Source organism: Henckelia pumila, chromosome 3, assembly GCF_033568475.1.
Source record: "Henckelia pumila isolate YLH828 chromosome 3, ASM3356847v2, whole genome shotgun sequence".
In the NCBI taxonomy this organism is placed as follows: Eukaryota; Viridiplantae; Streptophyta; class Magnoliopsida; order Lamiales; family Gesneriaceae; genus Henckelia; species Henckelia pumila.
Genome location: NC_133122.1, coordinates 174,461,535 through 174,533,623, shown reverse-complemented (window position 1 = coordinate 174,533,623; position 72,089 = coordinate 174,461,535). Strand labels below are relative to the sequence as shown.

Here is a 72,089-nt window from a genome sequence, read left to right as displayed (position 1 = left end):
CTCATCATGTATAAGTCAACTCACCAATTGTGCTGGTCAACTCAACTATTGTACATGGTGAGCACGGAATTGAGCATAGTTGTTGGGCACCATAAAAGAACTCTATATATATTGAGCATAGTTGTTGGGCACCATAATACAACAATAAAGTTGGTTAAAAGTTGGTTACTCCCAAAACTTAAATAGATTTCCGGACCATACCTTCGTCCGTAGATAGCCCTTTGGAGACGCTAGTCCCGGATGACTATAACCACTCCTTGGTTATTCCAGAACCTCTATTATAACCGATAAGGCCCTCAAGTGTATATCTCACACTATATAACTGAAGAAAAAACCTCGGGAATTCGTATTTCAAAATGAAATCGAATGAGCCCTATTTATAGGAAAAGTTTCGGACGAGTTTGGACCATCCGAACCTGAGTTCGGATCGTCCGATCCAACTCACTGTCTGCATGCGAGACACGTCGAGTTCGGATCATCCGATCTCTACTTCGGGTCGTCCAAAGTGCTCTAAGTCCGACACTTGTCAAAATTCATTACTGAGTAATCCTGCCTACTTGGCACAAACAAGTTCGGGCCGTTCAAACTTGAGTTCGCATCGTCCGAACCAGCCTTAACTCCGAAGTCAACAAGCTCACCTTCGGAGCCCCCGGTGGTTAAGTTTGGCCGCCCGAAGTCCTCTTCGGATCGTCCGAACTGGCTCAGACAATGAAATTTCATTTCTTGTTTCTGAAGTCCGATTAAATTCCGGAATTGGTTAATTACTAACCCTTAATTATGTTTAACATATTATTATCTTAAAATGAGTTCTGGGTTACTACAAGTCCGTCCCTGATTATGCTATCTGGTATTGTCCAGTACGTCATTCACTCACTTTTATTTCAACTTTGATATCTCTGCAATCTTATAAATTCTGCCGAAGGCCCTATACAAACGATTTTCTTAGGTCATGACACATTCAAATTTTTTTACCGAATCAGTCTACACAGTTTAGTAAATCTCATCTACTCAACGTCCTCCACCATTTTCTAAGCTTACCAAATTTTCTTTCTCTTTTTTTATCTACGTATTTATTTTAACTAGTTGAAGCAAAAAATTTTGATGTTTAAGATGCAGTAGGAAAAATTGAAGAAGAAAATGGATGCCCAAGGAAGGTTAAAGACGGGAAAAGGAATTTGTGAAGAGTAAATTTTCTCAAAGTTCTAATTTCTTTTTTGAATCACAATGTGTTTTAGTTTTGGAGATTTTGAAGCATATGTATATGATTTTTGGTTTTGTATTTATTTTCCTTACGAGATTAAATGTTTTTTTTTCCTTTTTCTTACTGAAAGGGGAGACGAGATGGAATTGCACGAGACAATGAGGCCAAAAAGAGGGTGCTCAAGCCCTTTCAACTAAATTTTATCTTTGGTGTCTTTTTAATTTTTTTGGTGTTCAATTTTTTAAGTTAAGTATATGATTTGCATCAACAAGTGAATCTATTATTTTCTATTCATATGTATGTTTTAATGGCCTTCTTTAGATACGAAGTAAAATCTTATATGTTGCAGTTGTGTTACGAGTGTCACTAGAATTCAACTTCCATTTCAATATATTTTTTTAATACTCAACATATTCTTTTTCAAATCATTAAAATTACATATTTATAATAATTTTAATTAAATATTAAATTATTTACCTACACGCAACGCGTGTACATCGTTTGCTAGTGTGTAATGAAAGTTGAATACACGATTACTACATAACTTTTCAAATACACTTTTGAAATTAAAGTGCATTTGAGATAATTTTGTAATCTTAAAAACAATATGTAACCGTGTGTGTATATATATATATATATATATATTTATATTTATATAACTCTCATTATCCTGTTTCTTTAAAAGATTTTGCTCAGACAAATTTCATGCCACTTTTGAGGGTGCTACCGTAGGGATACCCGTCCCATTAACAAAATATGAACCCATTACCCGCCCCACCCCATTTAAATATACTTTGGACCCGCCTCATCCCATATCTGAAATTTGGCGGGTTGAACCCGTTAGACCCATGAGACCCATAAATTTATTAAAATTAAAAACAAATATGGCTGTATGAGGTAGTCGAAAGAAAAAATAAAACCTTAAAATTGATATTTCGAGTATTATATGCAAAATAAAACATTAAATTACTTATCAATTAAAATTGAATAGAAACTTGTACCATAAAAATGAATGTAGGTGGTGGTCGGAGGTTAGGAAGTCACCGGAGGATAGACAAATGTCAAAGGGTAGGTAAACAGTGACCAGATGTAGCCTGTGTTTAATTACAAGCATGAAGAATTTAAGAATATTTTTTTAGGAATTAAATTAAAATATGAAAGTGAGAGAGATGATGATGGCTAGAAATAATATTTGAGAAATAAAAACCTATAATTTTTTATATGTATGTATTATATGGGGCGGGTCTTATAAAACTCATTACCTGTTCCATACCCTCTCGATCTGAAAAAATGGACCCCAGACTTGCCCCAAAACCCATTCAGTGGGCCCAAACCCTCCCCACATGGGGCGGGTCCATTGTGGGTTTGGGTACAACCCGGACCCATTGACATCCCTATGCTTTAGGCATGTAAACGTGTCATTTTGAATTGTGAATTTTTTATGTACCCTTCATATTCTACTTTATTACCCCACAATTTAATCATATCATTTCTTAATTAATATTGTCAATCAAATATCTCTTCTCTATTTTTTTTTATTGGGGAAGGAGATTTGTTATAATTAAATCTCGAAATCAAAACTTTGTCCCACACTTGAGACTTTGATGTCAGTCAAATGAGCTACACATCATCGACATCTCTATTATGTATTCGATATTAATAAACATATGTTTAACTATAAATATTTCACGTGTGTGTTCTTTCCTAGGTTGATAATATTCATTCTTAAATGCAGCTTGAGCTAATGTCCGTAAGAACAGCTAGCATCTCACTTACCAAAGTTCTCCTAGGACTTTTGTGATTTATCTTAAAACATCTTTCAGTTTAATCGAATGTTTGACTACTTCAAATTATGACGTGAAAAATATAATATTAATATTAACAATTTAAACATAAAAATCCTCACCATTTTCAATTCAAAGGTGGCGTGAAAAGTGGAAATTGAAGACAATATTTCGTTTCATTACGATTCTTACTTGACATATGTTTTCACAAGAAGCCCAAAAAAGTCGTATGATAAAAAAGAAGAAAAAAAAAAAAAGTATCGGGACAAACAAAAGGTGGAGATCTGAATGAGGTGAAACACACAATATGGTGTAGTAATGTTGGATTAACTGTGTTGCTCTATCTCTGTGAAGCCAACAGCCAAAGGTTGTAGACCTCAAGCTATCCCTTCAGGCAATACATGTAACATGTATGTTCCTGGCTAGTGAATTCTAGCTCCATGAAAGTGTTCACGTGCCAAATTTTGTCGACCAGCTTATTGCCCCCGCTTAGGTCACAGGCCCACGCAACTAAGCTTGGCAATCAACTATGCTTCAAATTGATTTGTAAAGTAAATATTATCTCTAAAACATTCCATGTGGGATTGGGGAACCTAATTAAAAGGTGACTAATTTGGAGACGCCAAATTTATTGCACATATATTAACCCTAGCTATTTTTATAAATTATTATTGTAAAATAGGGTGATTAACAATCCATTGCCTTTCTTATTATTTTTTCGTCCTAATTATTTTGAACGAAGGAGTGTAGATGGCCAATTCTCGGAAATATGATTTTACTATTATTAATTTTATCATAATCATTGATGCTTTATTTATTATTTTCATAATAATATTATTTACTCAAAAACATAAAATATTTGTAATAAACGAAAAAAAAAACATATGGGCCGGTATCTCTAATCTCTATATTCTATATCACCTTTCTTATACTGTTCCCAAATGGAGTATCTAAACGATAATTTGGATTTTAAAAATTAGTTTTCACGCACACTCGTTTGTCGGGCTCGGTTGCGAGAGCCTAAAATCCCTCTCCCTATTTTTATTTTATAAATTAATCCCCCTCTCAAAATATTTTACTAATTAGAGCTTCCCACTGTGAATTTTTTTAGATCAATTTTCTCTGTCAGAATATTTTATTAAGGGCTTCCCTCTGTCAAAATTTTTTTTAGTTCCAAGTCAAATTACAATATTAAGAGCTCCCTATTATAATTTTTTTTTTTAATTCTAGTTCCCTATTTCAATTAAATGGTACATAAAGGTTTTGTTTTACATTTATTTGTATTAAACTTTTAATTAAATAAGAATTCTATTTTTTTCTTCCTCGACCTCCACCATCAAAGTTCTTCTCTGACGACAGTGATTTTCCTCACTGACGCGATCATTGAGAGATTTTGAAAAATTATCTTGTGATTTTATCCTACTTTCACCGCTCTTGCCCGCAGTAATAAAATAGCTAAGAAAAGTTGTGATAACCGTGACCAAATTCACGATATAATAAAAAAATATATTTATAAATTTCTTGTAACCTACTAGTGAAATAAAATTAAGATTTCTAATTCCAATTTTTGGCTAAATTTCGGTTCTCATATTAAGGTTTTTGAAATAAATTTCACATGTGAAGAAAACTTATTATTTTTATTCACTAGTATTATTTTTAAAATAATGATTTATCTTAGTTTTATAGTAATGTGGAATTATTAATTTTTAAAAGTTGTAACTCATTTACATAAATTCCTTTCAATGTAATAATAATTTCTCCTAATTAAATTGGCAACCTTTCATGTCCTTTTTGTATAATATATAAATCTTTCCCAACCCATTTTTTTCTAACAGCCTAGAAAAGCAGTAATCTTAGAAATCAAATAAAATATATTCTATATTTGCACTCACATTGATCAATTATCACACTTACAACTCATGAATTTTGAATTAAATGATTCATCACGTTGCCAATAAACTCAATTGGTAACTACCGATTAATGGCCATTATAGTGGTCTAATGGTGAAGATAAACCGACCCATTCTAGCAGTAAATAGCATATAAATTATTGGAGTTTAGTTCACTTAAAGTAAGGTAAGGTAAAATCACGCAAAACTTTCGTCCACTTTTTCTCCATATATTTTCGAAATTAAGATTGGTAACTAGGGAAGATAGTTGGCTAAGAAATTGGCTCGAGAATCAAGCCTAGGAATTTGGGTAGAAAGGTGCTTAAAGAAAAGTCCATTGATTTGCCAATTTTGAGAAAACAAGAGGGTGAATTTTCAAGATTTGCTTCTAACATTTTCGGTCCAAGCTTCGATTATTCGTGATATTGATTTTCGCATGCAACAATTCAGGTAAATGGGCTTATGTATATATTGTTTTAAAATATTTTAGTTACTGTCTGTTTTCGAAAACTCGATCGACATATTTTATACTCATTTTCATACTTCTTTGAATCTATTTGTTCCTTCGACACTTGATATAATATTCGAAAGCATGTTTGAATTATTTGAAATGCACTGCAATGATTCGAGTTAGAAGTGACTAGGAAAATTTCGATGATTTGATTTGATATGACACTGATACGGTGGGTTATAATAACTGGTACTTTGGCCTCGCCGCTTAGAGGAGTAACATATAGGAAATTGATCAGTAAACCATGGAAATGAGATGATTTTAACGCTATGTTTGCTTCTTTGTTCGTATTAGATTCAACATATTTATCTCTTTTGGAAATCGTGATTTTGTATACGTATATATGTAAATGGGTTTTTATTAAATTTAATTTTTTTAAAAAATTAATTGCACAAATAATGCATGCACGGAGATAATTCAAAATTACTTCAAAACGCCGTTGTGAAGAGCGGACGCTGACATTTTTTTAATGTCAGCATCCGGTTGTCAAAGAAGCAGACGCTACCACATAGGCAACGTCCCAGCTGCATGCATGCATAGTATTATAATAATATAATATACCAGAGTCCGCTTTGGCTAGAAGCGGACGCTGATTAATTATCGTCTGCCTACCTTTACTACGGATGTGATTCGGGACACTCAAAATAATTAAATTATCGAGCACGTATAAAATCACCACGATAATACACAGCCTTCGGACAAAAAATCGTGATCATTCCAGCAAGATTTCCAACTCTCTCCACAAATCATTCAGCAAGATTTCCGCAAACACTAAGCTCACTTTTGACCATTGAACAACATGATCCTGACAATATTCCCACAGAAGTTTTGACTGCACTGAATAACGTGTTTAAACATTACAAAATTTGAAATTCAATCGTTCAATTTTCTATATAACAACAAACAATTGGTATAATCTTAATGTCTCTCACTCTCTCTTACTTGAAGAAGTTATTCACAATTCCTAAAAAATATTATTTCCTTTCCTTCTTTCCTCATTCCTCCTTTTGTCTTTGTAATATTTTTCCTGAAATTTCATCTCTGGAATGGATAACATTGATGTTCTTTTATATTTTGGTGGTCACGTTGTTGAGAATGAGTCGTTGAATATAGTATCCCGTATATTAGACCGATTCGAGTATTGAGAATTTCTTTGTTCGAGTTGGTTGAATATGTGCATAAAATGTTGGTCATTGATCCGATGAATTTTAATCTGAAGTTGTCGATGAAATACTTATTCATGGATAAATCAATATGACATGAAATTCCAGTCGACCTTGTTGATGCTGACGCTCTGGAGTTTTTAATGTAATGCCCCAATATAAATGTATTGCATTTGTACGTTGAAGCACATCAAATTGATCCAAATGTTGGTCATGATGATGAAGAATCATATATTTCCCATGTTACAGAATGATTGAGCAATATAAAGTTGAATCTTGAGGGTGGTTCGTGGGATCAACATATCACTAGCCATTTTGAACATATTCCTACATTTTGGCCAAATACGGGTCTGGGTTGGGATAAAAACGTCGGTGCAACAAATTTTTATTCAAACAACCAGAATTTTGCTCAACACGATGATGTTCCTAGAATTGATGATGGAGATGTTCCTAGAAGTGCTAGTGATACTGAACAGATATGTCATATGGAGAGTCTGGAGAAGAAGATGACAACGATGTTGATGATTTGAATGATGATGAACGTGTGAACACACATGCAAATATCGGTGAAGGGACGTCATATCGTCCACCACCTCGTAAAACATTACAGAGGCAAGTCGTACCATTTATCTCCACAAATTCTGAGATGCCATCATTTTTCAATAAATACTTTGGAGAAGAGACTCCGGATTCCATCGATGTACCTGTCGGGGCACGAGCAAGTTATTACAATCCTGAAAGAGGAGAACTTGGTGCAAACATGTTATTTAAAGATAAGAATGATCTCATTGCTTCTGTGAAAGATTATTCAGTCGGATTTTACAGGCGTGAGTATCGTGTCATCGATAGCACAAGCATTCTGTGGAAGATACAGTATAGAAATGATTCTTATGCCGCCCGATGTCGTTGGGGTCTTCATGCTTCTTTCAAAGAGAAAACAAGTTACTAAAAAATAACTAGATATGGCGGTCCTCACACGTGTATATCTACCAACGTCGGCATAAACCATCATAACTTGAATAGCGATATGGTCGCACAGACGTTTTTGGGTATTGTACGTTGTGATCCTTCGTATGAGATTAAATATATCATGGAGAGCATGAAGGATAAATACGGATATCAAATCTCATATACGAAGGCGTGGCAAAGTCTGAATCGCGCGGTGGAAATCGTTTATGGGACTTGGGAGAGTTCTGTGCAAATGCTTCCGAAATATATGTGTGCTATGTGCAAATATAATCCCGGAACAGTTGTCGATTGGAAGCATCTTAGATCGAACAACGAATCAATAAAAATATTGAACTATGTTTTTTGGGCATTCAGACCTTGTATAGATGGATTTCGCCACTGTCGGAAAATTATCAGCGTTGACGACACACATTTGTATACAAAATATAAGCACAAAATGCTGATCGCAGTCACTTTGGATGCGAACAATCAGGTGTTGCCGTTGGCATTTGCAATCGTGGATGAATAGACGTCGGATTCTTGGAAATGGTTTTTGGAAAATGTTGGTCAGTATGTTGTTTGTGGTGAAAGTGGAGTATGCCTAATTTCTGATAGGCATAAGGGTATTGTTCGAGCAGCTAAGGATCTCCACTATTTTAAACCGCCGCATGGTGTGCATCGTTTTTGTTTGAGACACGTGTGTTCAAATTTTAATGCGAGATTCAAAGATATGTATTTGAAAGATTTATGTTGGGAGGTGGGCAAACAACATCAAGTCAGTAAGTTCGACGAAACAATGGAGGTCATCAGGAACACAAATATTTTAGCACACAGGTACTTGGCTGAAATCTCAAAGGAGAAATGGAGTATGACCCATGACGGAGGTTGGCATCGTGGGGTGATGCCGACCAACATGTCTGAATGCTTGAACAGTGTGTTAAAGGGAGCTCATAGACTCCTTATATCTGCTAAAGTGCACTTGACCCTTCTAAGATGTGTGCAATACTTCATTGAACGTGTGGCAAAGGGTCAACGCATGGTTCATGAAAATCAGGTGTGGTCGGACTATGCATGTCGCAAATATGAAGAATGGGCAAGAAAATCTAGCGAACATCGTGTTATCAAATATGATGTACGGACTCAAACTGCTTCAGTTGCGACCGGGGGCAGACCAAGTCGCGGACAACATATACAAGTGGTGAGGTTATCAACTAGTGATTGTTCATGTGGTAAATGGACAATTTTTGGAATCTCATGTTCTCACGCTATTTGCACCGCGAAATACCATTCGTTAGATCCGACAACCCTAGTTCAGTCAAGGTACAACATATCGAACTACCTCGCGGCGTATGAAGGTAGATTTGAACCTCTTGCCGATGAACGATATTGAGATCCACCTACCTTTGAGTTGCACCACAACCCGGTTAGACGTGAAAAAAGAAGAGATGGCAGGGATACAACAACTAAAGTGAGGAATGAGATGGACAGACCGGTGGTCAGGGAGAGACAACGACGAGGAACTAATAGGTATACATTATATTTAATTTATCGCTTATGATATTATGATATGTATCTATTGACATTGTAAAATTAATTTTCCTCCGTTTTTTTTTCAGGAACATCGGATGAATGAGATATGCAAGACTGCTGCATTGTGTGATATTATTAATAATAATTTTTTTTCCTTTGTGTTTTTATAATAACATTTATATCTAGTTTTATTGGTAAAGTATTCGTGTATGAGTTTTAATTTAATATATATATGTATTTTACTGTTTTGTTTTTTTTAATTTATTTAATTTATAATGTAATAAATATAATACAATAAAATATAATATAATATAAAAATATACTATAATATAATATACTATAATATAATATAATATAATATAATATAATATAATATAATATAATATAATATATTTCAAATTTATTGTTTATTACTACATATAATAAACATATAATATCGTAATATATATATATATATATATATATATATGTATGTATGTATATATATATATATGTATGTATGTATGTCAATAACACAATATATTATCTTAAAGTGTAGATTAAAATTATAAAATTAAACACTAAAATATTATTATTACATTACACAAATTTATCATGATCGATGGTTACAATTACAATTATGCAAGTGACCTCGGTTCCACAATCACGTGGTCTACGTCTACGCGAACCTCTACGCGGTACAAAATCTTGAGTATTGTTTTCAACCACATCATCATCGCCTTCACTGCTCTGGGTTTGTTCATTTGAATAGCCTGGGAAAATAACTGGTGAAACAATATTTCTTTGAAGTGCCGACGTGTTATAAAAACCATGTGGGTGAGGGGAAACATTAATCAGTTTTGTAAAACTTTGGATGTTGTTCCAAAATGGAGTTCGATAATCCTCATCAACATGTGCACCAGATGGCCCCATATTTTCAAATGTACCTGATGGTCCTGCATTGTATAGCCCACTAGATGACCCTACATTTTCGAAACCACCAGATGGCCCTGCATGGGCATGCCAACCAGATGACCTTGGAACATATTCTAAAGATGACTGATGTGTATCATTAGCAGAAGTACTGAAATGTTGTGGAATATCATGTTGTCCAGCAGCAAATACATTGTGTGCATATGGACAAAAACTAATCTCATTGACTGTAGGAGATATAATGCGAGCAGTTATGCGCTCATACCATGGAAAGTAGTCATCATCTGTTTTCCTAAATCTTCCATGCAATTCATCCTGGACAACATACCTCATCCTTCTGTTCCATAAAGTAATGGCATTTTCATGATATTCCCTCCAGTCTGTGTTGCGATGACCTATTCTGGTGATGTTGTGGAGGTCATCATTGTCAACTGCAGGTCTTGGAATAGGTTGACTGATAAGTGTTTTTAGTATGCATTATTTTATAGCATTTTGTGTTTAGTTTGCATGCATTTAAGTTATTTTTCGTTAGTTTTATTAGTGTTTTATGTTATGTGTTTGCATTAGACTCACCTGGTTGAATTTTGTAGGAAATTAATCAAAATTTGGGATTTCTGTGCGTTAAAGCCGCTCGCGCGTGCACAGAAGAAAGCTCCAGAGCGCAGACAACGCAAGAGGAGGCGGCTACAAGGCTTGGGAGAGAAGATTTCTCTTTTCTTTTCTTCTTTTTATTTTTATTTTTGAATTATTGTTTTTAATTATTGAGTAGTTTATTTTCAACCAAGACGACGTGATTGGGCCGAACAAATTCATGTAGAAAACTTGGATGTTTGTTTGGGATTTTTTAGAGTTGATTTTATTTTATTGATTGTCAGATTTATATTTGTCTTGTGAATAGTCTGATTACTGTTTGCTTGCATGTTAATCAATTCCAAATCGACAGAGGAGGTTTTGATTTTGATCACTCTGATAATTAACATATTGTAAAACCGACTAGAAATAGAATTCGGTTTCAGTGTGCGGTTTAGGTGTAAACTGAATTTTCACAAATATTTAATGCATTTAAATTTGATTATAATTACGAAAGATTAGTTCATCAATATTTGAATAGGTTTGATTGTTCTAGAAATAGACCTTTGAACAAATTAGGAGAATTCCGTGAATTAAGATTAAATATGAGTCCTGAATCGACTACATGTTACAAAATTTGTTCGGTACCTACGTGTGTCTTGGTTGTCTTTGTCTTAATTATTTTTATCTTCAGTTATTTTTATTCTTATTTCTTAATCAGTTTTTATTTTATATTCTTATTTTATTTAATTCAAAATACTTCTTTTATTTTGTCTAGATTAAGTAAAATAATTAATTCTTGAGAATTGACTGCAGTCCCTGTGGGATCGATACTTGGACTCTCTGTCCACTTTACTATTACTTGACCTGGTACGCTTGCCAGTAGATTTATATCACACCGATTTAGCCGGTCAAGTTTTTGGCGCCGTTGCCGGGGACTTTCTTTGATATCAAAATTTTTATTTCGCTTGAGATTAGACATTACTTATCTTCTGAATTTCTGATTATAATTTTTTTTGGCGATTCTCAGGTACCCTTTGTTGTGCATGCGTAACACTCGATTGAGGGTACTACTACCACTTGATTTGGAAATCGAGCGCACGCTTAGCAAGATCCGAAAAGCCAAAAAATCTATCAATCTAGAAGTAGAGTCAGAATCTGAATCTGAAGTAGAGATGGCAGATAATCGCACTGTATGGGATATCATCCATCCGCCAACTGAAGGTTATGGATCTAGTATAGTTCGCCCCGCTGTTGAGGCAAACAATTTCGAGCTGAAGCCCTCTATTATTCAGCTGATTCAATTGCAAGCTAGATTCGGGGGCTCATCTGTAGAAGACCCCTACGCTCATCTGGAGCGTTTTCTATCGATCTGCGACACGTTCAAAGTGAATGGGGTAACATCTGATGCAGTACGACTGCGGTTATTCCCATTCTCTCTACAAGGAGAAGCTGCTGAATGGCTAGATGATCTGCCTGCTGGGTCTATTACTACATGGAATCAACTTGTTCAGACCTTTCTGAATAAATATTTTCCTCCCACAAAAATGGCGAAACTGTTCTTTGATATCATCTCATTCAGGCAGAAGGAAGCTGAATCTTTAAATGCTGCTTGGACTCGATTCAAAAAGATGTTGAGGATGTGCCCTCAACATAATCTCACTCAGAGCCAACAAACTCAGACTTTTTACAATGGGGCTGATCAATCTGTCCGATCCATGTTGGATGCTGCTGCTAACGGAAGCTTATTCAGGAAGACACCAGCAGAAGCATGGGAAATTATTGGAAATATGGCTGAAAGCAACATTGGATGTCCAGATGCTAAAAAGGAGAGAAAAGCTGGAGTTTTAGAGGTCGATGCACTAACATCACTTAATGCGAAGATCGATGCACTTACTAATCAGATGGCAGTTATGCAGACATCTCCAGCCAACCAAGTGCAAGTCCAACAGCCTGACGAACAACAAGTATTTGAAGTTGATGCAGCAAACTTCATGGGAAACCAAGGGAGACAGCAGTACAATCCATACAGCAATACTTACAATCCTGGCTGGAAGAACCATCCAAACCTCTCATGGAAAACTGCAGATCCTACAGCTAATACATCAAAGCCAGTAGAAATTAAGCTCTCCTTCGAAGAAATTATGATGAAATATGTAGCTGGTACTGAGACCCGTCTACAGAATCAGGAGGCAATGTTACAGAGATTAGAGACACAGATGAGCCAGATAGCTACACAGCTGTCAACTAGACCAGCAGGATCTTTGCCTAGCAATACTGAGAGGAATCCAAAGGATGTTAATGCTATTCTGGCAGTAACTAGATCGCAAGCAGACACTGAAGCAAAGAATCCTGAAGACAAGGAAGCAAGTGACCTAGTCCAAGAAAAGGAGTTGGAGGAAGAACCAAAGCAGTCAGACTCGACGCCTACGGGCAAGAAAGGTAAGTCCTCGCACTCAGTTAGTAATGATAATATTGACTTGAGTAAACTCCCATTTCCCCAGAGAGCAAAGCAACTGCAATTAGATAATCAATTTGCAAAGTTCCTTGAGATTTTCAAAAAGCTCCATATTAATATTCCATTTGCAGACGCTTTAGCTCAAATGCCTAGTTATGCAAAATTTTTAAAAGAGATTTTGTCTAACAAAAGAAAACTGGTGGATTTTGAAACTGTGAAGTTGTCGGAGGAGTGTTCTGCCATTTTACAAAATAAACTCCCTCCGAAACTTAAGGATCCCGGTAGCTTTTCAATTCCATGCACTATTGGAAAATCATTTTTTAATAAGGCTTTATGTGATCTAGGTGCAAGTATTAATCTTATGCCTTATTCATGTTTTGAAAAGCTAGGAATTGGGGAAGTTAAGCCAACTAATATCTCCCTACAATTGGCTGATAGATCTATAAAATATCCAAGGGGGATTGTAGAGGATGTATTAGTAAAGGTTGATAAGTTTATTTTTCCAGTGGATTTTGTCGTGCTTGATATGGAAGAAGATCGTGAGATACCTCTTATTTTGGGTAGACCATTTTTAGCCACTGGAAAGGCAGTGATTGATGTACACAAGGGGGAGTTGATATTACGTATGAATGATGAAAAAGTAATTTTTAATGTTTTTCATGGAATTCGATATCCTGCAGACAATTCTGATTGTTTCAGAATTGATATTACTGATGATTTGGTTGAGTGTTCTCTGCAGGAACAGTTGTCGGTAGATCCATTAGAAATTTGTGTGACAGGTGCTACTGATGAAGAGCATGTTAGTGAGGCAGTTCAAGAAGTAGCACGATATTTGGATGAAAGTCTACCCTTGGACAGACTCATCAATACCAAGATGGGGGAGCTCGACCATACTCCAAAACCGTTGAAGCCATCCACCGAGGAGCCCCCTACTCTTGAACTTAAACCACTTCCATCTCATTTGAAATATTTGTATTTATCAAAGAACGATAAACTGCCAATAATTTGTTCATCTTATTTGACAGGTTGCGAGGAGGAAAAGCTATTGCGTGTGATTCGAGAACACATAAGATCCATAGGTTGGAGCTTGGCCGATCTCAAGGGGATTAGTCCAACCATGTGCATGCACAAAATATTGATGGAGGCGGAGTATAAGACATCGGCTCAACCACAGAGGCGACTTAACCCAGCCATGCAAGAGGTAGTGAAAAAGGAGGTAATCAAGCTCCTTGATGCAGGTATTATCTACCCTATATCTGATAGTGAATGGGTAAGTCCAACTCAAGTAGTGCCTAAAAAGGGGGGAATGACTGTAATTAAAAATTCCAACAATGAATTAATTCCTACGAGAACTGTTACGGGGTGGCGGGTTTGCATAGACTATAGGAAACTGAATGATGCCACCCGTAAGGATCACTTTCCCCTTCCCTTTATTGATCAGATGGTTGAGCGACTGGCAGGGCATGCATTTTATTGTTTTTTGGATGGTTATTCTGGATATATGCAAATTCCTATAGCACCTGAGGACCAGCACAAAACCACTTTTACTTGTCTGTATGGTACTTTTGCATATAAACGGATGCCATTTGGGTTGTGTAATGCCCCTGCCACTTTCAGCGATGTATGATGGCTATTTTTCATGATATGGTTGAAAAGTTCATAGAAGTGTTTATGGATGATTTCTCTGTGGTAGGATCATCTTTTGATGCATGTTTGTTTAATTTGAAAAAAGTGTTGCAGAGATGTGAGGAGAGCAATTTGGTATTGAATTGGGAAAAATGCCACTTCATGGTGAAAGAGGGCATTGTTTTAGGCCACAAGGTATCTGAGTTAGGTGTGGAAGTAGACAAGGCAAAACTTGAAGTAATTGAAAAACTTCCACCTCCCACAAATTTGAAGGGCATTAGGAGTTTTCTTGGGCATGCGGGTTTCTATAGGAGATTTATTAAAGATTTTTCTTCTATTGCTAAACCCCCGACTAATCTGTTAATCAAAGAGGTGCCTTTTAATTTTTCTGCGGAGTGTTTGCAGGCTTTTAAAATCTTGAAGGAGAAATTAACAACTGCTCCGGTGATAGTAGCTCCTGATTGGAATCTGCCGTTTGAGTTGATGTGTGACGCCAGTGACACCGCGTTGGGAGCCGTGCTTGGACAAAAAAGGGACAAGGCACTTCATGTGATTTACTACGCCAGTATCACCCTGTCAGCTGCCCAACTGAATTACGCGACTACTGAAAAAGAACTTCTCGCGGTCGTGTTCGCGTTGGATAAGTTCAGATCTTATTTGGTGGGGAGCAAAGTCATAGTTCACACGGATCACTCGGCCTTGAAGTATTTGATGAGCAAAAAGGATGCAAAACCCAGGTTAATTCGTTGGGTTTTATTGTTACAAGAATTTGACTTAAAAATTGTTGACAGGAAAGGAGCTGAAAATCAAGTTGCGGACCACCTTTCTCGTTTGGAAAATCAAGACGCTGAAACACAGGTGATCCACGATGATTTTCCAGATGAGCAGTTGTTTGAGGTATCCAACCTACCATGGTATGCAGACATCGTTAACTATCTGTCAAGTAAGTTTCTTCCCGCGCATTTAACTTATCAACAGAAGAAGAAATTCTTCTCTGAGTTGAAATATTTTTTGTGGGAAGATCCATTTTTGTTTAAGATTTGTGCAGATGGTATCATTCGTAGGTGTATTCCAGCAGAAGAGGTAAGATCTATACTTTCACACTGTCACACAGGTCCGACTGGAGGTCACTTTGGTGCAAGTCGCACCGCCGCCAAAGTACTTCAGTCGGGGTTTTATTGGCCTTCATTATTTAAGGATGTTTTTGCCTATCTGATTGCTTGTGATGCGTGTCAGAAGGTAGGTAATATTTCTAAGAGACATGAGATGCCCCTCAATAATATTCTTGTCTGCGAAGTTTTTGATGTGTGGGGTATCGATTTCATGGGATCATTTCCTGCGTCCGAGGGGAACAAGTATATTTTGGTTGCAGTCGATTATGTGTCTAAGTGGGTTGAAGCACTGGCTTGTAGAACGAATGACTCTAGGGTGGTTATAAAATTTTTGAAAAAATTCATATTTTCTAGATATGGTACCCCCAGAGCCATAATCAGTGATGGAGGAACCCACTTTTGTAACCAACAATTTGAGAATCTTTTGACAAAATATGGGGTTACTCACAAGGTGGCAATACCTTATCACCCCCAAACTAGTGGGCAAGTTGAAATTTCGAATAGGGAGTTGAAAAGAATTTTGGAGAAAACTGTGAATGCAAACAGGAAAGAATGGTCAAATAAATTAGATGATGCGTTATAGGCCTATCGAACTGCTTTTAAAACACCTATAGGAACTTCTCCATTTAGGTTGCTATATGGTAAAACATGTCATCTTCCTGTAGAACTTGAGCATAAAGTACTATGGGCTACTAAATTTCTGAATTTTGATGTGCAGGCTACAGGTGAAGAACGATTACTGCAATTGAATGAACTTGACGAGCTTAGGTTGGAGGCCTATGAAAATGCCAGGATCTATAAAGAAAATACCAAGAAGTGGCACGATCAGCGTATTGTTTCGCGTGAATTCGAGGTAGGCCAAGAGGTTTTACTATATAACTCACACTTGAAGCTCATGCCAGGGAAGCTTCGTTCGAGATGGACAGGACCGTACACTATCAAACAAGTGATGCCGTATGGTACAGTAGAAATTTTTAGTCCGGCTACAGGAGCATTCAGAGTTAACGGGCATAGGATAAAAATTTATCGAGGTGGTATTGTGGATCAGACACAAACCACCGTCGACTTGCAAGACCCGGCAAATTAAAAAGGGAGGTAGAGTCGGGCTATAGACTATAAATTTTGCGTTGGCTGGGAGGCAACCCAGTATTATTTTTATTATATTATTTATTTTTTTTTTATTTTATTTTATTTTATTGTTTTTTTTTATTTCTCATTTTTCTCGTATTGCAGGTAGAATTTCTGCTTAGTTTCACTGTGCGCGCGCGAGCCCCTTGCTCGCTCGCGCGCAGGCATGCGCTCCAGAAACTTTGAGGATCAATCGCGCGCGCGCGAGCCTCTTGCTCGCGCGCGCGCAGAACAACCATCCAGTGTCCGCAATTATAGACTCGCGCGCGCGCGAGGCTCCTCCTCGCGCGCGCGCGAGGAGCGCAGATTAAAGAAAAACGGGCCCTCCCCCCTCTTTTCTTTCATTCCTTTTCTTCTTCTCTTCTACTTTTTTTTTCTCTTAAACCCTAAATCCCCAAATTTTTCTACTCCACTTTCTCCATTAATTCTTGGCGTTCTCACTCTTAAATTGCAGATTTGTGGATTTTTCACCGCGCTTGCATTTGGGGCCTTCAATTTTTTGTAGGAATCCTCTTTTTGTGCACTCTTCCGTGCATCACCAACAACCACCGCCGCCCACCGCCTCTGCTCCGGCCGACCACCACCATGCCTTCCAAGAGAGTCCGTTCATCAGGCCCTATTGTCCCTAGCTCCTCGTCCTCCGCTCAATTCTCCAACAAATTTGTCTTCTTAGAAGCCCAAGAAAGGTACGAGCATGCTCGACTACATCGAAATCTTATTGCTGAGCGTGGGATTACTTTGGATTGTAATGAATCTGTTGCCTTGGGGATTATTCAAAGGAAATGGTCTGTGTTTTGTCGAGCACCCGAACCTGCCATTATTCCGGTGGTTCGGGAATTTTATGCCAATGCCCCTTCCAGGGATGATTCGAAAGCTTTTGTTAGAGGCAAACTCGTATCATATGATGCCGAGACGTTGAATAGATTGTATGATACTCCTGCTGCAGATGATAGTCAGTTAAGGCGTTTTAAGGCTACTCCAGATTATTCTTTGATGTTAAGCGAGTTGTGTTACACGGGCGTCCATTGGCATGATCCTCTCCGTGTCACTTATTTTTCGAAGAGATTTCTGAAACTTGAGCCGGCGTTGTGGTATGCTTTCATTGCCCGACGATTTCTACCCGTGCTCCATACTGTTGACGTGCAAGCAGATAGGGCTATACTAGTTTACGATATCACGAAGAGATGGCCGGTTGATGTGGGCAACCTTATCCACGATTCCATTCAGTATTCCAAGATGAATCCGACGGTTGGTCTCTATTTTCCCCATACAATCACAGCCCTATGTCGCCAGGCGGGTGTGCCGATTAGTTCCGATGAGGAGTGGCTCCCACCTTTCAAGACCGTCGATGCGAAGCTTGCTATATCTAAACAAGCAAAGCGCAATTTAGAATTTTGTAGCGGTCAGCCTCAAGTGGGGAGTTCTTCTAGAAGTCGACCAGCACCTCAAGCATCTCCTCCTCGCCGCACCGCGCAAGACATGGCCATCGAGAGCTCAGCTTTTGATCACTATGCCATGAGTTATTTTCAGGCTACTTCCACTCACCTACATAATGTGGAAGACATTATGCGCAGCATGGCGACGCAATTGGGACTTGATACTTCGGGCTTTCCAGCGGCTCTGCTTTACCCACCGCCATTCCCATTCCAGTCCACCGTACCACCTCCATATGCTCCGGTCACCCCACAGGATCCCTCCATTCCCGACGAGGCAGACGACGACTAGTCACCAGGGGAGTTTCTTTTATGTTTTGTGCATTCTGTTTTCTGTTTTGCATTGCATGTGTTCTTTGTTTATTTGTTGTTCTTGTGTTTGTGTCTTTCTGAAGCATTGAGGGCAATGCTTTTGATAAGTTTGGGGGGGTGTTTGGTTTTTAGTTATTTAGTTATCATGTTTTTTGTCATTCTATTTGTGTTCATTATGTCGTAGTTGCATCCAGTTCGTAAACATGGCATTTCATTTTGTTGCTTGTGTACTGAGTCATGATTGCCAATGATGATGAAGTTTTTGTTGAAAAAATGGATTTTTGAAAATTTTTTGCTCTTGACTGGACATGAGAAACTATAGGTTAAACCGTGAATATTTTATGCACTCATGTCAAACCAGTGGATTGTAGCGAAAGAATTGATGAAATTTCTGACTGTTTGACCATTGCACGGCAATAGGTGGTTTGTTGATCTTGATTGTGTTTTTGATTTTCGATGATTTCTAGCACTACATTGATGATTTTGAGTGCACCAGTTTTTTTTTGAAAAAAAAAATATATATATAAAAGAGCCAATTCCATCCGGGTCATAGACGAGGGGATTGATCTTTCAATCCTATCTTAGTTGTGACTAAGTTTGCGAAAGAAAAAAAAAATCAATGGGATTGGATAAATTTTTTGAAAATTAACATCTCCATCCGGGTTGTGGTTTAGGAATTGAAATCCATGGCTAAATTTGCGGATAAAATGGGGGTGTTTTCCTAAAAATAATCAAATTTTTTAGAAAAAAAATTACTAACAATTCCATCCGGGCTTGGAGAGTGATTGAAATCCTAATTACTGTTCCATAGCTAAGTCTGCGGGTTCAATGGGATTGATGCTCCATCCGGGCTATAGACGAGGGGTTTGAAATTCTAATCCTATCAAGTTATAGCTAAGTCTGCGGGTAATAATGGGGCTTAACAATAGTCGGGTGCAAAATCCGGCGGTGCGTGTTTATTCTCAAGGGAAGTGTGTTTGTGCTAGAGGATTGTTGAGAGGAGGAGACAGTTGAAGAGTGAAACTTACACTGATTTGTCATAGGCCGCTAAGCAGATTTGAGATGAATTCAGTCTAAGTTGCATGAAACTGGAATGACATTTCACACACACACGTTCACGTTAAATCGAAGATGTCTTATGAAAAGTTGAAAGCAATTCGGTGATTTTTGTTGGTACTTGAACTTCTCAGAGGCTTTGCACTTTCATGACTTGTCCTCACTTATGTTTTTGTTTGCATGTTGTTTTTGCATGTCTTGCTCGAGGGCGAGCAAAGTTTAAGTTTGGGGGTGTTGATAAGTGTTTTTAGTATGCATTATTTTATAGCATTTTGTGTTTAGTTTGCATGCATTTAAGTTATTTTTCGTTAGTTTTATTAGTGTTTTATGTTATGTGTTTGCATTAGACTCACCTGGTTGAATTTTGTAGGAAATTAATCAAAATTTGGGATTTCTGTGCGTTAAAGCCGCGCGCGCGCGAGCCTCTTGCTCGCGCGTGCGCAGAAGAAAGCTCCAGTGCACAAAGAACGCAAGAGGAGGCGGCTACAAGGCTTGGGAGAGAAGATTTCTCTTTTCTTTTCTTCTTTTTATTTTTATTTTTGAATTATTGTTTTTAATTATTGAGTAGTTTATTTTCAACCAAGACGGCGTGATTGGGCCGAACAAATTCATGTAGAAAACTTGGATGTTTGTTTGGGATTTTTTAGAGTTGATTTTATTTTATTGATTGTCAGATTTATATTTGTCTTGTGAATAGTCTGATCAACTGTTTGCTTGCATGTTAATCAATTCCAAATCGACAGAGGAGGTTTTGATTTTGATCACTCTGATAATTAACATATTGTAAAACCGACTAGAAATAGAATTCGGTTTCAGTGTGCGGTTTAGGTGTAAACTGAATTTTCACAAATATTTAATGCATTTAAATTTGATTAGAATTACGAAAGATTAGTTCATCAATATTTGAATAGATTTGATTGTTCTAGAAATAGACCTTTGAACAAATTAGGAGAATTCCCGTGAATTAAGATTAAATATGAGTCCTGAATCGACTACATGTTACAAAATTTGTTCGGTACCTACGTGTGTCTTGGTTGTCTTTGTCTTAATTATTTTTATCTTCAGTTATTTTTATTCTTATTTCTTAATCAGTTTTTATTTTATATTCTTATTTTATTTAATTCAAAATCCTTCTTTTATTTTGTCTAGATTAAGTAAAATAATTAATTCTTGAGAATTGACTGCAGTCCCTGTGAGATCGATACTTGGACTCTCTGTCCACTTTACTATTACTTGACCTGGTACGCTTGCCAATAGATTTATATCACACCGATTTAGCCGGTCATTGACGCATTTCAAATTGTCTCAACACTCGATTCGGACGATGCATCTCTACAATTTCAAAGCATATCACAGGACAAACACATCGCCAAATATTAGTATCGTATGAATCTATTATTGTCCTTACATCTGGATCGTTTCTCTCGTACACTATCCAGTTAAACTGCAAAATTAAAATGCAAATATTAATTAAAATATTTTATAAAGAATTTTATTGTTGCATTGTTTATATATTTTAGTATTATACCTCATCATGACTCATACGATCAATACAATCCCTTATAATTCGAAGAGTGTGTGTCGGTGCATGAGTATAACTGAAAACATTGTTCCACCTACAATAAAGAAAATAATTAAAAATCAAGTAAAATAGTCATAGTTCATATTATGACAATAAATTTTTTACCGTGCACCATAGGGAGAAAATGACATAATTTCATCATCAGAGTTCGGAGCCACGACAAGAGATAAGCCAGTCCGATCAAGATTAACACATTTAATCCTGCTCCATACTCATATCTGTAATTATTTAAAAAATATAATTCAATAAATATTAATTTAGTCTCAGTTAAATAAAATTAAATTATACATGTAAAATATGTAAAGGCCAAGATATTATTGATTTTCCTATACGTGTTACATTGCACAACTCACGGTATAGGAATGCTAAAACTGCACCTCCCCAGCTGTAAGATTTTATTCAATCAATATTTCGGAGCAGTTGTTAAAAAATCAATCTAGTCGATCCTCCTTGATAATCTAGTAGCATTATTCCTCTGATAATCATCAATGCTACACATCGACTATATTTTACAACATCCACCTCGGAGCTATTATCTTCAATATGGGTGGAGATGCAGTGTTCGTATAAAGCGATCATCGACAAGTAACCACCTTTGAAATGTGAGGCTAATGGAGTAAATCCCAATAAATTGAGTCATATGTGTTGTCATTCTCCCACTTTATGCGAAGCATCTACACCAGATACAGGCTCACCATCAATTGGTAAACCCCAAATAATTGAAACATCTTGCAATGTGATAGTCGCCTCACCGCATCTAAAATAAAATGTGTGAGTTTCACGTCTCCATCGTTCGACCAGAGCAGTAATCAAATGATTATCATAAACACGAAATCCACATTGCAGAACACCCAAAAATCCCATACGGTGTAAATATGCTTTCACACGGCTATGCAAGCCATTCTCCAGATATAATTTCCATATCAAGTTGTCCGATCGTTTGGCTCGAACAATTTCATCGATAGTTTGCGAAGAAACTACTGATGATATATGTGATGCTTGCAAATACAACACGTTGGGATCTTCTATTGTCGACATTCTGAAAAATAAAATCGACAATCATTAATCAACATAAAAATTATATAATAAACAATTGATACAAAATTTTCAAATATTATACTTATCACATAACAATAAACGTACCTGAATAAAAAAGAAGAACTGAAAGATTTTAAATGGGATGCGGCCGAATAAATGCTTCCCAAAGCTTCGCAACCAACCAAACAAAGAAGACGAGAAAATGCTTCCGAAAGCTTCGCAACCAATTGCCAAACAAAGAAAAAAAAAGAATTTCCAAAGCTCCGCAGACAATAGAAAAAAGAAAAGGAGAAAGTTATAAGGCAGAAAAAAAATCGAACAGAGAAGAAATGAAATTGTGCGAGGAAAAATAAACAAAATAAACCAACATATATAATAAAAAATTTCAATCCTCCATTATTTTCATGTATCACGGACATGCAGGTCCGTGATACATTCATGCATCACGGACATGCATTCTGATGCATATGTCCAAAGCAACGTACGCTGCTTTGGGTAGAGGACGCTCCGCTTCTTGTATTAGGCAGGGTCCGCTCTTCCCAACCGCGTTTTGAAGTATTTTTGCATGCCCTTACCACACACATTATTTGTGCGATTTTAATATTTTTTTTTAAATTAAATATAAAAAAACCCATATATAAATATATCTTTGGTATTTGTTATGCTCGATCGGCCCCCACTTGCAGAGTGTTTTCCAAAGCACTCACCCCTTTACTTCCCTCCCCAGATACAGAAGAATTTGAAGAGGAAGAGCATCTAAGTTTGGACTGATGAAAAAGAAGAAATTTAGAAGTGCTGCTATTATTTGAGTTTATTTCTCTCTATGATGATAAGTTTTAGTTTCCACTGATGTATTTGGTCTATGAATTTCTTTATGGGATGTAAGAACAAATTTTGTCATGAAATAATATACTAGTTTTTGGTTAAAATTTGTAATATGAGGCTTGTTGTTTTTGAATTTTATTTGAAAGCAACACCGATGTCGACTAACCCCGGTTTCGGGGCGTGAGAAAAGTTTTCAAAGTTTTGTTTCTCTCTGCCTCAAGATCTTTAAATCTCCGGACTACTTTATTTCAAAAAGAAGTGTTTTCAGAAAATGTAGCTCAATTCTTTGATTTTCTAATGTTATAATGAGTTTTACCATTTTTAGAAGGAGGGGATAGTTCTAATAAAGAAGGAGGGGATAGTTCTAACCATAGATTTTCCAAGGCTCAAGTAGATGAATTGTCTAAGATGATGAGGGTCGCGTAGAAGGCCAAGTTGAGGGCCGAGTTGGAGGCCGTACGTGAGAAGATAAGTAAGTTGGAAGATGAATATGTCGTTGGTAGATATTATGAAAGTTGTAGTGAGAATTGGAGGCGAGAAAGAAGAGACAATGGGTTGGATATGAATAAAAGGGAGAGAAAAATTGATGAGTATAGAGAAGCATTTAGACATGATGATGATTTTCATGGGGAAAAAGATTGAAGAGATTATGTGGGTAGAATTAAGGCAAACTAAATTACATCGTTCCATGAAAATTTGGATCCAGAGTTATATTTGAAGTGGAACAAAAGGGTAGAGTATTTATTTGATGGTCATGATTTGTCCGAAACTAAGATGGTTAAACTTGTTCTAAGAGAGTTTGCCGACTATGCTTGCACTTGGTTGATTCGATTGGTGGAGAATAGGAGAAGAAGTGGAATGAGTCTTATAGTCACATGGAGTGAAATGAAAAGAGTAATGAAAAAATGTTTTGCGCCTAATAATTGTAATATGAGTGATAGGTGTAATTTGCGTGAGACATCCACATGGATATCGGGTGTAGAAGAGGAAGTCGTGACTCGACCAATGAGGAATTCAAGAAGTGAAGTTCCCAAGCATGGATATCAAGGTACATCTAAACTTTCAAGTTCTCGTACTTGTGATATTGTGTGTTATTGATGTCAAAAAGTTGGACATGATAGTAGTCAATGTCCAAATAAAGTGCAAAAAGTGGTGGATTTTCAAGTAAAAGTTGAATCCAAAGTTGTAACGGATGATGAATCAAAAGTTGAAGTTGAGAAAGTTGAGAATGATGATTTCATTGATTGATGAAGTGAATGTTAGAAAATGTGTGGTAGAAGGTGAATTATTATTTGATGAAGAAGTTTCTAATTTACATGTTGAGAATGATAGTTGTGTGTGTTACTAGTGAAGCTAGTAATGAATTATTGGAGAAAAAATCATGTAGTCTTTCTATTCAATTGATTACAAAAGAGGTTCTTGAAGAGAAATTGGAATTTCATAAATGGGTGATATGGTTGAAAGAAAGAGTAAACAAAAAAGTGAGATAACCATTGAAAATAAAAAAAAGAAAAAAATAGAGGCCGAAAAAAAGATTGTGCAAAAAAGTGAGATGACCTTGGAGATTAAAAAAAAGGGATAAAAAATTGAGAGACAAGAGGCCAAGAAAAAAAATATATGACCCAAAATAGTGAGATAGAAAAGGTTTTGAGATTAAATAAAATATTTATTTAAAGTACTTTTGTACAAAGAGATTTTATCTCATTGTGATGATATAGCCGTTCAATCCCGAGCATTGTACTTCTTTTTTGCAGGATTTCTGAGATGTTTTGATGAGAAAGCATAGGAGATTTAATGTTGAAAGAATCAATATGTTTGATCCATGGTCACATACAAGGTGAGGTTGGAGGTTTGAAGGTTGTTTCTTTTGTGAGGTATGAAGTAGATTTAAATCAAAGATATAAATTCAATACCAACTTTCAAAGGTATGATCTCAATTCTATATTGCATGAATTTAATTACTTTGTTGAAGGATTTGAAAAAGTGTTATCTATGAAATATGTTTTGATTTCAAATCTTGATCTTAAGTTTCTTGAATTTGTGCATATTAAAAGATTGGATGATTTGGATCATATTGATGTGTTGAGGTCACTTTTTGATCTCAAGGTATTTGAATCTTGGTATGTTAAGAGATTGAATGATTTGGGTTATGTTGATGTGTGTGAGTGGTGCATGAGTTGTATAGGAGGAAAATCCTATATTTTTGAGTGGTTAGTAACAATTTTTGGACTAGCTAATGTGCCTAGTACATTCATGAGATTGATGGTTATGTTTTGCAAGCATCTAAAGGTAAATTTGTTGTTGTATGTTTTGATTATATCTTTGTACATGACAAAATTTTGAATGAGCATGTTGAATATTTGAGACTTGTGCTAGTTATGTTGGTTTCAAAATTTTTATGGTTTGGGAATGCTAAAGAGTTGTGTGCAAAGGATGGTGATTTTAAGGATAATGACTTGCAAGATGTGTTTGAGTTATGTTTGTGTGTTTTCATGTAAATTTTATTTGAGAAATGTGTACTTGTTTAAAGAAAATAAAATTTTCATGATAAGTTTATTGTTGAGTGAATCACTTCTTTTTCCTAGAGCACGACAAATATTTATAACTTTTATGTTCGGGTTAACTAGGTCTAAGAAGGGGAAAATTTTGATTTATGTCATGCTTAATGGAGTATTGCTCATATTTTTGCATGCTAATGGTGATAAGTTATTTATCTTGTGCATAAAAAATTGTGTTCTTTGATCTTATTGTGAGTGTGCAAGGTGCACTAAATTAATGTTTTTAATATTTATTTATTTGGTGTAGGTAACGAGCAAGATTTGAGGACAAATTTTTTTCAAGAAGAGGAGTATGATGCAATCATGGAAATTCTCAGTGTAATCAAGCTAAGAGGGATTGTGATGCGATTATGGATGACTCGCAAGATGGTCAAATTGTCAGGCGTGCAGTTAGGGATCTGTTGGAGCTGCCACAAGGACCAATGACGAGAGATCGAAGCAAGCGATTCAAGGATGCGTTCCAAGGAATGTTCGCAAGCATGATATCGAGACTAGAAGAATTTGAGATTCATGAGAATCAAGTTGGAGGATATTTTAACATGATTCGAGTGCATGAAGATCAAGAAAAACAAGATATGCTCGCAACCGCTTGAAATCAGCTCCCGGGAGAGCCTGGACCCAGGCACGGACCTGGTCCGGACCCAGGCCCAGGGTCCGTGCCACATCCGTATGATGCACGGACCCTGGTACGGAGCATGCACGTGGTTCGTGCACTAGGAGTTCGTCTTCGTCAAATATTGTTTTGGATCGCCGTTGGCTCATGGAACTATATCCAAACCCTTATCCAATGTCCGTGCACACACACAGTTTGGCGTGTTTGTGTGTGTTTATGGAGATTTTTTCTATTTTATGATATTTTTCCTATTTTGAGTATTTTATGACCATTAGAAAACTATCTTTTGATTATTTTGCAATTATATTTTACCTTTCAAAATTGTAAACTATAAAAACGTATCATACATTCATTATTCAATAGATTATTAAGAATTATTCAGTTTTGATTATTATCAACTCAAAAATTTTCTCTATAATTTTGCCCACAACTTTACTTTGTTCTAAATCAAACTTATCAAAGTTTAATAACTTTGTGGCGTTTGTCGATTGTTCTTCAACGTGGATTGTCAAAGACAAGTTATTTTTAGGTTTCTTTGAATTCAATTGTTTTATCGTGATTATTTATTGCTAGTTCAGGTAAACGAGAGATGAATATGCAAACTTATTTGTGTCAAAAAGATTGAAACAACAATTTAAATTTTTTTGTTATTGAATTGATGACGAGATATTATTTATAATTGTGTTTGTTTTTCATGCATATAAGATTCATATAAAGAAGGGTTAATGCAATCAAGGCCGGGGAAGCATGTAACGACGACTTGTTTGGACTTTGGACTATAATATTGTTGGAATCGAATCACCAAGAGATGTTGTTAAATGGTGACAGAAGTTAATTATGGTATGAACATAGACGAAGTCGTTGCAGAGTGCAAGTTGTTTTACATTGTTGGGCACGAGACCATATCATGCATCTTCATTAATTTTATTTTATTTCTTCTTTTTTATTTGTTTGTTTCAATTTTGAATTTTTAATTTGTTCTTTATTATTAAACGTGGGAAAGGCGGAAAATTGTTTATTTGGTAGTTTCAGTTTTCCTACATATATCGTAATATTTTTTATTCGAAACTTAAATATATTTTAAATTTCAAGTGATTACATTAATGTAGTATGTTGGTATTACAGGAAATAAATTAAGTCATATAGTTATTTTTAAAAAAATTATATTTGGAGTTGTCACCAGGTCATGTAAATCTTTTAAATTGACACCAAATCCCGTATAATAAGTAAATAGATATATAGATCGATACTATTTGACTATTGTGAGGGGCAAAAAGGCAAATACGCAAATCTTGCATGTCTTATATTACAATAAGAATAATTAGCGGATTCTAGCATCGCGAAAAAATCATAACCTGACATTTTCACGATCCAAATTTTCGAGATTTTTCTCATCCCGATTAATATCGGGAGAGGGATTGAAAATATATAAAACCGTATCCCTATCGCGGAATTCCTGACTCGTCAAAAAATAATATTATAATATATTTTTAATACTTTTATTAACAGTTTTAGCTATATATTATAGGGTTTCAACCCATATAATAATTAATTATAGATTTAATTCACATAATTGTTTATTGTCGAAACAATCGAATTGTTGAATCACGAAATAACATTTTATTTTTGTGTATTTTTTTTTAAAAATATTAAATTATAGTTCAATTAATTCATATTTATAATTATGCAATTATAAAAAAATACGTAAAATAAGAGATGTAATTTGAAAATCTATTTAACAAAGTGTTGGAGACGGATATCTAATTGCATCTCTTATTAAACGTGTGAAAGGCGGATATCTTATGGCGCCATACCGAATGATGCAATTGACAATCTATATCTTATTGCCTCTCTTATTTTGTTGTATTATTATTTTTTTAATTCACAAAAACTCCTATTAAATGATTTTACGAGTCAATTTTGTGATATATATATTTTATTTGATTCGATTTATGAAAAATATTACTTTTATGTCAAAAATAATATTTTTCATCATTATATATTTTGGGTATTGTTGATTATGTCACAGATAGATCCATGAAACCTTTCACATGAAACCTATTTTTTTTTAATTATATAGTAAGTTAATAAGATATTTAGAGCTCACATGAGCTAATTAATAGTAATAGATATATGGAGAACTATATCACGTGGAGAATTTTAGATTGTATTCCTGAGACAACCGCAAATCGTGTATATATCTTCATTTTATTTTGTTTCTTCCTTTTTATTTGTTTGTTTCAATTTGGAATTTTTAATTTGTTCTTCTTTATTTTATTATAAAACGTGGGAAAGGCGGAGAAAATTTTATTTGGAAGTTTCAATTTTCTTACACCATATATAGCAGTTTTATTCGAAACTTAAATATATCGTAAATTTCAAATAATTATAAATTATTGTATGTGGGTATTAGAGGAAATAAATTAATTTATGTAGTTAATTTTTTAATTATATTTCGAATTGGCGCCAGATCATGTAAATATTTTAAATTTGCACCAAATCCCGTATAATAAGTAGACAGCTAAAAAAACGCGAGAGGCAATCTCGTCTTGTATTATAATCTTAAGTGCACATCTCGTATAACATTTCATATATTTATATTTAGAGCCTGTTTAGTGCATCTATATGGCGTGCTACTACTACGCGAATATGATTTATTTTATTTTTTTGACTTTGAGTTATATGATTATTTATTAATGCTAAGTAACATTTTTCTGAAATAAAGGTGATATCATCACTAAAAAAAAATTATAATGATTGTTTATGTTAGATGTGATATATTTGATATTTCCAAATTGAAATTTGGTTAAATTTCCACAAAAAAATGTTGGATGTGATATCATCATGATTTAATACTTCAATACTACTATTGCTACATGTTGTGAGTAATATGATTATTTATTATTAACGCTAACTGATATTTGTGTGAAATATAGGTGATATCATCATAAAAATTATTTAAGTGAATATTTTATTTATAATTATGTTTATTATAAGAAGATCTCATAAATTTATATTCGTGAAAAAAACTGATCGAATTTATATATGTAGTGAGTGTGTTGAGGTAAGACATCTCTATCATAAAATGGACTAGTGAGATATACCTCATAAATTTTTGTGTTTATTGAAATATAATAGTTATTGATAAATCTCAATTTATTAAAATAAGTTTTTATGATATTTTTTAATTAAATGAAGATGAATTTAATTTTTTTAAAGGAAGAACTCTTAATATTATTGATGAACTTCAGTCATTACAAGTTGAATCAACAAAAAAAAATTCGTCATTCATCCAAACAAACAATGAAAGGAAAGAAAAAAAACAAAACGAGCCAAATTATGAGCTACTTTATTGGCTGAACTTCGAACGTGAATTAACTCCGATATCACAGGACTCTTCAGTCGCTCATTGATTTATGAAGTAAGAATTCCCATATAACCAAGATCCTCTAGGTCAGCTGTGACTGTTTGTACTGCCAGAAGAGAATCTTTTGCAACGTGTACATCATGTAGAGACTTCTCATATATAAGTTTAACTCCTTTCCTGATTGCCAGAAGTTCGTCATGCACCACTGTTATAGGCTCGTTTATCTGCTTACCAAACGTCAACAACAATCTGCCCTGCGCATCCCTAACTACACCACCGAGACAAGATGAATTTACTTATACTTACATCGTAAACCCGGAATTATTATTATAATTATTTTTATGTATTATAATATAGAAAATTAAGATAACTTAAACTCGATTTTGATTTAACCTATTAGTTATGATTATCTCCAACTCATTGGAACCAACCCAACAACAACTATATACAAATTAAATAATCGATTAAACGAAACTACTGAGACTCGATTAATAAATTAAACTCAATCAAAACAAACCAATTATTTCGCAATCTATTAATATTCTATTAAATCAAGTATCAATAACCATTAATAAAAAAGGAGAGCTAGCTAGCGAACGTACGTCCAAGTTCCGATATCGCAGTTGAGAAACAACATTAATGGCGACTGATCTGTACGCTGTACTTTGTGTTAGTTGTGCTTTGTTGCTGCTATTCTACGCATGGAAAGTGGTGAACATAGCTCTGATTAGGCCTAAACGGCTGGAGAAATTGCTGAGACAACAAGGTTTCAAAGGGAACTCGTATCGATTCCTCTATGGAGACTTGATAGAATCGTCGAAGATGATTCAAGAAGCCAAATCCAAGCCCATCAACCTCCATGATGACATCAAGACAAGGGTCATCTCCTTTTTCAATGCAACCACCAAGAAATATGGTATTAATTGATTTTTGGCAAAATGTGATCATAAATAAATATAATATTAATGTACGTCTTTGAGCATATGTTAATTAAACGTACGTGTGATAAATTCTGATCATGACACCGCATGCATGCAGGAAAAAATTCATTCTTCTGGCTTGGTCCAATCCTTACAGTTATCCTTACCGACCCCGAACTCATGAAAGAGGTGATGATCAAGCATCATGTGTACCAAAAGCCGCAATTCCCGAATCCACTCACCAAACTGCTTGCTCAAGGTTTACTCACCTATGAGACAGATAAATGGGCCAAGCACAGGAAAATCATCAACCCTGCTTTCCATCTAGACAAATTAAAGGTTATATTTTTTCTTTTACCTTAATTAATTATATATCCGACCTAGCTTGCATGCAAGACTGAAATCAGAGACGGAGCCAAATGGTGCTAGTGGGTGCAATTAACTCCCCCTCTCAATCCCTCTGATCCTCTTCTAGTTACCTTAATTTGTTTCATTAAGAAATATGCCCCCTTTTTAACTTTTACTGTTATTATTTAGTTTTTACTGATGTTTTGAAAATAACAATAATTAATTTTATGGCTCCATCCCTGGTTGGAATCATATTTATACAAAGAGAATATCAATTCTCAATTCATTTTAATTCTAGACTCAAGATCAGGGACGTAACCAGGATTTTGCGGTAGGGGGGGCTAATTTTACAAGAAAAAAATATGAATAAAACTCATAGGGTCAATATACATATTAGATTTATGTTAATATTTTATTATTCATATATCTTTCAACTTGTTTATGATTTTAAAAAAAATTGAATATCAATCATGCTAGTAATGACACAAAATTTTAATATATCAATATTCTTATAAATATTTTCTATATTTAACAGTGAATGTATTTCAATAATTAAATTATATTTTATAAAAAAATTTGAAAATTTGATGGGTTAATGAATCAAAAAAATTTCTCTTTAAAATAAGTTGAATAATTGTTTTATATTTTATAAAGTATTGTTTTTTTAAATGTGATAATGTACATAATTATAGATTTACTTTGAACTTATGATGTTATTTTGTACTCAATAGCATATAATGTTCAATATATTGAATGTTCCATAAAATGGTCTATATAAACACAAAATATAGAAGCCTAAATAACTTAAATAAAACTCATATATATCAATAAATTAAAAAATCCAATCAATTGCAAATAATAATTAATATATATAATTAACTCAATAAATAAATAAATAAATATATATATATATACACTAACTATATGGGCTGGGCTAGACTGGGCTGAAGCCCAGCCTAGCCCCCCATATAGTTCCGTCCCTGCTCAAGATACTACCCGACCATATATCGGGGCAAGGACCAGGTCCTGATGAGTAGGAGGGCACAACCGTCGCCGCAAAACCTTGGGCGCGAGCGGTCGTCAGTGCAGATCTTGGTGGTAGTAGCAAATATTCAAATGATCATAACTTTGAAGGCCGAAAAGGGGAAAGGTTCAATGTGAACGACACTTGTACATGAGTTATTCAATCCTAAGGGTCGGGGAAACCCTGGCAAACAACGTGTTAAGCGCGTGCTTCGAAAGGGAATTGGATGCCTAATAAATCCTTGATTGATATGACCTTAGAGTGTTTCACTAATTTAAAATACAAATTATTTCAACACTCCCCTTAATTTGTAATTTTCTGTTGCTGCTTTAATTTCTTGAACTTTTCCACTTGGAGTATATTCCATTAGAGCTTCAGGATCTTTCTTCCTTTTGACTGGCACATCATCTTCATTCTTTGCCTTATAAATCCTTTTCAATTGAAATGTGTTCTTTCTTTTCTTTCTTTTTTTTCTTAACAAGAATTCTTGTTTTCGTTGCTTGAACCAAATTTGCAGCAGCCCTTCTTTTTTCAAAATATTGAGGCTCACACGAGAACTAGACAACACTGTTAGTGTCAAAAATATTTTCCAAAGAACGAGACTTTTTTTTACTTGTGATTCTGGATCAACTTCTTTATTGAATGATCCATCTCCTTTGGGATTTGATTGTGGCTCAAGACCATGAGTAAAAGATGCTTCACTTGAATTTTCAGATTTTGGAGAATATTTATCCTCAACCAGCATAATGAGACAAAAAACTTTATTTTCGCTCATTTGAATTCGGCAACACTCAAATTCTTTTTCTTGTCAACAACATACATGCATTATCATCAAAATAATGAACTGAATAACCTTTGCGTATAAGCTGCCCGACACTTAGCAAATTTTGTGCAAGATTAGGCACATAAAGAACAATAAGCTTTTTGGTACCTTGTTTGGTGCAAACTTTGACATTAATTTTTCCTTCAACTTTTTCCTTCAACTTTTTGCATATTTCCATCACAAAGTTTTACTTCAGTGGAAAAATTTTGTCGATCTCCACAAAACTTTTGAGATTGTTTGTCATGTGGTTACTACAACCATTGTCGATATATCATACATCATCAGATTCATTTTCTGCGCCCTTCATACATCTGTAAAAAAACAAGTCTTTGGATTCATCCTTTGAGTCATTTGCTTGCTCCTTTTTTTTCGTCTTTTGATGTTAACATTCACGTTGAAAATAATTTGGGATGCGACATTTTGTGCATTTAACCGACAATCCCTTGAATTGTGAGTCGTTGCATCGCATATGATGCAATATCGCTTGCCATACTTTTGTCGTTGCTCTTCTTTTTCTGGATCTTTTATTTCCCAATTTCGCTGATCATTTTGATTTCTCTTTTGGAAACATGTTTTTTCCTGAAAAATTAATTTTGGTTTGGAATTCCTACTTCAAAGATTGATTTGAAGATCGATTAATTCTTTCTTCATATGCTTTAAGAGAGCTCATCAATTCAAACGTCGACATGCAATTTGGAAAGATCCTTCAATTCTTCGATTGCAGCGACACAATGATCGAACTTTGGTGATAAACATCACAATATTTTCTCAACTACTTGCTTGTCTTGAATATTATCTCCAAGGCTTTGAATATTATTCACAATTTCTGCAACTCTCGAGAAAAAACCTTTGATATTTTCACCTTTTTCCATCGAGAGATTATCGCAATCTCTCCATAGAGATTGTTGATAATCACAATTTTATCATTTCCATGAAATTATTGTTGCAAAACTTCCCATGCTTCTTTTGTTTTTCTTTTGTTGAATATTCTAGGGTAGATAGATTTATAACCCCTGGCTTCAAATACCGAAGTGCAGTAGCATCCTTCTTCTGATCTGCTTTGTGTTACTTTTGTTGATCTGCACTCCAATTTCACTGTTAGGATCAATAGAACAAATTCGATATTTTCCATAAATCTTCACACACACACACACACACACAGAGCAACAAGAACACAATCCCAGAAATCAAATTAAAAACCAAACACACTGATCAATCACCAAACTCACACAAAAGCAATTTAAACAACACAAGTATTTACGTGATTCGGCCGGTGATCCGAGCCTACTCCACGAGAGAGCAACGTACACTACCACTTTTATTAATCACGAAGAAAAATAAAAAATCCAGCTCAAACCAGGGATATTTACAAACAAAATCAGATCAAACTCTAACGCTAGATACAGACCCAATTCAAATCTCTCTACTCTTTGAATTCTTACGTCACAATCTGCGCCTCAGTTCTCTCTCTGATTTCTCTTATTCTTCTTCCTTTCCAAATTGTTTCTTGTCGGTAAGTTTTTTGGCCCATTCTTTAAGTCAACATGGCCCAAACTCGATAAGCTCTCTAACATCAATATGATATGCTCTCATATTTTGATCTTCCTTCGAGCTTCATTCCAGCATTACGGACAATAAATCTGACTTCTGATCACCAAGTCCCAGTATTCGAGCAATCGATCTGCCTGAAGAACTTATCTGCCCATAGAATTTGATCTGACCTCAGTAGTTGATCTGACCATGAAATTATCTGACACTAAGCTCATCTGACCACTGTTCTTTGAATTTATCCCTTCTCTTTTCTTTCCCAGATCAAGCTGATAGAAGCACACTCCAACAATCTCAACCTTGATTCTTTCAGGTTGACTGCTGCTCTCCAATCTAGCCTCCTAAGGCTAATTTTCAATCATCGCATTGACTAAGTCCAAAAAATTCTTGAACTTAGAATTCGGTAGTAACTTCATCATAACATCTGCAGGATTTTCATCTGATGTTATCTTCTCAAGGATCACATCTCATTTTTCAATCACATCTCTGACAAAATGCATCTTCACATCTATGTATTTCGATCTTTCAAGATACTTGGTTTTTGTCAAGTATATCGCACTTTGGTTGTCACACTGTACTACAACTTTCTCTTGCTTCACACCAAGCTCTACTATCATCCCTTTTAGCCATAATCCTTCTTTTATGGCTTCGGTAACAACTATAAATTCTGCTTCAGTGGTAAAAAGGGCAACCACTGACTGTAGATTAGACTTCCAAGTAATCGTTGTGCCATAAAAGATGAACACATATCCAGTTAATGACTTTCTCGTGTCTAGGTTTCCAACAAAATCTGAATCCACATATCCAACCACTGGATCAAATCCATTTTGTTGTTTCTCAAACTTCAACCCAAGCCCAGTAGTGTTTATGAGATATCTAAGAATTCATTTAAGAGCTTCCCAATGATATGTATCTGGATTAGCCATAAACCTTGACACAACACTGATTTCATGTGCCAAATCAGGCATACTACATACCATTCCATATATGAGACTGCCAAATCCACTATCATATGGAATACAATCCATATTCATCTTGTCCTCTTCACTTTCAGGTGACTCACTAGCTGATAGCTTCAAATGCTATCTCAGAGAGATCAGAACAGGCTTCGTTTGATTCATATTAAACTTCAGAACTACCTTCCTCAAATAGGTCTTCTGATTCAAATGAATCTTCTGCCTTTTCATGTTTCTCATTATGTCCATGCCCAGGATTCTTCTTGATTCTCCTAATTCTTTCATCTCAAACTCTGAGTTGAGATATTGTTTCAAAGATGATATCTCTGCCCTACTTTTACTTGCTATCAAAATATCATCAACGTAAATCAGTAGGTACAAGATAACCTGTTCTTCATCCTTCTTTAGATAGACACATCTATCATATTGGCTTCTCAAAAAACCAATACCAATCATGAACTCATCAAACCTCCTCTTCCATTGCCTCGGGCTCTGCTTAAGCCCATATAAGGATTTTTCTCAATAAGCATACCTTATTTTGTGTTTTCTGATGTATGAAGCCCTTAGGTTGTTCCATATAGATGGTTTCTTCAAGGTCACCGTGTAGGAAAGCAGTTTTCACATCCAGCTGCTCAAGCTCCAAATCGAGCTGATTCACCAATGCTAACATAATCTGGATGGAACAATGTTTGACCGCTGGAGAATAGACTTCATTAAAATATATCCCTTCTACAAGACCAACATGGCCCAAACTCGATAAGCTCTCTAACATCAATATGATATGCTCTCATATTTTGATCTTCCTTCGATCTTCATTCCAGCATTACGGACAATAAATCTGACTTTTGATCACCAAGTCCCAGTATTCGAGCAATCGATCTGCCTGAAGAACTTATCTGCCCATAGAATTTGATCTGACCTCAGTAATTGATCTGACCATGAAATTATCTAACACTAAGCTTATCTGACCACTGTTCTTTGAATTTATCCCTTCTCTTTTCTTTCCCAGATCAAGCTGATAGAAGCACACTCCAACAATCTCAACCTTGATTCTTTCAGGTTGACTGCTGCTCTCCAATCTAGCCTCATTAGGCTAATTTTTAATCATCACATTGACTAAGTCCAAACAATTCTTGAACTTAGAATTCGGTAGTGACTTCATCATAGCATCTGCAGGATTTTCATCTGATGTTATCTTCTCAAGGATCACATCTCATTTTTCAATCACATCTCTGACGAAATGCATCTTCACATCTATGTGTTTTGATCTTTCAATATAGACTTGGTTTTTGTCAAGTGTATTGCACTTTGGTTGTCAAACTGTACTACAACTTTCTCTTGCTTCACACCAAGCTCTACTATCGTCCCTTTTAGCCACAATCCTTCTTTTATGGCCTCGGTAACAGCTATAAATTTTGCTTCAGTGGTAAAAAGGGCAACCACTGACTATAGATTAGACTTCCAAGTAATCGTTGCTCCATAAAAGATGAACACATATCCAGTTAATGACTTTCTCGTGTCTAGGTTCCCAGCAAAATCTGAATCCACATATCCAACCACCGGATCAATTCCATTTTGTTGTTTCTCAAACTTCAACCCAAGCCCAGTAGTGTTTATGAGATATCTAAGAATCCATTTAAGAGCTTCCCAATGATATGTATCTGGATTAGCCATAAACCTTGACACAACACTGATTTCATGTGCCAAATCAGGCCTACTATATACCATTCCATATATGAGACTCCCAAATCCACTATCATTTGGAATACAATCCATATTCATCTTGTCCTCTTCACTTTCAGGTGACTGACTAGCTGATAGCTTTAAATGCTATCTCAGAGAGATCAGAACAGGCTTCGCTTGATTCATATTAAACTTCAGAACTACCTTCCTCAAATAGTTCTTCTGATTCAAATGAATCTTCTGCCTTTTCATGTTTCTCATTCATGCCCAGGATTCTTCTTGATTCTCCTAATTCTTTCATCTCAAACTCTGAGTTGAGATATTGTTGCAAGGATGATATCTCTGCCCTACTTTTACTTGCTATCAAAATATCATCAACGTAAATCAGTAGGTACAAGATAACCTGTTGTTCATCCTTCTTTAGATAGACACATCTGTCATATTGGCTTCTCAAAAAACCAATACCAATCATGAACTCATCAAACCTCCTCTTCCATTGCCTCTCTGCTTAAGCCCATATAAGGATTTTTCTCAATAAGCATACCTTATTCCGTGTTTTCTGATGTATGAAGCCCTTAGGATGTTCCATATAGATGGTTTCTTCAAGGTTACCGTGTAGGAAAGCAATTTTCACATCCAGCTGCTCAGGCTCCAAATCGAGCTGATTCACCAATGCTAACATAATCCGGATAGAACAATGTTTGACCGCTGGAGAATAGACTTCATTAAAATATATCCCTTTCTACCTGACCAAAACCCTTTGCAACTAATCTGGCTTTATACTTGATATGTTCTGTACCAAGAGTTACTTCTTTCTGTTTATAGATCCATTTAGGGATGGCAATGGGGCGGGTCTAAACCCGCCCCCGCATCAAACCCGCCCCGACGGGGCGGGTCTAGACCCGCCTAAGCGGGTCCACAAGTGGGTCCGAGGTGGGTCTCGGGTTTGGCCAAACCCTCCCCGCCAAAGTATTATATATATATATATATATATATATATATATATATAAAATTAAAATATTCATGTATATATATAAATATAAAATATATATGTAATATTAATAATATATAATTATATTATTATACTAAATAATTAATATTTTATCCATAATTTGAATGTGAAATATTATTGGATTGAAATGAATTTATTTTATTATGATATGTTTAATATAAAAATAAATCATTATAATGTTTTTAGCTAATAAATATTAATTAATTACAAGTTAATAAATTTAAACTTGTGAGAATAATTTTTTTTTGTCTTAAATATTATAAATCAATATTTGAAATTAAATTTAATGATATTTGTTAATTTTTAAACTTTTTATTTTTTTATTTTAACAAATTTAAAATTATTTAATTTATGGCGGGTCCAACGGGTCTTACCCGGATTGGACCCGCCGGGTTCGCGGGGCGGGGCAGGTCCCGGGTTTAGCCAAACCCGCCCCAGACCCGCCCCGTTGCCATCCCTAGATCCACTTGCATCTCAAAGTTTTCTGATGATTTGTTCTGTCCACTAGTATCCATGTTTGATTCTTTTCCAGTGAGTTCATCTCTTCATTCATAGCTTAAATCCACTTGTCTTTGTGTTTACTTGCCAGCTTCAGTATATGAATTTGGTTCTGAGTACTCCACCTCCTCAGCTACTGTAATTGCATAACAAGCCAGATCAGCTTTGCCAAACCTCTTTGGAACTTTGATCTTCATTCTGGTTCTGTCTCTAGCAAGATTATAAGTACTCAAATCCTCTTTTGGATCAATTGATGTCATATTCTCATCTTGCACCTCTTCTAAACCATTATCTGGCAAAGTAGACTCCACCTCAAATGGTAATTTGAGGTTCTCACTGATCTCACTGTCCTTTCCATCCATATTCATTTTATATCCCAGTTTGGTCAAATCAAACTTTGCATCTCTAGTTTTGAAATACTTTGGACCTCTTGACTCCAGGTTTCAAACATTATATCCTTTGACACCTTCAAGATACCCAATGAATATGCATCTCAATGTCATTGCTTTCAACTTGTCCTGTTTCAGATGAGCATATGCAAGACATCTGATACTCTCAACTTTGAATAATCTGCAGGTGTCCCACTCCACCTTTCCATTGGAGTTTTGAAACCAATTGTACCGGATGGTCACCTATTGACCAAATAGCAAGCAGTAGAAAGTTTTTCTCCCAATAATGACTTAAAAAGGGAAGCATTTATCAACATACTTCTGACCCTTTCTAGAAGAGTTCTATTCATTATTTCTGCTAGGTCGTTCTGTTGTGGTGTTCGTGCCACTATTATGTGTCTGGTAATGTCTTTCTCCTTACATAGCTTAACGAACTTATCTCATAAGTATTCCAGCCCATTATCTGTTCTCAGGTGCTTAACTCTTCGATCACTTTTGTTCTCAATTGCCAGCATCCATTCTCTGAATTTGTCATAAGCTTCATCCTTAGTCTTTAAGATTAATATTCATACTCTCCTTGAGTAATCATCTATGAAAGACATAAAGTACCACCTCCACCATGAGTTTCCGTCCGAGAAGGACCCCATATACCTGAATGAATGTAGGTAAATGGTTTCTCAATTGTTTGCCCAGCTTAACAGAATGATACTTTTTTTTTGATTTCCCTAGAACACAACTATCACACAACTCCAGTGATTCGATCTTGTCTCCACCCAACAGAACTTGCTTTGACAGCTCATGTAATAATTTCTCACTTACATGTCCAAGCCTCAGATTCCATAGCTTGGTTTTGTCTTGCTATTCATGAATACTTGTTGTACTTTCCGTGATTGTCTCACCTTGTAGTACATATAGGAGGTTCCTTTTGACAACATTCATTATACCCAGAGATCCTTTATTTACCGAGAGATTTCCAGCTCTTGATTTAAATGAGTATCCCTGATCATCAAGTGTACTCAATGATATCAAGTTTCTCTTTAACTCGGGCACATACCTCACATTATTGAGTACTCTATCAATCCCATCATGCATTCCTATTCTCACATTCCCAAAGCCCTTTATCCTGCATGATTGATTGTTTCTTAACAGTACCATGCCCTGTTCAGATTCTTCCAACTTCTCAAACCAAGAACTTAAAGGACACATGTGAAAGGAGTACCCTGGATACAATATCCATTCGTGGTTTATTTCACCTGAACAAACCATCAATACTTATGTTGAGTCATATCCATCTGAAGTTATGGCCAGAGTACCATCATCTTTGGGTTTGTCTTGTTGTTTCCCTTTCCTTTCCGAACAATCTCTCCTAAGATTCCCAAATTTATGACATGTAAAGCAACTCGGATTCCCCGAATTTCTATTCTAGTATCTTTCTTGACTCTTCAATCTGGATTTTGGCCTATGTTTCCCATTGGATATCCTTTTCTCACTTCTGCCCCTTACCATAAGACCCTCCTCATATGATTCAGATTTTGTGTTTGACTTTATTTGAAGTTTTTTGGATTGAATAGCAAACATAACTTCTTCCAATGTTATCATCTGTTCTCTTCCATTGCATCCAAAGTTCTCATAGGCTTTAGGAAGCGCATTCAGAAGTATTAAATCATGATCTTCTTCCTCAAGATTTACTTTTATGTTCTCTAAGTCATCCAATATCTTGGTGAATTCCTCGATCTGGTCCTAAAGATTATTGTCATCCAAAGAATGCAACCTATGTTTCATGTACAGATGGTTTGCCAGGGATTTCATCATATACAAGTTCTCAAGCTTGAGCCACACAGACACTGCAGATTCCTCTCTCGCAACCTCTCGGAGTGGTCTATCACCCAAATAGATAATTATCGCACTGTGTGCTTTGTCGAGCAATTCATCCTTGTTCTTGATATCGACGGACATCTCCTCCTTCTTCATGAGGGATTCCACAAAACCTTGATGTACCAAGATTTCTCGCATCTTGATTCTCCAGAGCAAGAAATCGTTCTTGCAGTAAACTTTTCAATATCAAATTTTATTGATCCCACCATATTTTATTTGTTTCCCACAGACTACACTTGTTAGGATCAATAGAACAATTTCGATATTTTCCAGAAATCTTCACACACAACAACAAGAACATAAACCCAAAAATTCGATAAAAAAAACCCAAAACATAGATCAATCACCAAACTCACGCGAAAGCAATTTAAACAACGCAAGTATTTACGTGGTTTGGCCGATGATCCGAGCCTACTCCACGGGAGAGAAACACTACCACTTCTATTAATCACGAACAAGAAGAAAAAATACAGCTCAAACCAAGGCTGTTTACAAACCAAATCAGATCAAACTCTAACGCTAGATACAGACTCAATTCAAATCTCTCTACTCTTTGAATTCTCACGTCATAATATGCGCCTAAGTTCTCTCTCTGATTTCTCTTCTTCTTTTTCCTTTCCGAATTGTTTCTTGACGGTTATAAATTATGTGTGTGCAGTTATTTATGTTCCTTATTCTGTTATTGCAGCTTTGATCTGTATATATAGAGAAGTAACCGAATTTTATTCTTGGGCTTTAAGTTGGTAAGTTTCTTGGCCCATTCATTAAGTCAACAAGGCCCAAACCCGATAAGCTCTCTAACATCAATCTGATCTGCCCTCATATTTTGATCTGCCTTCAAGCTTCATTCCAGCTTTATGGACAATCAATCTGAATTCTGACCAAGTCTCAGTATTCGAGCAACCGATCTGCCTGAAGAACTCATCTGCCCATAGACTTCGATCTAACCTCAGTAACTGATCTGACACTAAGCTCATCTGACCACTGCTCTTCAATATGATCCTTTCTCTTTTCTTTCCCAGATCAAGCTGATAGAAGCACACTCCAACATTCACCATCTTTAGTAGGTGGTTCTGGATATTCATTTTCAATGATATCTCATAAATATTCTAAGATGAAGAAATCCATCATTTCAGTGCTCCAATAATCATAATGCTCTATTTCAAATATGGGTACATCCGTCGAAGAATATTTGAACATTGTGATTGGAAAATTTCCAGCCATTTCAATCTATCTTCGTGTACTTAAAAATTTATTGTGATAATGGCCAATGAGATTATAGAAATATGGGTGGAAGAAAAGGATTTTATCAAGAAAATTAGAGCTCTTGATACCAAATTTTAAGGGCACAGCGGAAGAGAGCTTTTCCTATAATATTTTATGTGGTTATTTTATTGATTTTTTGAATTAATATTTTAGATTACAATCATATTTATACAAAGAGAAAATCAATTCTCTCCTCTAAAAAACAAGAGATTATCAATTCTCTATGCATTTTAATTCTAGACTCAAAATACTAAGTAAGGTAGCGTTTGGGAGAGCTTCTAGGAAGCACTTCTCAGCTTTTTTTTCACAAAATTTTGAAATTTTATGAAATCTTGTGAAAAAAAACTGAGAAGTATTTTCTAGAAGTTCTCAAAACACTACCTAAATCTTGATTGACCATCTAGAACTTGTCTCTCAAACTATCATGACTCTTAGAGTTTTTCACAAATTTAAAATACACATTATTTCAACATGGTGCTGGTGCAGATGATGGTTCCTGCTCTCATTTCGTGTTGTGAAGAAATGATGGGGAAATGGGAGAGCCGTGAGCGGTCATGTGAGCTCGACGTGTGGCCTTATCTACAAAACTTGTCGAGGGATTTCTTATCCAGAACTGCATTTGGTAGCAGCTATGAAGAAGGGAAAAGAGTATTTGAACTTCAAAGGGAGCAAATTGAGCTTACTGTCAAGGCAGCACAGTCGATATATATTCTAGGATGGAGGTAATTAATATTGCGACATATTATAAAAAAATGAAAAGAATTTTTGTTCTCTTGCATGCATCATTTTTTAGTGTTTAATTATGTGCAGATTTGTGCCAACCAAAAGGAACAAGAGAATGAAGGAAATAGATAGAAAAGTTCAATCATTAATAAAGGGTTTGATCGATGGAAGGGTTAATGCAATGAAGGCCGGGGAAGCATGTAACGACGACTTGTTAGGACTATTGTTGGAATCGAATCACCAAGAGATGTTGTTGAATGGTGACAGAAGTTATGGTATGAACATAGACGATGTCGTTGCAGAGTGCAAGTTGTTTTACACTGCTGGGCACGAGACCACGTCTGTGTTGCTTGTTTGGACATTTTTTTTGTTGAGTTTACATCCAGAATGGCAGAAAAAGGCCAGAGATGAGATCTTGCAAGTTTTTGGGAGTCGACTAGTACCAGACTTTGATGGCTTGAATCATCTGAAAATCGTAAGTAAATTAACTACGTGAGTTATTCAACAATTATTATAACTTGCATGCATTATAATTAAGTATATATATATATATATATATATATATATATATGTATTCAATGAAATCCTTGCACAGGTGACTATGATTTTGTACGAGGTTTTGAGGCTATATCCACCAACCGTCGCTCTTATTCGAAGAATAACAGAGGACACCAAATTGGGGACACTGAGTTTGCCAAAAGGGGTTCATGTTTTACTACCAACGATTATGTTACATCACAGTTGCGAAATCTGGGGCGAGGACGCAATGGAGTTCAAGCCAGATAGATTCAGCGAAGGTGTGTCCATAGCACAGAAAGGCCAGGGCATATACTTCCCATTTGGCTGGGGACCTCGAACTTGTGTTGGACAAACGTTTGCAATGCTACAAGTAAAGTTGGCACTCACCATGATTCTACGACGCTTCTCCTTCAAGGTCTCACCGTCTTATAAGCATGCGCCTCACACGGTTATGATTCTTAAGCCTCAACATGGCGTTCACTTGATTTTAAGCAAAATTTAATTAATATATGATTTTACTTTGACTTATGTTGTTGTATGTACAATGAAGTGACAGATGGGATAATTTTTATAATTTCAAAGCTAATATATTTTCGTACATAGATGGGTGAGTTTCGTATTTTTTGTATGAGACAAATCTACAAGCGTATATATACTAGCTATAGACACGTGCATTGCACGTGGAAACATATATGAAGTAAAACTAACGAAAATGGAAAATTAAATAAAATTAATCATTATAATAAAATATTTATCAATCAAATTAGAACGTTCACATCATATTACGGATGATAAACAACATAAATATTCAAAGTTTTTCTTTTTTTCATCCTAACCACTTTGACATCCGATTCATTCTTTTTTTTAATTATGTTTAGGGGTGGGTTTTCGGTATACCATATGAAAAATTTCAGTATGAAAAAAATTTATACCGGTATCAATATCAAAATTCCAAAATTTTGGTATAGAAAAAATTCATATTGATACCGTAAAAATATCGAAAAAAATTCGATATACCGAAAAATTTCTGTATATCGAAAAAATTTCGATAATATATCCCGATAATTTGATATTTTGGTAGGGTATCCCAACTTCTTCTTCTTTGAGTAAATGCAGCCAGTTTTTTGTCATCTTTGATATCAATGATTTTATGTGCTGGTTGTTCCGATATTTGCTCATCTTTTTTCTCATTTGTAGATTTTGGTGAATCTTTTTTTTCCTTCTTTGGTGTCATTTTTTCTTTAGACGTTTTAGTTTCGAGGATTTTTTGACATGGTATTTGCAAGCCTTCCGCCACAAAACAAAGGGGTGTTTCTTCTTTTTACTAAATTCTTTATCCATCTTGAAAATAAATGTATGATCTTCCATGATTGGGTGGTCAAGAGTACTCGTTATTGTTGAAACCTTGATATTTTTGTATAGATACGAAGAAGAACAGAATTTTAAATAATAATTATACAAATTTAATAATTATATCAACGTAATATTACTAGTGGGTTGATTAGAATAAATTAATAAAAAATTTATTGTATAATGAGTCTAAAATAAATTTCCTCCATTTCAGGTTTTTGGGTGGGATTTGTTTTCATTTAATTAAATAAATAAAATAGAAGTAAATTTTTTTTGTAAAGAAATCAATTTTGAAAAGATAAAAACAAAAAGTTAAAACTTCCAATAGTAATTTAGAAAAAGTTATAATTAAAAATATATATTTTTGAAACCTTAATATTTTTGTATAGATATCAACTTAATATTATAACTCGGTTTTTATTGACTAAATTAAATATTTTCAAATTCAGGAACCATGGAAAATGGAATTTTTCTACCAAAAGAAAAATTTTCAAATTTTGAATAAAAAGGAAAATTTTCACATTGTAAAATAACAATTTTCCATATTTATTCTAGAGTTTGTACCGATTGAAAAAAAGTTAGGAATATAAATGTAAAAGTGAGATATTAGTTGAGACTTGAGATATAAAAGGAAAAAATACATATGAACGTAGTTTATACATTTATGACTTGCTAATATACTATATTGATTTGATTAACAATTAAAAAATGAAATTGATTATTTATTAATTGAAAGTTAAATGAAAGGCAACATATGTAACCCAAAAGTTGCAATTGAGTGAAAATTGAAATCAGAAAAAAACGTTTTTTATCTTGTGCATGCAATATTAGATCAATTATATATATATATATATTAATTAAAATATGAATAATATATACAACGATATTTTTTTGATTGTGAATGAAATGTTAGATCAATTATATTAGTAATTAGAGTATGAATTATATATGCAATGTTATTTTAATTATTAAATGCTAAAAATATACACAATATAATGATATGTTTAAATAATAATAAGAATAACCATAAAATGGGTTTAATAGTAAAAAAAAATTAGGACAACTATTGTTGGGGATCGAATACGTGTGTAGAGGGGGGTGAATACACACTTATGATAATATTTAATTCTAATGCAATATGATTGAGCAAATATTAGTTCACTCAACCGATTTTTTGTTAGCTTTCTAGATGTATAAGAGCTACTTATAATAGTGCAGAAACAGCTCTTAATATGCTAGATGATAATGATGGAATAGTGTAATGCAGTGGCATAAATAAGCACAGATATGTTTCTGGATGTTCGGAGCTCAATCTCCTACGTCACCCATTCTTCCTCACGGGAAGGATACACTAGAAGACTTTGGTTATTACAATATCTTGCAATACACCCGATCCAAGTTAGGACTTATCTAATGCCCAAGATGGAACTCCTAGATTCACAATGATAAGATTCAAAGCTCTTATCAAACTTTTTTTTAGTTGATGATGTAGAATATTTAAGCTGCTTGAAAGCTTAGAATTTCAAATCCTTGTAGCAGATGGTGTTCTTTAAACAACAGCTGGATTTGAGTAACCCTTGAAAATATCTCTTCGAAGATCGGATAAGCTTTTTAGCGATAGTTTCAAGAGCTCAAGTATACAAATCTTTGTAAGCGTGACTATATATTCCTTGTAGAGAAGCTCTGATATATATATCACTTTTCTCCAACGTCTTTTTATTCTGTCAACGGTAGAAAACGTCTATGATGTCAGATATCAATCTTTGATATGTGAACTGTGATAATATCTTCTGAATATCTTGTACTAGAAGCTCCTTTAATTGTCTATTCAATGTGTCTTCACATTAAATGCTATTTATGGTTTTCTCACTTTATCAAATGGCTTCTTAAATTCTTCGTCCTTTGCATTTAAGTTATCTTGTCAACTCTTCGAGAACTGGGAATCTGTGACTCCTGAATGTGGTATATATCTTAACATATTCGGAGTTAAGTAGATATCTTAGCCGGTAGATATGCTTTGCTCGGTTGACAAGTAGCGGTTGACATGCTTTGATCAGCTGATACTGCTTATTCCAGTTGATATCTCTTGGTCAGCTGATATGTTGAAGACGGTAGACTTCTCTTGAACACCTGTTATACATGTAAGCGGCGGCCGATCTAAAACAACGATGTATTGTTTTGTTATCACCAAAAGTTATGTAACGCCCCGTTTTTATTTTAAATGAGTTTATTTGAGTTAATCGGAGATTACAGAGTTCAAGAGCCGACTTGATTTTGATCAGGGTCTATTTTGCAAATTTGGATTTTTTAGGGATTAAAATGCAAATAGTGGATTTTATATATTATCTACACCTTGTCTTGACCTATCATTCACTCCATCTCCTTCCCCAAGCTCGCCTCCTCCATTGAAGACGCCCCATTGAGTTTTCTAACTTCCAGATTTCAGTCCGAGCTCGATCCGGCCGTTAGAAATTATTTCTGAAGGTAGATTAACGATCACTGCAGCGAGAGATCCGTTATATCGTAAGTTTTTCTACGATCAGATACATTCTAGTTTTTGGATGTTGTTAGAATAGTTTGAGATTCGAGTATGTTGTTCTTGACTGAGTTATGATCGTTTATTATCTGTCGATTTTGAAATAGAGCGACGTTCGGAATTGTTATGATTTTTGGAAGCCATTTTCGAAAATGAGATTTTGAGATTTGTTGGAATTGCCTTGTTATTGTTGTATTAACATTGATTTGGGTTGATATCGATATTGAACTGCTGTCTGCGTTTCCGGTTTGTTCAGTTTTAGCCGTTATGCCGCCGGTTTGAGTTTTGGAATTTCGAACCGTTTTTGAGTTGTTGAACTTGGTTTGTGAGTTTGATCGTTGTTGTTGATCATCTATTGTCTCCGTACAGATTCGTTTGGAGTTTGTCAAGCCGGTGTTAACAGCATTTGATCGTCAAGAGATTGGACGAAGAACGGTAAAGAGATTTACCTTGAACCGTAGTTGTTTAGATTGTATAGTCTTTGATACAATGTTATGTTGTAGCTTATCCGAAGTTGGAACTGCTGCATTTAAAGGTAAAAGCAGTCATCGTTAGCGGGATAGCATACTCGGGACAGCTGGTTCTCGAGTTTTCCCTTAAAATCACATATTGCATCAATACTTGTTTTAGCTTGTGGAACTTGTATTTTGTTGCTTGATTGAGTTCGTTATGTGGCTTATGTTTTATGTTTTGTCATGCATTCATCTTGAGCCAACTTTGATTTCAGCGGGCAGAATGGCCCTTTTTGTTTAGACGTTTGGGGGCTATGTTGTGAGTGGCCTAGGTTGTAGAAGTTCACCTAGTGTCAGCATACTCCTCATAGTCGCACCAAAGTTTAGAGGATTGGGATACGTGGCACCACCTCGATTGGGAGAGTCGATGAGTCGTTGCGTGATCTCATCCTCGAGATCCCAAAAACAGAGCAGCACTCCCTTGTTTATCAGAATTGATATCCTGGTTTTAAAGACATGCATATCATTAGCTTTGACTTGAATATGTTGTCTTGATAGCATGTTGTTTATATATTTCTTGTTATGTTGCTTTTACTGTGAATGTTTTCTCACCGGTTTATCCGGCTGTTGCTTTGTTTGTATGTGTATTTGGCAACAGGTGGGGCAGGATCAAGTCAGCGACGGCCTGGTTAGCAACAAGAGGGAGAGTTAGTCGTGGGACTCGGTTTAGAATTCGATTCCAGCATGTCAACCTAGTTATGTTAGAACATGTTTAGTTATCGAACTTCGTCGTTATGTCGTTGTTGCATGTTTTCTACTTTTGAGCAGTTGTTGAACTCCAAAATTTCTTGTACTAATTGGAGGAATTGAGTCGTAATGCATGTTTATGTTTTGAAGTATTGAATAGCTTGATTGGAGTTGGTTAGCCTTAATTTATGTTCTATTGTTTTCTGGGCAGAAACCTTGCGTTTTTGAGTGCGCTCGATCGCACGAGTTCGTGCGATCGAGCGCGGCACTATTCATTCGAAAAAAAAAAAATTTCCTTTGCTTTTAATCTTGGTTCTTTTATGCTTAATTATTGTTGATCCGAGATTAGCTGTTTAGAACCGATATCTCACATTAAGTGGTATCAAAGAGTTAAGATTCTTGGTTGAACTAGAGTGAGCGGGGTAGTTCGAGTCCGCATGTATTGGCTCCTCGTATGTGTTTGAGTTATTTAATTGTTTATTTAATTCCATGCGAGAATTCTTTATTAGTTGAGAATTAATTGAATTACATGATTATGTGATTTAATTTTTAAAAGCATGGACTACTTGTTCTATAACTATGTTTGTTATCGACGGGTATCCGGTATTCCAAGCGATTGTTAGGACACCGAATTGTAGCGATTGAGATATCTTGTGTCCTAACCTTTGATTATCAGATGGGTCCTCATCGAGTGATTAACAGAAACCCACCGCCAGTTATTCCTACGACTGAGCAAGCTAGTACTGAAGTTGATCAGTTGGATGCTACAGCAACTCCTATGGAAACCTTGATGAAGAGGTTTCAGTCGTTTAATCCGCCTTTGTTGATGGGTACTGCGAATCCAATTGACTGTGAGAGTTGGTTGGATGACAATGATCAGCTGTTCGATTTCCTTGATTATACAGATGACCGACCGAACCAGGTTAGTCATTCATCAGCTTCGTGGTATTGCCAAGAACTGGTGGATCACGACCAAGAGATCCATGTAGAACCGAGGTACAGTTGTTAATTGGACTCTTTTCAAATCCGAATTTTATAAGTGGTTTTTCCCTGTTTCGTACCGAAAGGACAAGGGAGCCGAGTTTGCCAATCTGAGGCAAGAGAATCTGAACATTGAGGAGTGCGTAGCCAAGTTCGACAGCTTGTTACGTTTTGCACCGCACATTGCCGACAGTGAAGAAATCAAAGCCGATCAGTTCATTAATGGCTTGAATCCCGACATCTTCACGTTGGTGAACACTGCTAGGCCAGATAACTTTGCGGATGTCATGAATCACGCAAAAGGAGCTGAATTAGGCTTGTGCAGACAGAGAGGTAATCAGATGATGTCTCAGCAGCAGAGGAAGTCTCAGAACCAACCATCTCAGCATCAGAATCAGCCACCTCAGTATCAGAACCAACAGCAGAGGTACGAAGGTGGAAACAGTGGGGATCGGTACAAAGCAAGGGGGAAACAGTTCAAGAGGCAGGGGAACAGTTCTTCTAGTTCCAGTGGTTCCAAACAATTTGGTTCCGGACAGAATCTGGATCGTCATCCTTGTACTGCAGCAAGTGTGGGGGGAGACACTCACCGGATCAGTGTGTGGGAGTCTTCGGAAACTTCAACACCTGTCAGCAACCGGGACACTTTTCTAAGGTGTGCCCTCAGCGTAACAGAGATCGAGCTCAGTGTGGAAGTTCATCTTGACCTACAGCTCAGCCTGAGAGGCAGTCTTCTGCAGTGCACTCTTTTCAGCCCTAGTAGCAGAACAGACAGGGAGGTAACCCTACTGCAAACCAGCCTCCGAGACAGCATGCACGAGTCAGCACCTGATGAAGTTATAGTAGGTAACTGTTCGATTTTTGGTTATTCTGCTCATGTTTTGATAGATACAGGTGCTTCCCATTCCTTTATCTCTGAGAAATTTGTGTTGTTGCATGCTTTGTCTACTGAGTTATTACCTACTGTAGTAGCTGTTACTTCACCTTTGGGTGGAAGAGTTGTTTTTGTCAGATTAGTCAGGAACTGTGAACTCTGTTTTGAGGGGAATTTGTTAGAATTCGACTGTATTGTACTTGGCCTGTCAGATTTTGACTGTATTGTTGGTATAGATGCTTTAACCAAGTACAGGGAAACAGTCGATTGTTTTCTGAAGGTTGTCAGATTCAGACCTGAAATGGCAGACGAGAATTCTTTGGTAAGGGTTCTCGATCTAGAATTCCTTTGATTTCAGTGTTATCTATGACTCGTTTGTTAAGAGAGGTGCAGAGGGATTTTTGGTTTATGCAGTTGAGGTACTGAAATCTAGCACTGAATTGGTTGATATACCAGTGGTTAGAGATTTTGCTGATGTGTTTTCGGAAGATGTTCCTGGATTGCCGCCTATTCGAGAGATCAAATTCAGTATTGATTTAGTACCAGGTACTCAACCCATTTCCAAAGCTCCTTATCGTATGGCACCTATTGAACTGAGTGATTTGAAGGAGCAGCTTGAGGATTTGATTGCCAAGGGATACATCAGACCTAGTGTATCACCTTGGGGTGCTCTTGTTATATTTGTTCGGAAGAAGGACGGTTCTATGCGACTCTGTATTGACTACCGTCAACTGAATCAAGCTACAGTCAAGAGCAGGTATCCTTTACCCCGAATAGATGACCTTTTTGATCAGCTGCAGGGTTCTTCTGTCTATTCGAAGATCGATCTGAGGTCAGGCTATCATCAGCTGAGAGTGCGAGAGGAAGATGTTTCTAAGACCGCATTCAGAACGAGGTATGGTCATTTTGAGTTTATAGTCATGTCGTTCGGTTTGACTAAAGCTCCAGCGGTTTTTATGGGTTTGATGAACCGTATCTTTCAGCGCTATCTAGACGAGTTTGTCATTATCTTCATCGATGATATTCTCATCTACTCGAAGAACCGTACTGACCATGCAGAGCATTTGAAGACCGTCTTGCAGATTTTTCGGGTTGAGCAGTTGTTTGCCAAGTTATCTAAATGTGAATTTTGGTTGGATCGAGTCGTCTTTCTCGGTCATATTATTTCTGGAGATGGGATTTATGTCGATCCCAGCAAGATTGAAGCGGTTATGAATTGGCCTAGACCGACATCAGTACCTGAGATCCGAAGCTTTATGGGTTTAGCTGGTTATTATCGCCGATTCATCGAGCGTTTCTCGTCTATTGCCAAGCCAATTACCCAGCTAAAACAGAAGAATGCGCCTTTTATCTGGACTGCAGATTGTGAGGCTAGCTTTGTTGATCTGAAGAGGAGACTGACCAGTGCTCCGATTCTTTCTATTTCGAAGGGTACTGGAGGTTTCACAGTCTATTGTGATGCATCTAAACGAGTCTTGGGTTGTGTTCTTATGCAGCATAAGCATGTGATAGCGTATGCATCGAGGCAGCTGAAACCGCACGAGAATCGTTATCCGGTCCATGATCTTGAACTAGCTGCGATCATCTTTGCTCTGAAGATCTGGCGTCACTATCTTTATGGTGAGTCTTTTGAGATCTTTTCTGACCATAAGAGCCTTAAGTATTTATTTTCACAGGCAGAGCTGAATATGAGACAGAGAAGATGGTTAGATCTGTTGAAGGATTTCGACTGTGAAATCAAGTATTATCCGGGAAAGTCGAATGCAGTTGCAGATGCCTTGAGTCGAAAGCTTTGTTCTTTATCTCTTTCTACTATCGGTGTTTCTCAGTTGATCGACGAATGTTGCACTTCTGGTTTGGAGTTTGAAACAAATAGGAAGACTATAAGAGTGTTTGCTATTCAAGCCAAGCCGGAGTTGTTGATTGCGATCAAAGAGGCACAGAGGTCTGATCCGAGCGTTCAGGTTTCAGTAGAGAAAGTTAGATCTGGGCATCAGTCTGAATTCCAGGTTAGAGATGACGTCTTGTTTGTGAATAACCGTATTGTTGTGCCTGATATTTCGTAGTTAAGACAGCGTATTCTCCGAGAGGCTCATTGCAGTCGGTTCAGTGTTCATCCTGAAGGCCGTAAGATGTATAACGATTTGAAGAATCAGTTTTGGTGGAAGAGAATGAAGAGCGATGTTGCGAGGTTTGTATCTCGTTGTTTGAACTGTCAGCAAGTGAAAGCAGAAAGGAAGCGACCGGGTGGTCTATTGCACACTCTATCTGTTCCTGAATGGAAATGGGATCACATTTCTATGGATTTTGTCACGAAACTACCGTGATCTGTTCGAGGATGCGATGCTATTTGCGTAGTGATCGACCGATTGACAAAGTCTGCTTGTTTTATTCCGTATAGGATGACGTGTCGTCATGATCAGATGGCTGAGTTGTATGTTAGCAATGTTGTGAGATTGCATGGGGTGCCGAAGTCGATCGTTTCAGACCGAGACCCTAGATTCACTTCACACTTCTGGCACAGTCTGCAAGAGGCACTTGGTACTCGATTGCATCTGAGTACAGCTTATCATCCTCAGACCGATGGACAGTCAGAGCGGACTATCCAGACGTTAGAGGATATGATGCGAGCGGTAGTGCTAGACTTTGGCACTAGTTGGCAAGATTCATTGCCTCTTGTCGAGTTTTCTTACAACAATAGCTTCTAAGCGAGTATCGGTATGACGCCTTTTGAGGCTTTGTACGGTAAGAAGTGCCGATCTCCTTTGTTTTGGGACGATTTGTCCGAGTCACCAGATTTGGGACCAGAGATGCTTCGAGATATGGCAGAACAAGTTAAGATCATTCAGGCTAGAATGAAGTCAGCTCAAGATAGACAGGCGAAGTATGTGAATGTCAAACGTAGACCTCTGAGTTTCGAGCAGGGAAACCATGTATTCCTTAAGATTTCTCCTTTCAGAGGTACTGTCAGATTTGGGAAGAGAGGGAATTTATCGCCGAGATTCATCGAGCCGTACGAGATTCTCGAGAAGATAGGCGATCTTGCCTACAGGCTTGCACTTCCTCCGTCTTTATCTGGTATTCACGACGTTTTTCACGTCTCTATGCTGCGGAAGTATCATCCAGATCCTTCTCATATTCTTCAGCCTGACGAAGCCGAGTTAGACGAGACTCTGAGCTATTTCGAGTGACCGATTCAGATCCTCGATCGGAAGGAGAAGCAACTCAGAACCAAGTTGATTCCATTGGTGAAAGTGCAGTGGAGCTGTCATGGAGTCGAGGAAGCGACTTGGGAGACAGAATCCGACATGAGACAGCATTTTCCTGAGTTATTCGGATGACGTGAGTTCTTCTTACTGTCTTTGGTTCTTTATTCTATCTTATGAGTTGTAATTCTTATTGATTTCGAGGACAAAATCTCTTCTTTGTGGGGGAGAATTGTAACGCCCCGTTTTTATCTTAAATGAGTTTATTTGAGTTAATCGGAGATTATAGAGTTCGAGAGCCAACTTGATTTTGATTAGGGTCTATTTTGCAAATTTGGATTTTTCAGGGACTAAAATGCAAATAGTGGATTTTATATATTATCTACACCTTTTCTTGACCTCTAATTCACTCCATCTCCTTCCCCAAGCTCGCCTCCTCCATTGAAGACGCCCCATTGAGTTTTCTAGCTTCCAGATTTCAGTCCGAGCTCGATCCGACCGTTAGAATTTATTTCTGAAGGCAGATTAACGATCACTGCAGCGAGAGCTCCGTTATATCGTAAGTTTTTCTACGATAAGATACATTCTAGTTTTCGGATGTTGTTAGAATCATTTGAGATTCGAGTATGTTGTTCTTGACAGAGTTATGATCGTTTATTTTCTGTCGGTTTTGAAATAGAGCGACATTCGAAATTGTTATGATTTTTGGAAGCCATTTTCAAAAATGAGGTTTTGAGATTTGTTGGAATTGCCTTGTTATTGTTGTATTAGCATTGATTTGGGTTGATATAGATATTGAACTGCTGTCTGCGTTTCCGGTTTGTTCAGTTTTAGCCGTTATGCCGCCGGTTTGAGTTTTGGAATTTCGAACCGTTTTTGAGTCGTTGAACTTGGTTTGTGAGTTTGATCGTTGTTGTTGATCATCTATTGTCTCCGTACAGATTCGTTTGGAGTTTGTCAAGCCGGTGTTAATAGCATTTGATCGTCAAGAGATTGGACGTAGAACGGTGAAGAGATTTACCTTGAATCGTAGTTGTTTAGATTGTATAGTCTTTGATACAATCTTTTGTTGTAGCTTATCCGGAGTTGGAATTGCTGCATTTAAAGGTAAAAGCAGTCATCGTTAGCGGGATAGCATACTCGGGACAGTTGGTTCTCGAGTTTTCCCTTAAAATCACATATTGCATCAATACTTGTTTTAGCATGTGGAACTTGTATTTTGTTGCTTGATTGAGTTCGTTATGTGGCTTATGTTTTATGTTTTGCCATGCATTCATCTTGAGCCAACTTTGATTTCAGCGGGCAGAACGACCCTTTTTGTTTAGACGTTTGGGGGCTATGTTGTGAGTGGCCTAGGTTGTAAAAGTTCACCTAGTGTCAGCATATTCCTCATAGTCGCACCAAAGTCTAGAGGATTGGGATACGTGGCACCACCTCGGTTGGGAGAGTCGGTAAGTCGTTGCGTGATCTCATCCTCGGGATCCCAAAAACAGAGCAGCACTCCCTTGTTTATCAGAATTGATATCCTGGTTTTAAAGACATGCATATCATTAGCTTTGACTTGAATATGTTGTCTTGATAGCATGTTGTTTATATATTGCTTGTTATGTTGCTTTTACTGGGAATGTCTTTCTCACCGGTTTATCCGGCTGTTGTTTTGTTTGTATGTGTATTTGGAAACAGGTGGGGCAGGATCAAGTCAACGACGTCCTGGTTAGCAACAAGAGGGAGAATTAGTCGTGGGACTCGGTTTAGAATTCGATTCCAGCATGTCAACCTAGTTATGTTAGAACATGTTTAGTTATCGAACTTCGTCGTTATGTCGTTGTTGCATGTTTTCTATTTTTGAGCAGTTGTTGAACTCTTGAATTTCTTGTACTAATTGGAGGAATTGAGTCGTAATTCATGTTTATGTTTTGAAGTATTGAATGGCTTGATTGGAGTTGGTTAGCCTTAATTTATGTTCTGTTGTTTTCTGGGCAGAAACCTTGCATTTTTGAGTGCGCTCGATCGCACGAGTTCGTGCGATCAAGCGCGGCACTATTCACAGAGAACTGGAATTTTTGAGTGCGCTCGATCGCACGAGTTCGTGCGATCGAGCGCGGCACTATTCATCCGAAAAAAAAATTTCCTTTACTTTTAATCTTGGTTCTTTTATGCTTAATTATTGTTGATTAATCCGAGATTAGCTGTTTAGAACCGAGGTCTCACAAGTTAGGATTCAAAAATTTCCCCCTTTTAGGTGATGACAAGACTTAGGCCCCGAAAATCATTATGAAGAAAGTTTACGAAATGAATTCATTGCGAAGATGAATTGCATTGATACATATCATGTTACAAGCAATCATTGATAAAGCGCAATAAAATCCTATTACACCTACGTTGCTGAAATAAGATAAATATACATGATATATCTTTATTTCCTTTGTTGTTGCATTCTTTGTTGTGGAGCATCTTGTTTTAGTCGTTCGGTGTCAACTGATTTTTTGGATACTTCCCCCTTTTTGACATCACCACGGTTGAGATGAGAGATGATCTCTCCAAGTTGTGCGGCGATGGTGGTTTGGAATGAGTCAATGTGGGAGTCAATATGAGCAGTCAAGTCAGCTTGAAGAACTGAGATTTGTGCTGAGGTATGCTCATTTGTGCGACGAACAGTTTGTGACACCTGTTCGGCAACAATATACATGGCCCGAAGATTGCGTACCTTGTAGTTTCACAATTCAGTAACACATCTGCCGATCTTAGAAGATAGACTGTTGATATGAGACATAATCGCAGATCGAGAGCTTTCAATGCCAACATCTTGACCTTGGATGCGATTGCTGAGTCTCTGCGTTGTGGAGTGAAGGTCTTCGATGATGCGTTCCAGAGCATAAGTCGATGATTCAGGTTCAACGAACGAATCTGAAGCAAGCTTGTCAATGTTATCGCTTGAAGCATTGATAGTGATTGCTTTAGCATCCCCAGTAGTTGTAACAGGGGAGGAGGAGGTGTGCTCAGCAAGTGGTGGTGCTACAGTTGTGTGAATCAATGAGGCGGACGCATCAGTCTTAATCTTTTGATCAACTGGGCTGATAGGACTAGTAGGCTTCTATTCTTCAGCAGTCGTGTGTGGAGAGGATTCAGCAGAGTGAATCTCATGAAGAGGAGAGGTAGGATGAACTTCATCCAAGTCAGATAATGACTTTAAAACGTCTGAGACTGAAGTAAGTGGGATCTCAGGAAGAGAATCATCAGCAACTGATGTGATTGGTTCGATTAGTGGAGGTTCTGAAACATTAGTAGTGCATGATGTTGTTGGGTTTTCAGAGGTGGAAACAAAAGAGAAGTATGTCGAAGGACATTCTTCTTGTGATGCGATGAAATCTCGTTCCTCTGAGGTGAATATGAAGTCAGGCGGTTCTGAGTTATTGTGAGAATCCAAAATTGGAATCATCGCCTGAACTTCTTCACGGTACATTCGCTTGTATTCATTGGTTGGTAGAGTAATGGAGTGTTTTAGCCGATACTCCCGTAAAAAGGTGTCAGTGACATCGACGGACTACTTGAGACATAAGATGACTTCACTGTCATCCTTGGCAGTCTTGCTCATCGGTTGATAGTGATGTTCTCTTTGAGAGAGAATGTATCGGGCGAGGCTATCACGGAGCTGGACATCAACCAATTTATATTTGCTGAGTGCGGTATCAAGATTTGAGGTAGCTGTAAGAATGACCATTTTGTCCTCTAACTTGGAGAGGCATTCCAGCTTGTTCTCATGCAAAATCTGAGAATATGAAGCATTGAAGCGATAGTTAATCCATTCATCAAGTTCCTGAAGTCTAAACTCTAAACCGCACAGCCCAGAGAATGTTGAAAATGATGAGTAGGACTTCCATTTTGCCTACAGATTGGGCTTTTGGAGGTGGTATGAAGATGCCTTTGCCTTTTCCCTGAACTTCGGTCAAAGTTTTGCTAAGAGCTGAGGCTGATGGTTAGGTGAAATTGATTCCTTTTAGTGGAGGAACTTGAGCACTGATAACCGGAGCTTGAGTCCTTAGAATTTGATGACTGATGATGGAGACTACATCTACCGATGAAGAAGATGTTGCCACCGAGAAAGGTGCAACAATAACTGTAGTTCTATCAGCTAGATCGGATGTCAGCTGAGGGATAGGAACTTTCTGAGTAGTAAGATTCAGTGAGGCGGAGGCTGCAATGGTTGTTGTTGTCACTTGGGAAGTTGGATTGTGAATGGTTGATAGCAACTTGATCCTCTTGGGTTTCAGTTGAGTTGGCTTGAGAGCCATTTTCTTCCTTGGAGAAGGAGAAGAGCTGGCAAAAACCTGGACCAGAGGAGCATTGTCACTAACCTCATCATCGAGATCAGAGTCCATGATTATAGTGCGTCTGGTAGGTTGAAGATGCTTGAGTTGAAGAGTTGTAGTGCCCATAGCAACTTGTTGTTGTTCTGCCCCGATCTCTCCTTTGATAGTCCTTATTAATTGAACAGTAGTCACTTGATTCTTTTGCAAGAATAAGGGGATAGTGATTGCATTGAGCCATTTTGAGTCATGTAAGGCTTCAAAAGTGGAGGAGTCCACACCTAAGGTTGCAAGAAGATGGCAAATTTGTAGAGCAAAGCCTTCGGATTGTCCTTTGCCTCGAATCATCTGACAGAGATTAGAGTAGAGAATGGATGACCAGTTAAAGTTCAACTGAGAGGCAATGAAAGCCATATACTGAAGTTTCTCGAGAGTGATCTTGTCATAAGATCCAGCCTTGGCCAAGAGTGTTTTTTCTACAATATTGGCTAGCAGTCGATAGGCGGACTTCAAGATTTGTTTGAGACCGTTAACTTTGATAGGTGCTCCATCCAATGTGAATTGAGCTGCCCAGTGAGAAGAATTTCCATCAAGAAGGTCTGCGCATTTCATCAAACCACTGGTGGGCAACCCAAAAGTTTCACCAAAGAAGTGTTGGTTGAAATCCACACGCCATCCCTTGATGACACACGTTATGCTTCCATGGTGTAGTTCTGCAGAATCGAAGAATTCCCTGACTAGATCATAGTCCATTGTAGAGCTGGAACTGAGAAATTTTCGAAGTCCTGATGCTTCAATCATGTTGAACATCGCTGAAATTTTGGAATTCTTGATGGAGTGCACTTTGTCAAAGTTGATTGCCAAGCAAGTTTTCTGGATGAACATCTTGAAGAGTTCTGAAATCAAAAAGTATGATCAATTTTTTTTGGAAGAAATGCTTAAAGTATTGATACTTGATTAGCCGCAAAAATATATATGTTTGTGTTATGTGTGTGAGTAGCCGCGGTGTGATGTACACGTCACTAAAGATTTTGAATTTTTGAAAATCGAGATGCGCGCGACAAGTGAAAGATAAAACAAAATGAAGATATATAATATATTATATTATATTATATGATATATAAAAAAGTAAGGCGGTTAGTTCCAAAGTCCAATGTCTGCATGCGTCTGATTGTCTGACATCAGTGTAAGTGGCGTTTCGGATACGCCGTCAGCTTTGATAATTATGATGTGACATTTAAGCATATCAGTGGATTAGGAACAAGTGCAATTGATATCAGCCGACCCTTCACCTTCCTTGGGCGCCTATAAATATGAAATCAAGAAATCGGTAGGGTATCAAAATACACTCATAAATTATAAAAAATGTCGGGTCCTGGAGGTGATTTGGCTGAGGAGTTCAATGTTGCGTTGACTAGGGTGAGGTCTTGGGAGTATGAAGATACGGTGTTCGGCCAAGTTGTCGAAGAATGGGAGGAGATTGAAGAGTTGTGTCTCTATCTCTCTGCTGTTCATCCACAGAGTTCACTGAACTCTGAGAGAGACTATGCCTTCCAGATGCGGCATTATGAAGAGAAGCGGGGTCAACTGATTCGGTGAAGATCTTCAGTCCTGAGGGCTTGTTCTCGCTCTTGCTCTATAAAGAGCTTAAAGGACTGGAGTGCATTTGGTCTAAGGACATTGGCTACGTTCGCTCTCCTACCATAGATCTTACGTTCTTCATGCTTTCATGGAAGAATGCAGTGGAGAAAGAGATTTCTAAGGCAGTAGCAGCCTTTGAGGAATCGATTTCTCCTGTAAAACTCCATGTTAGAAAGAAATAAAAAGAATATTTTGCGCATTATTTGCTGACTTTACGTATAAGTATCGTAAAAGATATTACTATCACGCCGATTCACATAACAAAAATAAAAAAAAATGATGTGACTAAAGGGCGGATATTCATGAGTATGAGTCACAATCAAGATAAGCTTAAAAAAAATTAATAATCAGAAAAGTACGATGCAAATAGTGACTATTTTAATCTTTCATTAAATGCATAGTACACAAATATCGATAAAGTAGGCTTATCAAAGGTCTGTGTCAATATCTTGTAAAGATATTCTCGACGGTTCAGTGTAGGTGACTGTTGGCCTACTTGACCTTTGGCCTTCTGTTTTCCTCGCCTATAAATATTGTGCTTCGGGCAAGAGAGAAAAACACAACTTAGTTCAAGAAAAATATAAGAAATATCACGATGGATGAGTCTGATTTTGAAAGAAGAAAGACTGTGTACAAAAGTAGAGTTATAGCAAGAGGCCTGCGTATCTGGCTTCTGCTAGAGACAATTCATCAGAGACTGCACACAGGGGTGGCTCTCACGAATCCAAGCCTTGCTGAGGGGTTGGTGCGATGCAAGCTTACCTTGCAGACTCAGAGCACTCAATCTGTGCTAAGGCCTGCTGCTGTGAGACTCTTGATGATGTTGGCAGAAAGAGACGAGATGCAGAACATCTGCTTCGAGGATGATGTCTGCAACGGTCAAGGTTCACTCTCTCGCTGGATGCTTTATGCATCAATGTAATGAAATTATCTTAATGAAATGAATCATTCCCCCTAAACTCATTTTTAATCTAACTTAACTATATTAAACTAAGTACATTACAAAAATAAGAAAACTTAGCGTTCGGTAGTGGCTTGGTGAATATATCTGCTTCTTGCTGGTCAGTAGAGACGTAAATCATTTGAATCTCCTTCTTTAGCACCTGTTCTCGTATAAAATGATGTCGCACATCAATGTGCTTTGTCCTTGAGTGATTGAAATTGCACTAGTGTTGTCGCAAAAGATAGGAGCTTCACTGGACTGTATTCCATAGTCTCGAAGCTGTTGTTGTACCCATAGTATTTGAGCACAGCAACTGCCAGCTGCTAGGTATTCTGCTTCAGCGGTAGAGGTGGCAATTGATGTTTGCTTCTTACTGAACCATGAAATAATTCTATCTTCCAGAAATTGACACGATCCACTAGTACTTTTTCTATCAATCTTGCATCCTGCATAATCTGCATCTCAACTGGTGCTCCTGCCTCGTCTTTATCAAGTTTTATGGAAACACTCATAGGAGTGGAGATAGCAGAGCAATTATCCATACCTAACTTTTTGATACTTAGCCTGGTTTATGAAGATGTCATTCTCAAGCTGTTTCACTTGAAGCCCGAGAAAGAAATTTAATTCTCTCATCATGCTCATCTCAAATTGTTCCTGCATTAACTTAGAGAACTTCTCGCATAAACGAGGATTAGTTGATACAAATATGATATCATCTACATAGATTTGAACAAGTAAAATATGATCACCTTTAGTAAATTTAAAAAGCGTTTTATCGACCGTTCCTTTTACAAAATTGTGATCTAATAAGAATTGCGATAAGGTGTCATACCAGCTCTTGGTACTTGTTTTAAGTCATAAAGTGCCTTATCAAGTTTAAAGACATGATTAGGAATTGAGGAGTTGATAAAACCTGGTGGTTGCTCAACATACACTTCTTCTTGAAGTAGCCCATTGAGAAAAGCTGACATGACATCCATTTGATAAACTTTAAAGTTTTTGTAAGCAGCATATGCAAGAAATATTCTGATGGCTTCAAGCCTTGCTATTGGAGCGAATGATTCGTCAAAGTCAATACCCTCCTCTTGTCTAAATCCTTGATCAACCAGTCTGGCTTTGTTTCTAATCAACTGTTTCATCCTCATTCAAATTTGTTACGAAACACCCATCTGGTGCCTATGATGTTTTGATTTTCCGGTCGACGAACTGGATTCCAAACTTTTTTTCTAGTGAACTGATTTAGTTCCTCCTGCATTGCTTCAATCCAGCTAGCATCTTGTAAGGCTTCATCTATGTGCTTAGTGTAGTACCTAAAATCCAATCTACTAAATCGCATGGGTTAAATTTAATAAATATTAGGATTGTTATTTTTAGATTTATTTGATTTAGATTATTTATGTGAATTATGTGTTAATAAAATATTTTTATTATGTATTCAATGAATTTTATTTTACTGACTATTTAATTAATGTTTTTAATTGTTTAAGTTTATTTGTCTAAATGATTTTATTGTGCAACTTATTTGTTTTTAATATTTTAAAGGTTTAAGTTTGCTTATTTAAATGATTTTAATTTTTTAGTTTATTCTTTTAAATAATTTTAATTGTTTAGCTTATTTGTTTAAATATTTTCGAGTGTCCAATTTATTTATTTTAAATAGCCTAAGTTTAGCGGTTAGTTATTTTAAATTATTTTAAGTTATTTTAAATGTCTAGCTTATTTATTTAAATCTTTTTTAATTGTCCAAATCATTTTAAAGGTTTTTATTTCCGCTTGTGTGTTTATTTAAATTACTTTTAAACGTTTGTCTAGTTTGTTTAAATTATTTTAATCGCTCTACTTGTTATTTAAATATTTTACTCATCGTCGTGACATCAGAATATTTTAAGTGTTTAATTCTTGGATTTTCATGCCTGAATCTAGGGGTGGAAAATTTTATATAAATCCCGACCGTCCCAATTCCCAACCCGATCTCGTCCCGAAATTTTCCCAACCCGAAATTTTTCCGACCCGATTAATTTCAGGATCGGGATCGGGATAGGCCACTCTTCCCGACGGGATTCCCGACCCGACCCGAATATAATAATAATAATATTTTTTAATTAAAAAAATAATTTTATTTTAAAATTTTTTGTTTTAATATTAATGTTTTTATAATTATATACCATATAATTTTTTTTATATTTATCTTTTTTAATATTAACATTGAGTTATAAATTTTTATTTTGTTTTTTTATTATTATGAATATTTATATTTTTTTATTAATTAAGTAGTTGTTTTAGTTTATTTGTAATGTACTAAAAAAATGTTTTAGTATTTTAATGATTATATATAAAGAAATTTTAATTTATTTGTAATGTATTAAAAAATTGTTTGATTTTTTCATAATTTTTTTAAAAAAAAAATATTTTCATAGAATTTTTTTTTAAAAAAAAATATTATTCGGGATTACCCTCTTCCGACCCGACGGGATCCCGAACATTCGGGTCCCGACACTTTTCGGGCGCGAGATCGGGAGAAAAAAAAATCTCAATTCATATCGGGACGGGAATCGGGTAAGGGGGTTACGGGACGGGTCCCGACCCGATTCCACCCCTACCTGAATCAGTCTTTAATATTTATGATTTTAATTATTTTAATTTTTTTGTGTTAATTGGCTAAATATTATATTTTTCCCGCGCATTAGAATATATTATTTTTAAATTTTGCGAAAATTAGCATTTTTATTTTCGGACTAGTAAAATCAAATTTAATATTTTAAATTAGGATTTTAAAGCTTGTATTTTTTTTTAGTGCATTTTAATTCATAGTCCTAAGTTGCTATTTTGTGAGTAGCACTTTTAATAAAGTGTAGCACTTCTATACCTATATATACCTTCACACTCAAACATTATCCCCAACTTAAATGATTTAACCCTAGCCTCCCAACACTTACATACACTCATCCACGCCTAACACACACACACACCTCACGACTTGCCATCTTCATGCTTGAGAATGAATCGGATTTCTTCTCCTTCGAGCTTCGACTGCCGCCAGAAGATTTCCATCTCCGGCGGAGCTCCTCAACGGCGAACTGATGGAGCTGGGTCATCATTTTTTTTTGCAGCTCCGCTACAGCACATTGCAGCTCATTGTTTTGGCTTCAGCTCAACCGAGCACTTGTTCTTTTGATTTCTTAACTAAGGCAAGGATAATGGGTTTCTTCCTTCATCAAGTGGATTATTATGCATCATGTTTGAAACTATGTGCTCGCATATCATGTTTTATTCAAGAATTTTAGTGCCCTGTTTTTGGAAGTCTTCTGTAGCTCTTGCATAAAATGGGATCGGTTCTTTGCTGTTATGGTTTGTAGAATGTGTTGTGCATTCGATTGTTGTTGTCTAAAGGGTCATGTGATGTTCGAAATTCCAGAAATCTTCTACCATATGGTTGAGCATTCTTTCCAGATTTCTTCACGCTTGATGTTCGAACTTTCCAGCTTTTACTTCATGCTTGGTGTTCGAAATTTGCAGAAGTTTTCCTTAGCTTGTTTGCTCGAAAATTTCAGATTTACTTTCATTGGTTTGTTCGAAATTTCAGATTTATTTCCATGCCTTGTTGGTTTGAAATTTCCAATCTATTTCTCTAGCATGTTGGTTGAGCATTTCCAGATTTTTCCTTGGCATGATGTTCGAAATTTTCAGAGTTGTATCATAAGCATGAGTTCGAAATTTCTAGATGTAGTAACCCAGAACCATTTTAAGATAATAATATGTTAAACATGATTAAGGGTTAGTAATTAACCAATACCGGGGTTTAATCAAAATTCGGAATCAAGAATTGAACTTTCAATATTTTAGTCAGTTCGGACGATCTGAAGAGGACTTCGGACGGCCCGAACTCAATCACCGGGGGCTCCGAAGGTGAGCTTGTTGACTTCGGAGTTAAGTCACGTTCGGACGATCCGAACTAAGGATCGAACGGCCCGAACTTATCCTATGCCAAGCATGCAGGATTACTCAGCCATGGATTTTGACAAGTGTCGGATTTAGGACACTTCGGACGACCCAAAGTGATGATCGGACGGTCCGAACTCGACATCGCATGCAGGCAGTGAGTTGGATCGGACGATCCGAACCCCAGTTCGGAGGGCTCGAACTCGTCCGGAAATTTTCCTATAAATAGGGCTCATTCGATTTCATTTTGAATACAAATTCCGAGTTTACTTCTTCGATCAGTTATATAGTGTGAGTTATACACTTGAGGGCCCTATCGGTAATAGTGAGATTCTGTAATAACAAAGAAGTTGTTATAGTCATCCAGAGTCAGCTACTTCAAAGGGCTTACTACGGACGAAGGTATGGTCCGGGAATCTATTTAATTTTGGGAGTACTTATTAGCTTAGTTAAGGCTTATAGAACTTGTGTAGTGATACGATGAACTTTTGAATATAGGCTTGGAACCTAGGATCCTACTTTACTTGAACTAGCCTAGAGGTACGTACACATTGACTGAGATTGTCAGCGAGTATGCATGTTTATATGTTGCATTTATTTGGCATTATTATATGACATGATATATGATTTATCATTTTCTATATTCATATGTCATGTGCATATACACGTTGAGCCTATACCTTGTTATACCTGATTATAGAGCCGCTCAGCTCTATACTCGATAGTCTGTCACTGAGAGTACCGCGACGGCGGGGACATGTATGTCTGACTACTCTGGTGTACTAGATGAGTGTGGTTGCACCCAGAGGACGATCCGTGCGGTGGCAGCATTCATGTGGTGCCGGTACTGAGCATGACTTTTCAGATGACCTTTTACCAGTCATCATGTTGCATGCATTATATACATATGTTTACTCATGTCTATGTAATGGGCGTTAGCGCTCACGTCCTAGTTTTTATCTTGGACACCCTATTCCATGGGGCAGGTCGCAGGATGGACGGAGCCGGTAGTTCGAGGCAGGACTAGGGAGCCGAAGCTTTTCAGGGGATTTTATACATCAGGATTTGTTTAGTTGTATACATGTTTTAGACAATTTATTTTAAGCTTTTCGATTTGGTTGTATCACTATAGTATTAATCCTGGTTATGTTTAACTAAGCTGATATGTAAATTATGGGTTATGTTTCCACACGTTTTTACTCTGTTAAGCATTTTGCTTTATTAAGTTTAATGCATGCTATTAGTTGCCAGTTAGTAGGTGATACCATGCATGGTCACTACATTTTTGGTATCAGAGCATGCATAGATTTTGGGATTAGTACTTGGGATTTAGTTTAGTCTTGAGTAATTATTGCGCATTTGGGATTTTAATGTGCAATTCTTTTCAGGATATGGCCGACGAAAAACACGGTAGTGTTGGCCAGGGTGGTGGTCATCATCATCGTCATCATCGCCATCATGATGATCGATATCGTCCTCATGAGGGTAGACGTCGCTATACTATCAATAAGTTTATGCAATTAGGACCGAAACCCTTGGTGGGAGGCGAGAATCCTGAACAAGCAAGAGGTTGGATGTCTAAACTCGAGAGTAATTTTCGAGCTTTCGAGTGAACTGAGGAGCAGAAATTGGAAGTTCTAGAATTTGTTCTAGAGGATCGAGCACGCTTATGGTGGGATGCTAAGGCTACTCAGGCTCGCACGGAGCGAGGACAGGTGACTTGGGGGGATTTCTGTCAGCAGTTTCAGAAACTGTATTTTCCTCCAGCTGTTCGCCAGGCACGATCTATGGAGTTACTGACTCTGAGGCAAGGATCAATGACTATTGATCAATATCAGCAACAATTTCTTGATCTGATACTTTTTAGTCCTCATATCAATGACAGTGATGCGTCCAAGTATGATATCTTTCTGCAAGGATTGAATCAAGATATCTATTCACAAGTTGTCGTCTGTGATGATCCGACATCTTATGAGACTTTGGTGAACCATTGCCGTCAAGTGGAGAACAGCAACAGGCGGGCACAGTTGATGATTCCAGGACAGCCTAGTGGATCTCTTGGGCCTAGGGCTCAATCTGTTGTGAAATCTAGACCTATGTCTTCTTCTACTACTACTCTGTCTGGTTCTCGTGGCTCACGAGGTATATTCCGTTTTGGAAAGAAGAAGAAGAAGAAGAAGGAGGAGGAGTTTTGCAGCCACTGTGGTGGGAAGCATCCTGCAGCTTCGTGTCGGAAGGCTACTGGTGCTTGTTATATTTGTGGTGAGCAGGGACATCTGCGGAGAGATTGTCCTCAGTGTATGGGTTCTACTAGTCGATCGGGATCACAGATTGGATCTCAGGCTTCTACTTTCCACGTCAGCAGCCAGCACCACAGAGTTCTTCTGATTACCGTCCACAGACTCCAGGGCAGGTGTTTGCTCTATCTCAGGAGCAGGCTACTGAGGGAAGCGATCGCATGTTGGCAGGTACCTTTTTGTTATGTGGTATTCCTGCACTTGTCTTAATTGATACTGGAGCATCGCATTCCTTTATTTCTAGTCACTTCGTTAAGAGACATAGATTACCATATGTATCATTAGATTTGGATTTAGTTGTATCTACTCCGCTGGAGCAGGAGGTAGTAACTAAGCGTCTAGTGATGGGTTGCCTTCTAGAGTTTGAAGGTCATGTGTTATCGGCTAATTTAAAGATCTTAGCGATGACAGATTTTGACTGTATTTTGGGAATAGATATGCTGACTTTGTATCACGCTACTGTGGATTTTTATCAGCGGCTGGTACAGTTTCATCCTGTTGAGGGTGATGGCTGGTACTTTTATAGTGAGGGTGCGTGACCTCCGATGCCATTTGTTTCGGCTCTGAAGGCAGGTCATGTCTTAGAGTCAGGTGGGGAGGGCTACCTCATTTATGCAGTTGATATGTTCACGATTAGTCCGGGTATTGATCAGTTACCGGTTGTCAGCGAGTTTCCTGATGTATTCCCTGATGAGATTCCTGGTTTTCCTCCGATTCAAGAGGTTGAATTTGGTATTGATCTAGTACCAAGAACTACGCCTATATCCCGAGCACCTTATCGTCTGGCGCCGTCAGAGATGAGGGAATTGAAACAACAGTTACAGGATCTGCTTGATAAGAGATATATTCGTTCAAGTGTTTCTCCGTGGGGAGCACCTGTTTTGTTTGTCAAGAAGAAGGATGGATCGATGCGATTATGTATTGATTACAGGCAGTTGAATCGTGTCACCATCAAGAATAAGTATCATTTGCCACGAATTGATGATCTGTTTGATCAATTACAGGGTAATTCTGTCTACTCGAAGATAGATCTGAGATTGGGATACCACCAGATGCGGGTACGAGACTTAGATATTTCTACGACTGCTTTCAGGACCAGATACGGGCATTATGAATTTTTGGTGATGCCATTCGGTTTGACGAATGCACCGGCATTCTTTATGAATCTAATGAATCGGGTATTTCGAGAATATCTGGATATATTTGTCATCGTCTTCATTGATGATATTCTTGTTTATTCTCATGACAAGAATGAGCATGCACAGCATTTGAGATTGTTTTGCAGACGTTACGAGATAAGCAGTTGTATGCAAAATTGAGCAAGTGTGAATTCTGGCTTGATCGGGTAGTGTTTCTCGGTCATGTGATTTCTAGTGAAGGAATATCTGTTGATCCAAGTAAGATAGAGGCAGTGCTGAACTGGTCTCGTCCGACGACGGTTGCTGAGATTCATAGTTTCTTGGGTCTAGCTGGTTATTACCGTCGGTTCATCGAGAATTTTGCACAGTTGGACAGGCCTTTGACACAGCTTACACGGAAAGATGTTACCTTCATTTGGTCCTCGGATTGTGAGGAGTCATTTCACGAGCTGCATAGACGTACTGCACCTGTGTTAGCTCTACCTTCTAGATCGGGAGGTTATGTTTTTTATACTGATGCCTCTGGTCAGGGGTTAGGATGTGTTCTGAAACAGCATGGACATATGATTGCCTATGCTTCTCGACAGTTGAAGACGCATGAGAATAATTATCCAGTACATGATCTTGAGTTAGCCGCCATTGTATTTGCGCTCAAGATCTAGAGGCATTATCTTTATGGAGAGAAATTTGAGATATTCACGGATCACAAGAGTTTGAAGTATTTATTCACTCAGGCGGAGTTTAATATGCGACAGAGATGCTGGATGGGTCTTTTGAAGGATTATGATTGTGAAATCAAATACCATCCAGGTTATGCTAATCTTACTGCTGATGCCTTGAGTCGGCAGGTGAGACTTTCTGCACTTCAGACTAGTGAAATATCTCATATGATTCAAGAGTTCTGTTCATTGAGTTTTACGCTCAAGCACAAGAAAGGGAGGAATGGGATTCGATTGTATACTATTCTATCTGAGCCAGCATTGTATTCTCGGATCAGAGATGCTCAGATATCTGATGTTAAGACTCAACGTTTGGCACGTCTAGCCAATGGAGTTAATACATCTGGATTCCATTATCAGGCAGATGGTTTATTATGCTTATCGAATCGAGTGGTTGTACCTGATGTTGCGGAGCTCAGGAATGATATTCTTTCTCAAGCTCACAGAAGTCGATTGTCAGTTCATCCTGGAAGTATGAAAATGTATAAGGACTTGCGAACTAGATTTTGATGGAAATGGATGAAGCAAAGTGTGTATCAGTTTATTTCGAGATGTTTGGTTTGTCAACAGTTCAAGGCTGAATACCGACGAACAGGTGAATTACTGCAGAATCTTGAGATTCCCGAATGGAAGTGGGAGCATGTGACTATGGATTTTGTCACCCACTTGCCTATGACTTCACGTCAGTGTGATGCTATGTGGGTCGTTGTTGACCGTTTGACGAAATCAGCTCATTTCATTCCCTACAACCGGGAGTATTCTTATGATCGCATGGCATGCCTATACATCCAGGAGATAGTGCGATTACATGGGATCCAGTGAGCATAGTTAGTGATAGAGAACCGCGATTTACCTCACGTTTCTGGGATAGTTTTCAACAAGCATTGGGTACCACTCTGAGTTTGAGCACTGCATATCATCCGGAGACTGATGGGCAGTCCGAGCACACTATTCGTACGCTGGAGGATATGTTACGTTCTTCTGTCATGGACTTTGGCTTATCTTGGCAGGATCAATTATCTTTGATCGAATTTTCCTACAATAACAGTTATCATCGGAGTATTGATATGACACCTTTTGAGGCATTGTATGGTCGACGGTGTTGTACTCCGTTATTCTAGGATGAAGTTGGGGAACGTCAAGTTGAGGGTCCTGAGTTGGTGCAGAAGATTGTAGACAAGGTAGATTTGATCAAACGAAGGATCAAAGCTGCTCAAGATCGACAAGCCAGTTATGCGAATATTCACCGTAGGCCATTGCAGTTCGAGCCTGGTGAATATGTTTTTTTGCGAGTATCGCCTTTTAGGAAGGTGATGAGATTCGGTGTGAAAGGCAAATTGTCACCTCGTTACATTGGGCCTTTCCAGATACTGGAGAAGATCGGAGATGTTGAAAGAGTGGGTGCCCGGTGAGCCAACTTGTGGCTAAGGGCTTTGATGACTCTTTGTATAAACAATCTTTTGTTTAATATAATTTACACTTTTATTAATGGCAATGACTTTATCTTTCTTCATATTGTTATATTGTGATATACTATTGTTGTTTTGATAAAGACCTTGAATATACTATAGTGTATGTAAGATGTGGTAGAACATGGGGATGTCTATCATGAAACACATCTTATAGTCACTGTATATTCTAAACTGTTCCTAGTCGATTGAGCCGTCCGATAATAAGGATAAGGATCGCTCGAGTTTGAGACTAGCATTTGTGATGCAGAGTACCACGTTTCATTGGTAAGGAACATAGAGATGTTCAAAGCATGCAAATGGATATTCATATGATGAATGATCGAACTACCCTATCCAGACTTTCCAAGTGGTTATCACTTATCGAGTGGATAAAGTCCGCGATTTTGGTTGTACACCATTAGTCCTTACTACTTGAAACATCATTGAGACTCTATATGCTAGTACTGTGCTTTGACTCGTTTACCGACTCTATTGGGGTCATCAGGTGTCGGGATTGGGTACAGTTACAACACATATAGGAGTCGATGCTTTGTTGTCAAGGATTCACCACATACTTGCGAGTGTGGATATCCTATGCGATCTGAGGAGATATTAGTGTGACGAATCTCTGGCCAGAGTACATGATGTGTTTTAAGAAATGGTTTCTTAGTAACACATGCGATGTCACTATTTGATCTTCAAGATGTATTGCATAGTTATCGAATCTCGAGCGACTCTCGATATACCAATGGTTGTTGATTCGATCGGGATATAGTGGATGAAGGGACCGTACTGTACGCTAACCAAAATCTATTGGTTCTTTCAGGCACTATCAGTGATACCTAGGGAATCATGGGGCGATGTTGCTAGGCGCTCATACCATGATTCGATGGGCAAGTCGGAAATTGTTGTTCCGAGTCACAAGGAGTTGTGAGCCCACGGCTAGCTGTATCCCTGAACCATTGAGGGTCAAACAGAGTAATGGATTTTTAATCCCCGTTGAGATAGTTAAATTTAAAGAGTTAAATTTAATGAACAAAGAAGTTGGACTTCTTAATTAAGAGTAGAGGAGTGAGATTTCCTAAAATGACATAGGGATGGGCATTTTTGGAAACCACTGAATTCGGATTCAGAAAAATTTATCTTAACTTTAAAAGGTGCAGAAATGGTTTCTGTGCACATTGGTGAAATTGGTTTATCAATCGGAGTCACGATGAATTTTATATTAATTTCTGAACATGCGTGCTTTGCTTGTCGGGCTTGAACTTATGACTAATGGGCCCTAAACTGTTAGCGGCCTACATTATAAATAAGTTATTGCAGTACAGAAATTACACACAACAGGTCACAATTTTCGAAAACCTAGTTATTTTCTCTCTAAAGTGGCCGCCCCCCTTCCCTCTCTACTCGGGAAAATCCAGCCTGTGAATTTTGAATTACAGTCTGGTTTAACGGATCAAATTCGTTAATTCTCTTCGTAGAAACTTCTGATAGATTTTCTAGTGCAATCTATCAGAGGGATTAATTATCCGTTCGTGGACCTGATTGAAGAACAGTTCGTCCATCAGTTCCAGGGATATACAACAAGAGCAGAGCAATCTGTTGGTGTCCAAAATCTCGATTCGAGATTGGAGGTAAAAATTTATAATCGTTATTTAATTTTTACACACACAATTTAATCGTAAGGTTGATACCCATTATGGAATTGTTCCATATAAAATTTTTAAACTTCCGCTGCACCGGGTATCAATCCTGATTGATCTGATAGCCGCGTTCTCCAACAGATGTTGCATATCGTTTGGCGTTACCGCCATATCTTTCCAGTATACATGATTTTTTTCATGTGTCGTTACTTCGACAGTACATAGCTGATGAATCACAAATTATCCAGTCTACTGATGTTCAGCTAGAGTCAGATCTGTCGTATTCGAACGACCACTCCGTATCCTAGACAGGAAGGAGAAAGTGCTTCGAAACAAGACTATACCACTTGTGATGTTACAGTGGCAGGGTCGAGGCATTGAAGAAGCAACTTGGGAAACAGAGAGCCGTAAGCGAGCGAAATATCCTGAGTTGTTTGCTTTGTACTTTTGATTACCATTAAAGATGTAATTATAGTTGTTGTAATAAAACATGGTTAGATGCATGATTAAGGGTTAGTAATTAACCAATTCCGGGGCTTAATCAGACTTTAGAATCAAGAATTGAACTTTCAATATTTTAGTCAGTTCGGACGATCCGAAGAGGACTTCGGACGGCCCGAACTCAATCACCGAGGGCTCCAAAGGTGAGCTTGTTGACTTCGGA

The 72,089-nt window shown here is 37.0% G+C and overlaps 2 protein-coding genes across 2 annotated transcripts; both read left to right on the top strand.

Moving 5' to 3' along the window:
- Window positions 1-7,026: 7,026 nt before the first annotated feature.
- LOC140889992 (uncharacterized) lies at window positions 7,027-8,886 on the top strand. Its single transcript, XM_073297738.1, has 3 exons — window positions 7,027-7,489; window positions 7,883-7,989; window positions 8,068-8,886. The coding sequence occupies exons 1-3, from the start codon at window positions 7,027-7,029 to the stop codon at window positions 8,884-8,886; spliced, it is 1,389 nt and encodes a 462-aa protein (XP_073153839.1).
- A 21,369-nt stretch (window positions 8,887-30,255) lies between these two features.
- LOC140889991 (cytochrome P450 72A397-like) lies at window positions 30,256-43,702 on the top strand. The gene is made up of 5 exons (XM_073297737.1): window positions 30,256-30,532; window positions 30,655-30,875; window positions 42,445-42,680; window positions 42,769-43,156; window positions 43,277-43,702. The coding sequence occupies exons 1-5, from the start codon at window positions 30,256-30,258 to the stop codon at window positions 43,700-43,702; spliced, it is 1,548 nt and encodes a 515-aa protein (XP_073153838.1).
- The last annotated feature ends 28,387 nt before the right edge of the window (window positions 43,703-72,089 follow it).

Coding starts and splice junctions, on each gene's coding strand:
- LOC140889992 (XM_073297738.1), top strand. CDS start 7,027: ATGTCATATGGAGAGTCTGGAGAAGAAGATGACAACGATGTTGATGAT. Junction 7,490..7,882: donor TTCTTTCAAAGAGAAAACAA/GTTACTAAAAAA, acceptor GACCTTGTATAG/ATGGATTTCGCCACTGTCGG. Junction 7,990..8,067: donor CTTTGGATGCGAACAATCAG/GTGTTGCCGTTG, acceptor AATGTTGGTCAG/TATGTTGTTTGTGGTGAAAG.
- LOC140889991 (XM_073297737.1), top strand. CDS start 30,256: ATGGCGACTGATCTGTACGCTGTACTTTGTGTTAGTTGTGCTTTGTTG. Junction 30,876..42,444: donor TCCATCTAGACAAATTAAAG/GTTATATTTTTT, acceptor GTGCTGGTGCAG/ATGATGGTTCCTGCTCTCAT. Junction 42,681..42,768: donor ATATATATTCTAGGATGGAG/GTAATTAATATT, acceptor AATTATGTGCAG/ATTTGTGCCAACCAAAAGGA.